The sequence below is a fragment of the Ammospiza caudacuta genome, chromosome 1 (genome assembly GCF_027887145.1).
Source record: "Ammospiza caudacuta isolate bAmmCau1 chromosome 1, bAmmCau1.pri, whole genome shotgun sequence".
Classification (NCBI taxonomy): domain Eukaryota; kingdom Metazoa; phylum Chordata; class Aves; order Passeriformes; family Passerellidae; genus Ammospiza; species Ammospiza caudacuta.
The window spans coordinates 12,727,101-12,799,189 of record NC_080593.1 but is presented as its reverse complement, the minus strand read 5'-3'; the positions used below and the strand labels follow the sequence as shown (position 1 = coordinate 12,799,189).

The 72,089-nt window shown below is 41.1% G+C and overlaps 1 protein-coding gene across 1 annotated transcript; it reads left to right on the top strand.

Moving 5' to 3' along the window:
* The first annotated feature begins 29,413 nt into the window (after positions 1-29,413).
* KLF6 (KLF transcription factor 6) lies at positions 29,414-38,437 on the top strand. Its single transcript, XM_058824866.1, has 4 exons — positions 29,414-29,852; positions 32,715-33,288; positions 35,040-35,163; positions 35,582-38,437. The coding sequence occupies exons 1-4, from the start codon at positions 29,751-29,753 to the stop codon at positions 35,631-35,633; spliced, it is 852 nt and encodes a 283-aa protein (XP_058680849.1). The 5' UTR covers positions 29,414-29,750; the 3' UTR covers positions 35,634-38,437.
* The last annotated feature ends 33,652 nt before the right edge of the window (positions 38,438-72,089 follow it).

The window sequence follows — 72,089 nt, the reverse complement described above, 5'->3', positions numbered from 1 at the left end:
CTCAATTCCTTACAAGATTTAAATGCTGATTTTTTTAAGAAAAACATAAATTCAAACATTATAGAAGTACGCATACTGAAAGGGAGAAATTATGTCTGTTAAGATCATAAGGAACACTTAAAAGAATTTACAAACATAACAAATGAGTTTATAAATGGAACACAACATGTTTCTGTTGGATTTGCAGAAATTCCAAACTGTGTGAAGAATACAAAGATGGAAAGATTTTCCTGTACTCCTCAGAGCACTTAGCATTTCTTCAAAAATCTCATCCCTTATCAGCTATGGAATATTAATTCATAGTATTTTAGAAAATACAATGGAAAACAGTCATGACTATATTGTGACACAGATCCTGTTTGCAATGCACCATTTAACAGAATCTCATATTCAATATAAGGTGATAATTTGAGTTGATTTTAACATTTCTCTTATTTGGCATGAAAAAAGACAAGAATACTTTATTTTACCTACAGCAGTCAAGAAAACATTCTTATTTTGTGATGAAAATATAGGTGTACCAGCAATCTCAGATGATTAGACCCATGCACAGACATCTGCAAGTCAGCAAGTGGAAGAGAAAACTTGGAAATGCCTTGTATTGTTTCATGCAATGACATAGATTTTCAAATGTTTGATGTTTTTTCCCCATGCAGAACAGGCCAATTGTCAATTCACCACATACTGTTTGTGATTATTTCAAAGTATTCTGATTATTCCATATTATTGGTTAAATGAGAATTGCATGTGTAATGGGCAATTTCCAGCTGTCTAGTATTAGTCCAGTAATGAAAGTGCATTACTGAGCCAAGCAGAAATCCATTGATGTCCATTGACATATTTTCATTGATAATGAGGTCTGCAGCTAAAAATATTTTTAGAAGAGAAAAATAAGTCTTATTATGGACTAACCAAAAGTTTTTGCCAGTGTGACAAGAGCTAAACACCACTGTAACACCAGGAGGTGCTTACTAGAATGAACATAGGCAATACCTAACCTTAGATAAATCTTTAAAACATCATGTGTTTTAAACTTACTGCTTTTGTAGTTTCAGTAAATACATGGAAAAGGAATTACTTTAGGTAACTACATAAATCATTAGAATCTAATCTGACATAATCACTGTATTAAAAGAATAAGAAAGTGACAGTTTTGAACAATATCAATGTTATTTTTCTTGAGCACATTACACAGAGCTTTCAGCTTACTTGCAGATGTGTAAGTAATCAATACCTACACAGAACAAGAAGAGAACTGTCTAAACTACAGGGGTTTACACAATCCAAATATTCTGTTAACTATTCCATGGTTGATGATATCACTACAGAGCATCTTACCAAGTGAATCAGTTAAGCAGGAAATCAGGAATGTTTCAACTTAAACAACCCTTCATCAAGGGCTGCCCTGTGCAGAAATTCTGTTTAATGAACTTGTAAACTGCACTATAAAGTTAAAGGAAAATCTGACTGCTCGCTTTCCATGTTTATACCCTCTTTAGGAAACATCTGCTCACATTCTGCTGCTTCTGCTTTCCCTCCCCCCACACACTTTCTTTGCCCTGCTACTATTATTTCTTACATTCAGGCATTTCTTGTTTCAGGGGCTGAAGGTATAGGCAATCTTTTAGTCTTTAAAACCTGGCATTTCTGGGTTTCACTGAGGTCACCTAAGCAATGAAGGAACTAACAACTGTTTGCTGGATTGAAACTGGCAAAATGATTTTTTTCCCCAGGGGGTAGAGTTGTGACCTGATTACATGGTGGGACCAGAAGGGAGCTCTTTTTGAAGGTTTTACCCTTCTTGCAGCTGTGCCAGCACATGTACACAATCCTGAGCTATTAGCCTGATGGAAAATGCAGTTTGAAAGCTCCGTGCAAGTCTGACTGCTACAAAGCTGACATTTTATTAACAAGTGTTGTATTTGTGACTTGTGCAGCCCCAACTTTACTCTGGAATTTAAAAGGTCACTGCAGACACCAAATAAGGCTTCAAACCTTTAAGGCCTGCTGTGAAGGACAGCTGGCAGGGCACGCAGAACTCCGCCACAGGGTGATAAAAGAACGAAGGGAATAGTTTAGCAGAGACCTGTCACTAATTAACACAAAATTGATTTACTTGAAAGATAGATATATTTGGAAATGGTAAGTGCCCCAGAAAGAATGTTTGGCCATCAGTTGTGCAAGCACTTCTAACACACAAGTCATGCCTTGGAAAGCATCGGAAGCAGCGAGGCCGAGGATCTCCAGACTTGGAGACTGTGGAACTGAATCACTGTGTGGAACTGAATTATTTCTGTGTGGAACTGGATGGTTATTTCACACCAACTGCAGAAAATCTGCTGCTTACAGTGGACCAACCTCTGGTTTACACCTTTCAAAATGAGAGGAGCAGCACTTTCTGAGCATCACGCCCAAAACTTGCACTTTTCTGCACCAATCTCCAGGTGCTGTGGAACACCAGCACTTCAAAACAGCAATACCAGGGGTTTTAATCCAGTGGATCACAAATATGAGGTACTGGAAAAAGCATTTCTCCTACATTTGGATCCATGTACATGACAAGATAGCACTGACAGTACAGTCTTGCACTTCCAGCAAGGTTCAGGGGTGTGCAGGATCTGAAGGAAGAGGTATAAAAATAAAGTTCCCACTGACTTTTTTTTCTCATTCAAGTATATTTTCTTCTTGGTTTTTTCCTTGCAGAAAGTTTTAATATACCTGAAACTCTGATCTCTGTGGGGTTTTTTTTCTTGTATGAATGTAAAGTAGAGCAGGGCTGTACTTTTTCTGCTAATACAGAATTATTATTATTAATACAGAATTAGTCTCACAAGGTTCTTAGCCAAATGACACCTGATAAAAAGCTGACAAACTGAAGGCCATGGGAAATCCTGCACATGTTTTCTGCCTGGGATCCAGGGGGAGCACACAAATATGAATAATGTATCATCAAAATTTGAAGGTGCTTCTATGAGGGTTACCTTTTCAAGGGACCACAGGAAATTCTTCTTGAAAGAAGATCATGATGGTCAACACTGAGTCAAAAATGTCTCATGATGAATTAAATCTATTTAAACTCTGTTGTGACATAGAGACAACTTATTGTGCATTCCTTCATGGAACACTGCATCTCATGTCAGCAAATCCTAAATTGTCTTTCCTGTGTGAGGCCATCAGGAACATCACGTGTGGCCTCTGTGTTGAATCATATTCTCCTAAATAACTCCAGTACCATGCTCTAATGGGCACCAGCAGAATGCAGTGGCCACATCACAATTAAATGTACCTTGGAGAGTATCCATGCCAGGATACTGATGTGCAGCACCAAACCTGCTCAGTAAAGCAGCAAATTGCTGTGTGAGATGGCCAGGCAGCGAGAGACTGTCTGCCAGCCACATCATTCACACTTGCAAATTGCCAAAGCCTCGCAGGGGATGGCAGACAGTGGTTTTGGAGTGTCCTGAAGCACACACACGGGTTCTCCAGGAAGGCATCTGAGACAGTGAAACAGACATGGTGCTTATCAGGGTGCTGACTGAATGGATTTCACTGTGTTAACTGAGAATCCATCTGCTTTTGCCAGATGTTAAATAATTAACCTCATCTCAGCCTGACATAATGTATTCTTAAAAAATAATTTTTTTTCTTTATCTTTTTTTTTTTTTTTTTTTTCTGAAGACTCTTGTGCAAGTTAACACAATTAACCCAGAGCCAGGAAATAAATGTGAGCCATTCCACATGGCACCCTGCCTTGTTTCCATGGGAGGATGAGTATGAGGTCCACCTCTCACAGTGACGTTATCTTGGCAATTTTTGTGTCACTGAGTTTATCTGAAATCCATTTGGTCTGAAACCACAGCAAAGGGAGGAGAGTCTAAAACACAGCAGCAGCACTTCAGATCTTGTACAGCTCAGGACTGCTCATTCTAGAGGATAATTTAGTGAAGCCTTTGGATGCCTAGGTGTCATTCCACACAGAAAATCCACCGGAGTGTTGCAGAGCTCTGGAGCTGCCGCTCCGCTGGAAGCCGTGGGAAAGAAAACGTCAAAAAATTCTGTGTCATCTAAAAAAAACACAGTGTAGCAAAGAAATTCACCACTAACAAAATCTAGACAATGTATCAACCTTTTGGGAATAACACGGAGGGAACGTGAATGGAAACATGAGATTGACCTTTTGTCTGCTTTCCCTTTACAAATCTTAAATTCAAACCACATTCTATACAGTATAATAGAACCTCAGAAGGACTGATGTACAGCCTATAGGGCTGAGAAGGGGAGCAGAGAAGTGGGCAGAGCCAGAATGGTTTTCTTTGTAATTGCCTGCTGCACTTGGAATGAAACATTCTACTTAAATTATACTTCATTCTGTGGGGTGTTTTTCTTCGTTTCCAAAGTGCAGAGAAACTGCCAAAATGAAACACTCAGACTGCACTCGGTGGTAAATGACTGAAGATGATTTGCTTCCATGTAGTACAATCTCATTAAATCAGGTCTAATCAAGCCATAAATGAAACATGTCAAGGCACTGGCTGGCCAAGCCCTCATTAGTGTCCAACCTCCACTTGCAGAAAAACTCCACAAAGATTGACTTTCAAAGTGGGAATACTTTTGTTTCATGAGGAATATGGAGGTGAACAGTGTGTGGTTATGCTACAGGGTTACTTCAATGTGCTCAAGAAGGGTTTGAAGTTTAATTCTGCATAACGCATTGTTACTTCAGAGCACTTTGAACACAGATTGATTTAAGAGGAATTGAAAATACTAGTGAATCTACATCTGAACCAAAAGATGGGACCCATGTCACCCATTGATCTGTGTCCTGCAGGACCAGGACCCACAGGTGTGATGCCAGCTCTGCTGCTCTGAGGCCGTGTTCTGCCCTGTGTTTGACAGTGCATTCGGAAACAACGTGGTGAAGCCACCGAACATAGTAAATCCATTTGTAACAACTCCACAGTTCTTCACAGATTCCTTTCATTTCTTCTGAAACATGTTGCTTTTTTTTTTACCTCTTAGTGGTGCCAAAGCTAGAGGAGGATACATAGAGAACACAAAAATCTTTCCAGCATGCCTCTGTTTCAAGGGTGAGAAAAAAGATACGGACAATTTTGTCATGACTGAGAAAAAATACAACCTCCTCATTCCATATTTCTTTGCAAATGAACCTTGACAAAAATCTTCAGCACCTTCCATCTCTTGGCCACTGTCTCTGAATGACAGAACTCCCACTAAGATCTTTTACAAAAATTGAATCAGAGGATGAAATACAATTCTGATGCAGATAGCAACCAAAATCCAGCATCTTGGAAAGGAAGGCAGGGTTGAGAAAAAAAAGCCCAAAAAACTCTTATAAACATTATCATGAGAGCTTTAAATGTTCAGATAAGTAGACATGTCATCAATCTTTAGCATCTCCTCCAAAAACCCCACAAAGAATAGTATAATAAATGCTGGCAATAAGTTATATTAATAAAAAGAAAAGTGTAATACTTTCAGTGAGCATTTTGGAGAGCTGCAGGACTGAAATGACCCTTTTGCAATGTTGGAAAGTTTTCTAAAAAGAAACGTGTAAGTCTCATAAGCAGAGAGCTTAACTCCCAGCATTACAGAAGTCAGTGGGAGTTCTGCCACTGACTTAACAGATCATATTTTTCTAAGTGACTGGGAGGGAGGAGAGCATGTAGCAGAGTTCACATTTGGAAGAAATGAAAGGAGTGTTGAATTTGCTGGAAGATGTCCTGGAAGAGTAAGGTTGCAAACATGAAGCATATGTGAAATTTGAATCAAAGTGGCTCCTCACGTGCATGAAGCCAAGCCCAGCACCAAGTGCTCGTGGAATTGGGATATTGAATGTTCTTAAAGAGAGGTCATATGTGGATGTCTGCTCGGAGGACACCCCATAACCACATCTGTCCCTTCTTATATTTCATTGAGAGACAGCTATTACATTCATCTTGGTATCAATAATAAACCATAACAGAATCTTTTTCTTTTTTTCTATTTCAATTTTTTTGGCTCTTTCTTTACATTGAACTTCTCTACATCCCCCCCTGGAAGTTAGAATCTTTACATTAAAAATGAGAATTCAGTAATTATTATGGTAAGTTAATTGAATGCACGGAAATTCTTCTTACATCATGATTTGTGGCAAAAAGTTGTAAAATTTTTTTATCACTTAAATCTTTGCTTTACTAGTACCACTACCTTGTGAAAGTCCCTGTTTTTATTTTTAAATGTATGGAAGCTTTTCCCCTCAAAATTACAAAACTTCAAAACAAGTATTCCTAGAGTACAACCAAATTCACTCTTTCTGCAGTGCCTTTTCAAGACAGATATTAAAAACAAATTAAAAGAGGATGAAGTGTACCAGTGGAGATTGTCCTGTGCTAGTTCTAAAAACTGAAGCAATCACACAAAATAACAGAAGTCTATAAAACAAAAAACAGATAACATAGATTTTTTTCTATTTCCAGAGCTAGTTTATGTTTTTAAAGAAAGTCACAAGTGACAAAGTGTCCCAAACTTCCAAGAGGAATTATCTGAATATAAGCCAGTATTAATTATACCAATTTCAGTCAATTTCAGTCTTGGGAAGTGGGAGAAGTCAATCAAAGCAAAGCAATTCTGTTGCAGTCACTGAAGTATGTCCCTGACTAAGAACTGGGGCCCAGTGCATGTTTCAGGTCCATGGGGTCAGCTGCATGCCAAGAACCTCAATTTCAGCAATACTGCCCATATGCCTGCCATAAATATTGCTCTGGTTCTGCTGCTATGCATCAGAACAGCTGCAGGTGTTTAGAATTGCATGGGAGATGGGTAAACACACACGCACAGAAAAACGTGCACTTCCCCCCATTTAAGGAAACAAAAATACCCCACTAAATGTCCAATGCTGTATCAGCAGCAATACGTGCCAGCCAACACTATTGCTCTTTTATCACAGCTGCACTTTTATCATGTTTGAGCACTGCCTCTCCCCATCGCAGCACTCCTCCTGCTGTTTACCCCTCTGCCCTATCTTCGCATTCTCTCCGTGTGAGTGCAATAAATGAGTAATGCCGGCGGTATTTCAGCAGCGAAACCCGCGCTCGCTCCCCGGCGCTGGCATTTCACCTTTGACTCCGCCGCTGGAATGCGGCCAGAGCTCCGGGTTCCCAGGCTGGCAGAGCCCCCGGGACGGGCAGGGGACAGCCAGGGGACAGGCAGGGGACAGGCAGGGGACAGGGAGGGGACAGGCAGGGGACAGGCAGGGGACAGGTTGGGGACAGGCAGGGGACAGGCAGGGGACAGGGAGGGGACAGGTTGGGGACAGGTTGGGGACAGGCAGGGGACAGGGAGGGGACAGGTTGGGGACAGGTTTGGGACAGGCAGGGGACAGGCAGGGGACAGGGAGGGGACAGGTAAGGGACAGGTTGGGGACAGGTTGGGGACAGGCAGGGGACAGGCAGGGGACAGGGAGGGGACAGGTTGGGGACAGGTTTGGGACAGGCAGGGGACAGGCAGGGGACAGGGAGGGGACAGGTAAGGGACAGGTTGGGGACAGGTTGGGGACAGGCAGGGGACAGGGAGGGGACAGGCAGGGGACAGGCAGGGGACAGGCAGGGGACAGGTTGGGGACAGGTTGGGGACAGGGAGGGGACAGGTTGGGGACAGGCAGGGGACAGGGTGGGGACAGGGAGGGGACAGGCAGGGGACAGGCAGGGGGCAGGCAGGGGACAGGCAGGGGACAGGTTGGGGACAGGTTTGGGACAGGCAGGGGACAGGCAGGGGACAGGGAGGGGACAGGTAAGGGACAGGTTGGGGACAGGTTGGGGACAGGCAGGGGACAGGGAGGGGACAGGCAGGGGACAGGCAGGGGACAGGTTGGGGACAGGTTGGGATGTGTCACCGCTGACATCACCCGGGACACCAGGCACGCTGCTGGCCATCACCGAGCGTCATTGGCTTCAGTGGTGCTACAAACTGGACCACAATCCTGCTTGGTAACACTGAGAGTCCTGAACACATTTTCTAACTTTTGCAAAAAGCGCTAAATCTTCCATTTCTCCCCTCTCCTCCCTCCCCCTGCCAAGTTATGTCACTGACCAAGGGACACAGGAGCCAGCATGCGACAATTGACATCCCATTCCGAGAGTCTTTATGCAAAGGAAAAAACCCGCAAAGCAAAATGTTCTGCAGGATTGTTTCAGACATTCGGTTTATCTCTATTTCTTTGGAATGCTATTTGCAGAAAAGGCTGAATCTACAAAGCTCCTGCAAGTGCTAGCCTTGCTAACTCCCGTGATTTTATCAGGAGTCTTGTGATACTTGTCCTGCTAAAGCCTCGCTGCAGCATGGAAAATATTAGAGAGCCCAGTATTCCGTGATTAAACAAATCAAAGTCAGGCTTCACTTCTGGGGAGAAAACTCACATATAAAATACATAGACCCTACAGCTCAAAAAGCTGAATTCATCAATTTGTGTGGGAGAAGTTTGAGGAAACTTAAGATATTTATGTTTGCTACTGGCATTTTAGCAAATACCCTGGGATTGTGGCTCTAGCATACATGATGGTCCTGCTACAAAGGCATAGGGCAGCAGCAGAACCCAGATCCAGATTTAAAGATTTAAAATGTCAGATGTCCCCAAGGCTGGTTTGGGCCTCACAAAGGATGTAAAGCTGTCTGTCAGCAGAACAAGGAGGACAAAGCCCAGTCCAGCTCACAGGCACGGAACAGCTCAGCAATCGCTCACTTCCCCATGTGATAGGCAAGATGGGAGAAGGAAACACAGCCTGGTGTTGTATCACTCACCCCCTTATCCCAGGAGGAGGAGGAGGACTGGCAGCTTGCCAGGACCTTTCACTCTATTCTTTTTTATGCTGTGCATGCAGAAAAGAAAAAGTAGGAATCTGGCCCCTCAGGTTTTGTTTGCTAGTAAGTTATCCACGGTGCCTAGTGAAAGGCGTGCCTTAAAGGACATCAGCATTGGCACCTACTATTTTGTTTTGCAAAGGACTTCATCCTGTCCCCCCTCCCCCTCTTCCCCACTCACACTCGGACTTCTGGGATTTTTCTGCTCCTATCGTTGCTTTCATTAATGATACAAGAATGGATTCAGCCTCATTTTAAAAACAATTGTTAAACAGTACAGAAACAGACTTATTTTCCTATAAGTCATTCACTGGCATTCTGGTTTTTAAAAAAAAAAACAGTAAAGAAATGTTGAGAGAGAGAGAAACACCTCTATCCCACAGCAGGGAGAGGTTTGGAGGCCCCTGGAGAACTTTGAACACATTTACTAATATCAAAGCAGGGCAATAGCTTTTCGATGACATCATCTTCCCACTCCCTGTAACTGAGAACTCACCGTTCCCTGAACCAGATAGTCAGGAGCTTTGAGTGCCAAAGGCCTTACACCATAGTTTCACCTACAACTATTACAATCTCCAGACAGCCAGTGGCTGACCTGCTGCACCTGAAGTAATCTGCTGGTGGCAAAGTTTTTTACTGTCTACACATCAATACTAAAGAGTTACCCATGTCAAACTGCAAGGGTTACTTTAAGACAGCCCTGGAAGGCTTGAGTCTAGTATTAGGATGATAGGTGATCTTTAAAAAAAAAAAGTATGAGATTCTTAAGATCCAAACTTAGGTGTAAATTATATCCACAGATGTATTCTGGCAGTGAGTCAGTGCATGGGCAGGGAGAGCTGCCCACAGCAGAATGAATGTCCAGGGTATGCAGCAGCAAAGCCTCGTGAAAAATGAACCTTTGGGTCACGGTGAGACTCTTTGGTGTCTGACATGTTACACCTGAAACAAAGACAGTCTCAGGCAAATACAATTCCCTTGCACTGATTTAGTCTGGAACACAGTAAGTGCAGTTTAGAGCCAACATTTGTTCTGTTTTCAGGAAAAAAGAAACGTATACAAACTGTTCTTTCCCATCCTGAAACAATGGAATAACACATGCTCGCTCCTTTACAGTGTTGAAATTCTGACAGTGATCTGAACAGCTGCTTAGCCACCAACCACAGCTTTTACAACTGGTTAATTACAGACATCCAAATCCTTGCAACACATTTTGCATTCATGGCCCAAACAGTATAATCAGTTACTTTATCCAGGACTGCACAATAACATCTCTGTTTATCAGAGAACAGAGCATAGTAACTTATCCCAGATTCATCATAGTCAACTGAAACATTTCAACTTACAGTTTCTGCTTTATTTTTAAATGAAAGAGAAAGGAAAAGGAAAAAAGTGATTTTTTTTTCTTTTGTAAAAATGTGAAAGCAAGAAAACTGAAGGTTAAGAGAGCTTTGCTAACTATTAACAGGATCCTTGTTCTGTGCCATGTTTATTACAATTTGATTGTAAAAATGGGAGGATGAAAAGGATGTTCACTGACATGTTTCCCATGAGTGTGATGACCTTCCTCTTGTGAGTAGCACTTCACAAGTATGTTCATTCAGTTGGAGTCCTCTGGATTTGGCTGAAGAACTCTGGCAAAGGAGACACAGGCCATGTAGGGCTATCCATCACATGGCCCTCAGGAAGAACTAGCATAAATTATTCTGCAGGACAAATATTAAATACAGCAAATGTGGTAAAACAAAACCAGAACCTGGGGAGATTATTTTGTTTGCTTGAAAGGACCAGAGTTTTCTTTGTGTCTGGTTCTGCTTGTCCATGAGTGCCAAATTAATTAAAAAGTTTAAAACTTCTCTTTCCCAAAGGGAGAAACTGAGGCACAAAGAAGTGAAGATTTTCTATTGGCCCTAAAGCATGGGGGCTTGATATGTGGCTTGATTTTTTGGACAGAAAACCAGGATGAAAGTCCCAAAGAACGTGCAAGATAACACGCACTCCCCCCCATATCTTATTAACTGGCTCAGAAAAGTCATTTTTGAATGAGTCAGTCACTGTGATTCACATACAGATCTGACAGATCACCCAGAACACAGCCTGCCAGACACTGCTCCCAAATAATGTTTGAAACTCAGGGCATGGAGGGGGCAATAATGGCACTGAAGCTAAACACTGGATTTAGCTTTTATTTTCTAGTTGCTTTAACGGCAGAAAGGGTTTTTGCCAATGGATTTTGCCCAGGAAATGAGCTCCAAGCAGTGATGTAAAAGCCCTAATGAATTCCTGCTCTGCTGACTCAGCGGTGCAGCAGGAGCAGACCCCGCTGCCTGCAAAACGTGACACAAACCACTGTGTGCTCAATGCTCTCAGAGATAACCCAAACGGGTCCTTGAAACCCACCACAGTCCAGAAAGCACTCGGGGTTATCTGATAGGTGACAAGTGGAATGAACTTCCAGGTACTTTTCAAATCTCACTCCTGTAAATAAGAAGCAGCTGACTGTGATCCTGCAGATTCCAGTTGAGAAAGCTCTGATGATATTAATGCACTGTGTTGTGTCTAGAATCCCTTGATAGAATTACAACATTACTGTACACAGCTGGGTGGATATTATTATGCTGCACAAAGAAATAAGAGATCGTACTATCAGGAGTAAATGCAACCCAGATCCGACACTAACGCACTTGAATGCAAAGCTGGTGCCTCCAAATTTAGTACAGTGTGTTTTTCAAGGGTAACTTTCTAACAACATGGACAAATAAAGCCATGCACTCGCTGGCAAGCTCCACTGTGTGGCTGGAGAAGTTTGCTGATGACAGTCTTGTTATTGTAACAGGAAGTGACTCAGCCTTGGCAACGGGAGATCAGATATTTTATTCAGAAGCATTAGGTCATTTTTTTCCCCCTAACCAACCAACAGTTTCACAAGGCAACTGGTTTTGTTTGAAAATTAATATCTATTTTGAAAGTGATTTGCTGAGGGAGTGTAGTTAAACCTTCATGGTTAGGAATAACCACTCAGTTTAACGCAAGGCATCTGGAAACCTCTGGTCCTTTTCATTCTCTAAAATTTGCTGCCTGTACAAAATTCAACCCCCCCAGGGCAAGAATTCTCCCGCATGGGTGAGTAAAGTATAACCAGCCACATTATCATCATGAGAATGAGGATGAGTGAGGAGATTTGTGTCTGGACCAGTAACTTTCCATGACAATTAACATGACTGATGTCGCTGTTACAGTTAAAGTAAAAGCGCTTCACACAGGCATTACAGCTGAGGCAAATATGTGCCTATTACATGATCTTTCCTCAAGTACTTATAAATGGCACATGGTGTTATGCTGCTTCTCCTAAAATCAGCGTAAAAGAAAAATTCTCTTAATACTTGGCACCCAGCCTAGCCCAGAAGAGTTTCTTTCCCTCTTCACTTCTGTGCTGTCACTTGCAGTGTGTATCTTTTGCTTTACATATAAGTTCACATAACTGTGTGGAAAGAGAAAAAACAGTTTTCCTTCAAATGCTGCACTGCTGTTATTCATTTTTGGCTCAAGCACGTTTAAGCACAGTTCACAACTGCATAAAAGTTGCACAAAAAGAAACTAACTGCGCAAGCCAAATTCAAATTCCCCCTCTAACAACAGAGAGTAAACATGCCACCAGCTGCAGCACTCCTGGAACAGGATTTCATCATCTTCTGAATATTTTCCTGGTCTGTTGTAAGGTTTGTATTTTTAAAATGCCAAGGAAGTGTTGTACTCCACACTACAATGACTCAAATATCCCATACAAATATATAAATAACATATAAATACTAATGCCAGCTTTTTATCTTGGGCAGGGAGCAGCCAAAAAAAGAGTTCATGGGTTAACTTAAAAACTCTATAGCAACAGTGTTTATCTATTGCCTCCACACTGTGCCCAGAGCCTAATTTTAGGTATTAAAAATAAAGCTCTGGACAATTTCCCGCAACAGACACCGCAAGAACACAGTGAGGCCTCCAGCATTCTTCTTTGACATCAAAATACACTTATTTTTTAAATGTGTAAAAAATTCAACTTATTTGGAAAGCCATTGCTGTGAATATGAATTTACAATTCAGCATAAAATGAAATACATCCTGAAAAGCCTCAGCTCCCTGCATCATTTCACTGTTATCTTCCTTGTGACACAAGCATCATTTTATAATTCCAGCCCATGAAAACAGAAGATTTCATAATTTTGCTGTTAAAGCAACATGCTTTTCTGTGCTCTGTCAAATAGCATTTTTATCTTCTCGCAGTAAAAAATAGCTACCTTGTTCCACCATCTGCCCAGAACTACTAAACCACAGGGTGTGCTTCTGTGATTTCAAATTGCAGAAGCTTAAGTAACGCCAGTGTTATACCTATTAAACATACTGACAATCAGGCCCTAACATTTTCAAAGTACAGTGGCACATGATTTAAGAAAGGCATTTCAATCAAACTCTTCCAGGGTTTATTTAACTGCTCTCATGGTTTGCTTTCTGTCAGCTGTCCCACTCGAGCACTGCTATGAATTAACATTTTAACTTCCTGAAGTGCTGGACAAAGCTTTGCTATCTATTCATAACTTAAAACTAAATCTGAGAAACCATGTTTCTTTTTCCAACTGTATAACCATAGAACATAATATGAAAATTATTTCAGCTCCACAGCAAAATTCTTCCTGTCCCATATCTAGTCTCATGGTACAAGTGTCTGAAAAAACAACTGGGAACCACAATTTTATATCTGAATACTCACTCACAGATATGTAACTTTTCTGTATATCTCATATTTGCTTAGACAGACTTGAAACATAAACCCTCAGTGCTTTAACACTTGAAGGATAATAAAAGGAACTTATTTATTATCTACATTTCACTACTTTAAAGCCAATGCTGTACTTTTCTGGGACCTCACATTTAATATATGAATGCTTGGAGTCAGCTTTCTCTGTGTTATGTTCAGCAGGCACAAATATATTGCTATCTTCCATTGGAACTGTGTCAGTTTTATGGTTACAAATCCTCCATTCTCATGTGTTCTCAAAAGTACTCATGTTTTAATGGGCCTCCATCATATGTGAAGCCTTAATCTAGGAACTGACAAGTTTCAGCCCTGCTGTTATATTTCTTACTGAAATAGAGCCTCCAGAGCTCTGATTTAGCACACTCAGCCAGGAGCAGCAGTTGACAGGAACAGATAAACTGTGACATGCTTGTTACTGCGTGCACCTCCCAGGCCAGGCTGACCCAAGAGATGGGGGTGGAGAAAGCACTCTGAGTGTTTTAGATTAGTGGCCTGGTTTTATTTTCTTTTTTTTTTTTTCTTTTTTTTTTTTTTTTTTTCTAATTCCTTTTTTCTGGGACCGGATATTATTTTAACTTGTTGTAAGGCACACTACCCACTAAAAATATTCATGATTTGTAAACTTAGGAAGTTAATACAGGCTTCATTTTCATCAGAATAAATTTTTTTTTTCAGTTGTATATATTTGGGATGCTGCTGTAATGCATTTTAATGGCCTCAAGTTCTAAAATTGAAAGATTCTGAAAACTCATTTTGGGCATGCAGAATGACTTCTCTACAAAATACACAAGCTTTTGGTGGAATTCAAATATCACACATACATAGAGAGACCTATTAAATCATATGCTTGATATTTTTTCTCTTCAATATGTACTGCATCATATAAAATAAGGGAAATAAAGAAACTCTGCAGAAATTTTGTAGAACTGAAAAAGGAAATGGGCTGCACAGGAGACAAGTTCTCCTTGAAACTAAAGACACGGAAACTTTAGTCAGAAAAAGTGTTTCAGAAAGTGGTCTTCATTTGCCTAACTCATTCTAAAAGTGATCCTAACAGGGCCACAGAAGCAACAGCCAGAGACAAAAACAAACTCTTATGAATTCCAGGAATTAATAGAGAAAATATGTTATACTGAAATTATGTAATAACCTAATGTAGGAAAAGTATGCTCTTGCTCATCCTGTCCCCTTCCCTAAGGATCTCACTGTACGATGGTATTTCACTGGATTCACTGCACAACAGTGGTGGGAGCTGCCCCTCTGAGGGCAGTACTGGGAGCAGTGGTGTTGAAGGTCTCTGTTGGTGACATGGACAGCGGGGTCAGTGTCCCCTCAGCAGGTCTGACACACTGCAGGGGAGGGATGCCATCCAGAGGCACCTGGACGGAGAGATGAGCCCATGGGAACCTCCTGAAGCTCAGCATGGTCCTGTGTAAGGTTGTGCACGTGGGCCAGGGCGGTCCCAAGGACAAGCACAGGCTGAGGGATGAATGGCTTGGGAGCAGCCCAGAAGCACAAGACTTGGGGTTGTTGTTGGATGAGAAGCTCAACATGACCCAGCAATGTGCACTAGCAAAAACACAGCCCAAAGCAGGATCCAGAACACTAACAGAGAGCTGGGATGCAGCTGTGTTGCACTGTTAAACTGAAAGCTCAAAAATATTCTTCACCCTTCCCAGCTTACATGCAGAGTTCATGAGATTTATTGACAAAATAAAGCTCAGGATACTGAACTGACTTTTAAAGACATCAAGTCATCCTTTTCCTCAGTTCTTAATGTGATTGTGATCTGAGGTTGTGCATGCCTGGAAAAGGTTGAAATTGTGTTCAGTATTGTCTAACCAATGAGCCACAAGTCTAGCACCTACCAGAACCTCTGGATGTCAATTGCAAACATGAATCTCTTGCCAGCACAAATAGGATTTCAACTATTAATCCTTGTCCTCAAGAAAAAAAAATCATATGCTTGCAGTTTTGTCATGAATTCTAAACTCACCACTACAGATTATAAACATTTACTCAATACTATAAAACTGTACTATTTATGCAACAGGCTTTTCTGCTCCAATTCCTCTTCTGAGCTGTCTATTCTCATGCTGCAGTTTAAATACATTTCCTGTTAGCCACAAAATGGGGAAAGAGCTATCATTGTACACAGTTCTTAACAACAGCAATGTGCTTCCATCTCTGAAGAGTGAGAAGCTGCCGAGCCAGCACTACAATGGTCATAAACATTCTTTTTGAATAAGTTCAATAAATTCAATGCACTCCTTGTTAAAATTATTGCAACAGAGATACTCTACTAACAGAAGTGAAAGCAGACAACACTTCTGCCTGTTTATGAAAGCATTTGCAGCTTTGATTTGAGAAATGTGACATATTATAGACAAAAAAGGAAAGCAAACCTTATTTGGAAAATCTAAGCAAAAAAAAAAAAATTATGAGTGAGGAAAGTTAAAAAAACCAAACAGGCCTTTAAAAATATTTGGGGGTTCCCAGAAAGACATTTCCTGAGTTCTTTATGACTATCTGAATCTCACAAACAATAAGGATGGGAAACACGACATCCAAGGACACGTGGCAGGTACAGGAAAAATGCCAGCGACGATGGACAACAGTCACCCTGACGACAAGAGCAGCCTTGTTGAAGAGGAGATTCCAGACAATGGAATATCCACTCCCAGGGGAGAGTCTGAAAGGCTGAGGTGTGTTGGAGGTGAGTAAGTGCCAGCTCAGACGTGCCTCCAGCTCCCTATCTGAACCTCACGCGGGGACAATCGCGCCTGTCCTTTGAGCAGCGGCGCTGCAACCTGCACCGAGCTTCCCCTGCTTCCTGTTGTGCACCCTGCAGCTGCTGGGCAATCACCTCTGCCCTTGCCTCTTGACAGAGCTGAAAGTGAGAACTGAGATAACAACTCAAGCTGAGTGGTTATTTCAAAAGGCAAAAAGCCTATTTAAAGGCTGAAATATGTCAGCTATGTACCCTAAAAACTGAATGCATATTTATTTGTTTCAAACATTGCTTAGTGACTAAAGAACTTGTGATGCCATCCGAATACTTACTGGTTTCTATGCTATAGAAACATAATATTTTGCTCCTACGAAGGTAAACATACTTTAATATTAAATGTGTCCCATAGTAGAGGATTTTCATGATGACACAAGGTTGACACATGCAATCACAAGAGTCCAGCAAGGGTAAACAATTTTGCTGCTCAGAGCTGCAACGTGTGAGATGAGTGGAGGGGACATATCCACATATAGACCCTAACCCCTCAAATAGACAATCATTGATAAAATAACACTGGAGAAACAAACAGAAATTAAATTCATGGACATCATGTCTATGAACAGATTTTTTTTAAGGCACAGATGTAGTGTCTAACATTACTAACCCAACAGTAGTAAATGGAATAGTGGAATGGACTGCAGGAAGCACACAGCCTCACAAACTCTCTTTCCCTTAAAATATTGCCACTGGGCTTTTGTCCTTCTTTTTTAAAGTGAGAATGTGAATCTAGTCCTTCATTACCACAAGTTCTGAGGTTGAATTTCTGGCATTTCTGCATAAATTTTATCATGATTGTACCGAGAACACTGAAACTGAAACAGCACTTGATCCAGTAGGGCTGCCTTCTTTTACTGCTAATAATGAGATTTTCATTCCAAAACTCCTACTACAAGATTTCCCAGTCTAAACAAAATACATAAAACATCCTAGTTTCCAATCAGAACCTTTGCATAACTGCTTTCTATGCAACTCTTCTTTTGCCTGTCATGTTTATTAATGTTTTTCCTCCCTGATATTTCTTCCTCTTCATTCAGAGGACAAAATATCTCTTTGCCTGAATGAGCATAATTTTGTATTTCTCTCTCTCTCTCAACAAAAGGTCTCCAGGCCAGGTCACCCTTCTCTGCTACTTGTTAATGCAGTGTTTTTCCGTTAGATATGGGGTTCCAGATGATGCAATTTAGGATTTTCCACATTAATCTAACTCTGGAAATGCCTTTTGCACCCCATGACTTCATTTACCTTCCTGCAACTGGATGAAATTCTTCCTGATCTCAAGATCAGGTGATCTCCTGATCAGGGATTAAATGGCCTATTTGCTCTTCTGTCAAGGCAAACTGATGATTTCCCACAGTGCAATATAAATCCTTGGGTTTGGTACATAAGTGCATGACCCTGAATTGAGACTGGTTTTCCCTTTCAGCTGGTACTACCCCAGTCCTCAAGGCCATTTCTTTTCCTGTGGTGCTACAGTACAATCCATCTCTGTATTGACAACATCTCCCAGGTTTGTGCCACCAGTATATTTCATCACTTCATTCCTACTTCTCCTGCCTGCCAAGATACGGAATGGAAATATTAATAATCATTCTACATGCAATATCAGTTCAAATTCTTTCATGAAGTCCAGGAAAATTAGATCTGTCAGAGTTCCCTCGAGAAAAATCTATCGATTTTCTCTTGATAAGAGAAAATCTTTTATCAGTGAAATGTCTAATTAATGACATATGTTAACCTAATGAAATCTAAATTAGACACCAGAGAAGTCTCTTGGGAAGACAGCAGAAGGATCATAATTCTGTATTTTTAATCTGATTGAGGTAATATTAAAACATGCAAAGAATCCAAATGATCTGCTGTAATACTAAAACCAACATCCAACAGATACATTAAATAAATCCTAAATTTTATTTGTCAGGCTTCTTAAAATTCATGGTCTAAAACTTCATATTTTCTTGTATCACAGGTGTGTCAGTGTCAGTGTCAGGTTTGGGCAGTTATTGACCAGGTGGCTGCCACTTCAGGATTTCTTCAAATGTAAAAATCCAGTGATGGTCTATTTATTTTCATGTCAGAATTCATATTTTCATCTAGTCACTAGTCTCCAAGAAAATGGTCTTAGAATTAGAAATAAAGGTTAATTTTTTTAGCAGTTGTGTGAGTATCAGATACTGTCAGGCACATGAAGAACTTTTGAGGGGCTATGGAAAAAGGGAATTTTACAAGTAATCAAATATATCGAGAGTTGCCATTATATTGAATTTTCAAAGAAAAGTCATTTGACAAAGAGATTGTTGCTCTAGAGATTTTGTGTAAGTCATCTGTACTACTGCAATTGAACTGAAATAAAAGTATATCCACTGAGATTATGCTGGATAAAAGCATTACACATATTGTGTATTTATCTATCTCTGTCCTACTTCAGAGTAGGTATGAAATGAATGCTCCACATGGCATTTCAAGACTGAAGCATGGATGATGGATACATGGATGTGTCTCAAGACTGAAAAAAAAATAAAACAACACGGAAACACTGCTGGAAGCAACGGAATGGATTGGAAAGAACTGGTTTGGGTTACAGTCTAAGACAGGGGGTTTGTGTTTGGAGTCACCCCAGGATGCAGCTTGCAGGTTAAATAACAGTCCTGGCAGACACCTCTTCCCTTGGCCAGACCAGCACATCCCCTTATTCCGGCTGAGGGGCTGTGGCAGGTGTCCTGCCCTTTGGCTGTGAGCACATTAATCTCCCTGAAGCCACCCCAATGGTTATTCAGCTCTAAGAGCTATTGCTGAAGGCTGCTCTCTGACAAAGCTGGGCTGCATGAAACCAGCTGAGTTAGTGTTTGCAGCAGCTATTTACCTGTGGATGATATTCACAGCACTGCATTTCAATGGCATCGGAAGTGGAGAATAAAGAATCGTGTTTACTCTCTGTGTAGAACTATTCTTATAAGTCACAGAAGTGCTCATACTAGTGCCCTTTTTAAAACACTTTCCATAACATATTTTCAATGAGAAGTATTTCCTGAGATTGTGTTTAGAGTCCACATTCATTAACCTTCCACACATGCCACAAGGCTCATCTTTTCATCCCACAGGGATTTGGGAAGATAGAAAGCTACTGGATTAAAAGGAATTTTACTTGAGCAAGCAGTGTTTCTATTTCAGAAAAACCTCCAGGAGACCTTATTTACATTTAATTGCATTTTTTTGTATTTTTGATTTTTGTGTCATTTAATTTGTGAGCAGCATCTATAGCATTGTCTGATACTTTACAAAAGTGCCAAGACACAACATGCTCTGAGTTACAGTTCCTGGAGGCAGGGAATTGATGGTATTTTAATTATCTGTACACATGCACCATTGTGTGCTCCTGTCTTTAAACATTCAGATAAGAAGTTTTTAGTTGCCTTTGAACAAGGAGAATGCCCAACATTCTTGTGTTTCACTTCCCTCACTGTTCTTCACAACACTGACTAGTTATTCTTTTTCATTCTACAACTTCTCCCCGGTGATCATGTTGAGGAATATCTCCTTTCAAATGATGAGACAACCTCCCTAAAAGAGACATGGCCTTTTCAACAGTTGCTGCCCATATCACTAAAAAATAACACTGTGAACATCAGCCAAAAGCCAGAGAGCAATTCCATAGTGCTTTGGGCCCAGCAACAGCCCAAAGGAGCAAAGGACAGAAACCCCCAAAGCTCTTCCTTCAGAGGACTTTCCCACCCTGTAACAACCATGAGTCACAGTGAAGCAAAAGCCATCTGCTCATCTGGACACAGATACGGCTTGTCAGTGAGCAGGAAATATTTCCACTGAGAATCTCACAGCAGTGGAAGTCTCCCTGTGTAGACAAATTTTTGGTGTTTCAGATCTCCTACTCTGCAAATTAGGAATGGTGTAGCTCCCTTTTTACCCTGCTTTGTCTGTTATATTTTTTCCAAACACAGGCAAGAGATTGACTGTGTGGATGTATTTACAGCTTGGCTAGCACCATGAGGCCTCCAAGACAGCTCATAAGTCCAGCAGCTCTCATCAAAAGCCAAGCTTTCAAACACAGCAACACAGAGCGTCACCAACTCAGGCAGGGCCAGCTCCTTCCCACTCCTCCTTCCCATTCCCACTGCAACACGACTCAGCTCAGCTGGGACCCCTGGAAAGATGGGAAACTGCCATCCTGCCCCCAAATGACATCCCTGAGATCAGCTATTGATGAAACTGGGAAAAATGCAGTCATAATTAATAAGTTGTATGTTGAAATAGTTAGTGGCAGAAATACACTCTGTAAAGGGAGCAATCAGTCCTAATTAAAATCATGTTTAACTAATCCTTTTGGGATGGGGACTGTCACTTAGTGTTTGTTCTTTCCACATGTAGTCCAATGGCATTTGGCATTGATGATGCATTTAGGTGTTATCACAACATAGGCAATTGAGAATAATAACTATAAAAGTATGAATTTCATGCTTTTTTCCTAGCATGACTGCTTCTGTAGGAACAGTGTAGTGCAAAACCACCACAGCATCTTATATCAATTTGCTTGACTATTGCATAGTTTGGGTTACCATTGAGTAAATGTTTAGCAACTCACATGTGCAGGATGGGTGTCTAAATATTTTCATGTGTGTAATGTTTTGATCAAATTATTTCCATGTTCATTTTCATGGATTAGTTTCCAAGTGGACAAGACCCAAAAAAAATCAGAAAAACTCTTAAGGGTTTTACTGCACTGAAGACATTCATAATGACAACATTTAAAAAGAATGAGAAAGCACTTCTTACTTCTATTAAAATCAGAACATTTACATTCAAATTTACAATACATACACACAATTATGTCAAAGGTACCATCAGCATTCTATGAAACAAAAATGTGATTGCCTATTAAATCAGATGATACCAAAATGATCAGCTGGTTAAAAATTTTCTCTCTCCAGTTAAAACAACAAGACAATTTATTTGTTTTGAATACAACATTTGATGCCTATCATGCCTCTGAAATTCATGATTTCTAAATTAATGTCAAATGAGATTTTAAAAAATCCCCACTTAAATAAATTTCCTAAACTGAAAGAGAATGAAAAAGACGGAGAAAGAAAGATTTTGGCTTCTCTGTGTGTATACTAACTCAATTGTTTGTCCCTTGAAAAAAGCAAGCTGCCTTGAGCATTTAAACTCCAAAAAGGGATCCTTTGAAGCCAAACATTTTAATTTGACAAAAAACTTCTAGGACATCTTCTAAAAAAAGTTTGCATATTTTTGAGGGAGAATGATTAGATGCAAATAACAGGTAAGGATGACAGAGAACATCGACATGTAATTAAAAAATAATCATAGATGATTTCTGCACCAGGTGAAGATCACACAGCACACACCACCAAAGAAGACAGGCAAGCTTTGCTGGGGAAGTCTTGAAGGAAGCTGGCTATCTCTTGGGGAAAGGAAAAAAGTATTCAGGAGGAAAAAGCTTTAAAAGGCTGTGAAATTGCCAGCAGGATACACAATGACCACCACAGATAAGAACTCCATCAGGTTGCAAATGTATAGGAAAAAGGTTAACACTTTGCTTGTTATTCAAAAGCAAATGAAAGATGAGTTTATGATATCAAGCCTGGATTAGGACTCAGAAGATCTGAGTTAATTTCTTGGCTCTGCCATAATCTCTCTTTGTGATTTTGGGCCAGAGTTTACATTTGGCATAGAATGAAGGAAGGAAGTAGTATCCTTTCTGTAAAGTTAGGGAACTGAGACCCAGAGATAATACTAGCCAAGGACTCACAATGCTTTACTGGCATTTACATTTCCAATAAATTTCTATGCAGAGAAAAATGACTGAGAGTGGACTGAGTATCTTTGGAGGCCTGATCCTTCAGTTATGTGTGTGTTTCTGATTCCTTGTTATGGAATTCAGATGAAAAATCCTTTCTCCCACACTTTGAACAAAGGGTGGAGTTTTTTTGTTTGGGTTTTTGTTTGGGTTTTGTTTGGTTGGTTGGTTGGCTGGTTGGGTTTTTTTTTGGTTTTTGGCGGGGGGAGGGTTCATTTTGTTTCTTTTTTTTTTTTTTTCTAACCAGGCTGAAATATAAAAACTCAGGAAAAATACTTTTTACACAGTCATTTAAAATTTTCTTATGACTTCACAGTGTCATAATGAGGACCCAAGAAGCCTCCAGAAGAAGTAACTAGCTATTTTGTGTGCCTGTTATATATGCCCATTTGACTCAGACACGTACAAAGTATTTTTATTTTATTTTTGCTGTCATCCTAGTGCACAATAGCAGTAATGACAACAGTGTGAGTGTGTTGACAGGGGCTTCCACAGCAAACAGCAATTTCCCTGAATTCCTACACGGCAGGCTGGGCTCTGGCACTGACTGGGACTAAACCCTGAGCACTTCAGTGGAAACTCAAGGTTACTTCATCATAGTCACTTGCTTTTCACTTCCTTTTCCCTGTTGATGTCCCAAAGCTTCCAGAGTTACTCTGATGTGAATGAGATCTGAATCCTGACCATTGGCAACAGTTACAGAAAACAGGAAATGGGGTATTTCAAATAACAATAGGTGGGAACAGTGAGTAAAGGTTCACTATGTGGTAACGGTGCTGACTCTTTAATGACTGTGTTTATTTCCTTGTGTCCCAAAGAAGGCCACAGTTCATTTTTCTCTCAAATATGTACGTATGGACACGTGCACATCAGACCCTGTATCTAATTTTGCAGATAATTGTGGGGGGGTTAATCAGCACTGATTCCTACTTCTCATAAGGAGGGACACAATGAGAATTGCTCTCCTGTGCCATGAAAAATCAAGTTGCCAGGGGCAAAAGGTTCATCTCATACCCCGTTAAGAGAGAAGCTCCCTATTGATACAGCAATAGGCATTTTTTTTCTCTCCCATTCACCACAGAAAGTTGTACTGTGACACAGAGAAACCCTTAAAACCCTTTACAAAACTTACAACCCATACAAAGCATTTCACGTGCAGCCAGAGCAGAGACGTTACAAGCTGGAAAAGCTATCCTGGGCCATGTAGTTCATTCCAAGCAAAGCTTTGCCCTTCTTGGCTGGGGCTTCCACACAACTCCTTGTCTAGTCTTGCCATGACTAATTCCCAGAAAAGGCAGTTTCACAACCTCCCCAGCCAGCCAGCCCTGTGTCTAATTGGCATCACTGCTTAGAAATACTTCCTTGCATTCTCCTATGAAAGTTTGCAGCTACAATCTAATTCTATGTACTTTTACTAAGCCTTACAAGCAGCTAGTGAGACAGCCCAGCTATTTTTAACAATCATTAGTCCTCCAGTCTCTCGCTTCACAAAATGACTGGTTCTTATTGGGTTCCTTTCTCACAGCTTCCAAAATTGTTTTGAATTAAGTTTCCCAGCTTAATGCTCTGTTAAATAATGTCACTAATTAGCAGCAGCAAAAACTAAAAACTGGTCATATGAAAATAAAAAAATGCCCGGTGACACAGGTGTTTTATTTTTTTTTTTCTTGGCTCAAGCTGCTTTTTTAATCATTAATCATACCAAATTCATAGTAAACTTCCTAAAAGCATCCAAGGAACTTGTCAGACAAGCCCCAGTTGTTCCAATTTGCTGCTTATGAGGACGTTGACCCTAAACCCCATCTTTTGTAAAGATGCTTTGCAAAAAATGTGTGCTTTTCTTTATATAGGAATCTAATAGGAATCTACCTAATTTTTTTTTAAAGGAGATTTTTTACATGATGGAAGATTTTGTGCACTGCTCAAAAAGCAGTCATCCTAAAGTTCAGTCATCCTCACAAAAATGAAAACAGTTAACTTTTTATAAGTTCAATTTTTATTTACCCTGTAGAGGACGAGTGCTTTTAAGTACTTTAGAAAACCATACATTATATTTTTTATATTAAAACCCATGAAATTCCCATTCAATTAGGACTTATAACTCCTATTACTAATACTCTTGTGTACTATTAAGCAGACTGCTAAACTGAGCCTCTTGTGGAAACAAGGTCTAGTTCTGTCCTAATACAGTCACAGAAGATAGAACTGAAAAGTGAATGGATGTTTTGTTCATAAATACATCCAGCAGCTAAGCATCAGGGTGGAAAAAAAGACCTATTTAAAACATAAAGACAACATGGGTACATGAGAAAACAGATTTAATAACCTGTTTGCAACTAGGTCACTACAGGATCGTCACTCCTAACTACAGCAGCGAGAGACAGAATCACCTTTCCAGAGCCAGTTATGGAAATGGAAAATGTAATTGCCTTCAAGGTGAGGCAATTAAGGACACTTAAGGAAGACATTCTTCAATACATCTGCCTGAAAAAGGATTGTCTGTTGACACCTTTTACTCTCATGCTGTTTCTGGGAGCCGATGGGAATCACAGAGCAGTGCACTACCTTCTCATTGACTGTTTAGGCACCTCTAGGAGAACTAAATGAAAACAGGAGTTTAAAAGCATGAAAGACAAGGCTCTGTAGCAGCTAAACTGTAGAAATTACATAGCTGTGGGTTCTGTCTGAAGAGAAAGAAAAAAAAAAAACAACAAAAACCAACAAATCAGAATGACAAAAACCACACAACACACCACCTCTGACTCAGCTGGGTGTCATTGGTTCATGCTCTGTTCACATTAGCTAACGGCAACCATTTCTTCCCCTCCATTCTGGTTAATTTTTTACCAGTATTTGTAGGGAAACACATCACCTCTCCTGTTTTCTGTCTACTAAACAAGTTCACATCACATTTACCTAAATTCTTCTTTACTGTATTTTTATGATTATATATTTTAAATGAATTTACCTTTTCCTAGTTTTAGTCTGGCTTATGGTCTGAAATGTAAGTCCCTAACTCTGCCAGAGTGACAGATCAGGAATCACCCCACTTGCTTGCCTACTCATTACAGTTCTATTTATATATCCTCAAAGAGCATTTACTTTATCTGTGGTAGAATCACAGTGCATACTAGTTTTCGATTTAGCAACTTGCCACCTTGGAAGCAGATAGCTTCAAGTAGTGTTCTCTGCTATCTGAAAATGTTTTCATGCAATTGACACCTTCTCTCTCTCTTCTTATCCCAAATAAAGTCCATTCATCCTAATCAAACCCAAAGCTGTTGATTCCTGCCTATTTCATCTAACCTCCCTACATCTGCCTGCACGTGAACCATTTTCAAGAAGTTTTCTCCTCCTCTTACTCAGCGCTGAATACAATGCAGACCAACTTGATGTGTCCTCTAAAAATGCATGAATATTCTAAGAGCAGAACAGGTGCTCCCCCTGCCTCATGTGGAGCTCAGCCCACCTGGAAAACACCGTCTGTCACCTGCTCCTTAGGAGAGCAGATTTTCCAGGAACAGTCTACCATTCCTGACAAAAGCAGTTACTACAGAGAAGTGGATGTGGCAATACAGCTTTTCAGACAGAACCTTACTAAAATTAATGAAGCAAAAGTAAAGGAAAAAAAAAAAAAAAAGCACACAGGGCTTTTTTTCCCTGCACATATTTATAAAACAGCCGCCTTAAAGTGGTAAATTGGCTGCTTCTAAATTGTGGACCGTCCTACTAAAAAGCCATTGTGAAACTTGACAGGCAAAGCTCTGACATTTGGAGAAATCCTATGTAATTTGTACTTATTTTTGCTACCTTTTTAAGTGGTATTGATCATACAGAGGTAAAAACACAGGGAACATTTACAATTGGAAGTAAGTATGTGATAACCTCTATGTAATCAAGGGCATTCACCATGAATTAAGTGTACGGCACTGACAAGAAAATCATCCAAGGAACTTGGTAGCTGTGCTCCTTCCTAACTCACCAGCAGTGAATACACAGTCAGTACACACACTCCACATACATAAATGAAGAGGCCTCTGCTCTAAATCAGGGTCTTTGTCCTTCATTGGCACATCTAAATAAAGTTGTGTAGTCCCAGAGGACTGACTGATTTTGCTCTGGATTTTTTAAAGTTAGAACATGCTTCCTTTTAAGGCTTTCAAGGTAAATTCCATCCTAGCTCATGACTGAAAAAATCCCAGTAGTATAAAATGGATATTTGAAATTTAACTGCTTTGTATAGCTTGAAGAAAGTCATTAGGGACTAAATTATATCTTCAAGTATCTTCACTAGCTCAATTCTTTCATTTTCTTTCATTTTGTGGCCTATTAAAAATTGTCCTATGTTTATAATCCTCCATAGACTACAATAAATTCCCTTCCACTCACACACCATCCCTTTGTTCCACATGGCTGCTGTTAGTGCCAGTAGTTTCCCTTCAGCTTGTGTTCCTCGGAACTGTCTCCTAAACCACAGCCTGCTTTTGACTCACCATTTCATTTTAATTCCTGATTGAATACATTCTGGGCAAAAACACTTTGTCTGTTTGCTCCACTCTGTTTTCTTACCCATTCTTTCTTATCTGGATTTGACCTTTAGCTCTATTGATGCTTTTTTGATACTTGAAATTAAAATTTCTCAGTACAGTCACAATCTAGAACTCACCCAGAGACACATATGTCAATTTTCTTTTGTCCATTGATAATTGTCTAATGAAAGCCAGGATTTAATCAGAATATAACCTAAAAGAGTTTTTACTGCACAATAGTCACATCTGTGCCATAGTTTTCTTTGATTTGGTTCATTTTTTCCTACAGGATTCTTTGTCCCACTCAACCAATCACAGTCTGACAGCAGTGCAAAAAACCTTACTTATTAAAGAGGCATTTCATTTAAGGACTTTTTCATCTCCATCAGTTTACATCTGCTGTTTCCAGTTGTCCTTCACTGGGAAATACTGCCCATACAAATTAAGATCATTATGTCTCAAACTCCATGTGGGCAGAGCCAACCTCATCCAGCCTCTGACAAGCCCAGATTTCTCTGACATGACACACAGCTAAAAAGGGGGCAAGTGTAAAATAGACAGAGCAGATAGTTGCATTTACTGTCACTATGTTTGAAAATAAAATCTTGTCTAAACAGGGAGCTGGTCAGTTAAAAAAACACTAATGATTCCCAGAGTTATGTTACCAGGTTATATTTGACTGGAGCCCACACCACATTTCAGGCCAAAAAATATTTTACCCCACAGAACTAAAAGTAGGCTCAAGTAAGGTGTATAATTCATCTACTTAAGAGGGCCTTTATTTTTTTTTTCCTTCTGCACTTTTCTTCAGAAAAAGGATCTCATTTTGGCCACAAGTAGATACAAAATGACCTGCACTATCTGTTGCCTGCAAGGTAATTTTGGATATATATTTACATGTTTAGCCATGTGAAACCAAGTAAAGAATTACTGATTCAACCAAGCGTGCATAATTATCTGGATTTAGATGTTTTGTGTTTTCAGCATCGCCTTGTTTTGCTAAACATAAAATAATGCTCTCATTGACCTTATACTTCTTTTTTTTTCCATAGACACAGGAAAACCAACCATGAACACCAGTTGTTTGTTTAAGGAATCATCATATTAATAGTTTATGAGGGGCCCAGGGATGGAAAGTTAGACTGACATTTTCACACCTGCAGTCACCAGCTCACAGAAGACACTAGGCAGAAGAAATACACATTAAACACTCCAGTTACCATTTGTAGGCAACCAGCAACAGATACAGAGAAAAGTGGGGAAATCGAAAGAATAAGACTGAGATTACGATGGAAATATCAGCAGAAAATTAAAAGTCCTTTAAAAAAAACTAATAAAAACATTAGGACTGTTTGTTCCATCTACTGGACACTCTTTTGGAAAGCTAATGACCACAGTTTCTTAAATTATATTAAGACATTCATATCATTGACAAGTCTAGTCTTAAAAAAGCTGACACTCCATGGACACAAATAACTATGTGTGCTGAGGTGGAATTGGGAGAGGCAGTGTCGGATGGTGCTGGCCAGGAGCATCCGCTGCGTCATTCATCCAGGCTAAGATCTCCCTCCGTGTGAAGCTCCAGGACCATCATCCAGGTCTGATTTGGGACCTAATTCCTGTCCAAGGTGTCCTTGAGGCTTGCCCAAGGAAAAGACAAATTTGGGGGACAAAGGAAGGACAGAAACATCCAAGCCCTCCAGCTCACTGGAAAGCACAACGCAGAGCCTGTGGGTGCTGCTTCGCACCCTCAGGGGGAAGGAGCTGTGGGGGGATCTCTGAGGGGGTCACGGTTACCCCCGGACAGACAGACACGACGGGACACCCCTGCTCAGGCCCAGCGGGTCACGGTTACCCTGGCACAGGCCTGAGGGGTCACCATTACCCCGGTCAGCCGGGACACCTCTACTCAGACATGGGGGGGGGGGGGGTCACAGTTACCCCCGGACAGACGGGACAGCCCTGCTCAGGCTCGGGGGGACACGGTTATCCCCGGACAGACGGGACAGCCCTGCTCAGGCCTGAGGGGGCACGGTTATCCCCGGACAGAGGGGACAGTCCCGCCCAGGGGTCACGGTTACCCCCGGACAGACGGATACGACGGGACGCCCCGGCTCAGGCCCGGCATAGCCCCGGCCCGGCTCCGCAGCGCCCCCCGCGGCCGCCGCCGGCAGCGCCGCTCCCCTCCCCCGCGCGGCCGCTCCGCGCGCACACACCGCCCCTTCAGAAGAAAAAAAAAAGCCCAGCCGCTGCTTCCCCGCTTTATATACCCTGCTAAAAATAGCCTGCCGCCGGGCCGGCCAATCAGGAGGGGGCGAATTTCGAATCGGGCCAATGGCGGGAGCCGTCACGGCCGGGCTCGGTCACGCCAGGAGGAGCCGCGATGTCTGCGGCGCGGCGATTGGGCGGCTCTGACGTCATCGGCACGCGGGTCGCGGGGCGCGCGGCGGGGATTGGGCGGCGGCGGCGGGCGGCGCGCCGGGATCACGCGGGGCGGGGGCGGGCGCGGGGGCGGGGCGGCGGCGCGGCCGGGCAGAGCTTTGAATAGGGAAGTTTTGCGGGGGGCTCCGCTCGCAGAGTCCGCGCCGTGTTTGCAAATATTGGGGCCGCTCCTGCGCCAGGTCCGCCGGCCGCGGGAGGGGGGACAGCCGCGCGCCCGCCCCGGGAGACGTCCTGCCCTGCTGTGCGATTAAACTTTGCATGAAACTTTGGGTCTTTTTTCCTCCCCGAGCTCCTCAAGGAATTAATATATATCTCTATATATACAATTTTATTTTTTTTTTCTTTTTTTCATCTCTGGAGGAAGGGGGGGGGGGCTTGGAAACTGAGAGCAGAGGTTGACACCCCCCCGCACACACCCCGCAACCCCTGCACATAAAGGAGGCATCTGTATTTTTGGTAACCAGCACTGACTTTGTTGTTGCAACTTGAGACATGGATGTTCTCCCAATGTGCAGCATCTTCCAGGAACTCCAGATTGTGCACGACACGGGTTACTTCTCAGCCTTGCCGTCCCTGGAGGAATATTGGCAACAGGTAAACGAGGATGTCGATGTTGTTGTTGTTGTCGGGGATTTTTTTTTAAGCCGTATTAAAGGATAAGCGGATTTAAAAAAGAAAAAGAAAAAAAAAAAAGGAAAAAAAAAATCAAGCCCGAGTGTCAGCGAGGAGTTTGGGGAGAATTCAGCACAAATGTGTAGAGATGTTTTGAAGCAGGTGTTTCGGCTTTGAGCAGACGGCTGTCTGGGGGGCACAGTCCCGAGGCGGATGAAGGAGCTGCGCATCCCCGTCGCTCGCTGTTTACCGCCGGCGCTGCCGGGGGCTGTCAGCGCCCGCGGCCGCCCCGCTCCGCAGCCGCGCCGAGCCGCCGCTCGCTCCACACCGAGTCCTGGCAAAAGTTTTGCGCTTGTACCCGGTCCAGACTCCACAGCTGGGTCTTGTCATCCGAGCTCCCTGCCTTGGCCAAGGGCTGCTCTGCGCCCTGTGCTGTGGTTTATGTTTTTGGTTTATTTTTTGCTGGTGTTTTTTTGTTTTGTTTTGTTTTAATTTTTTTTTTCTGCAAATGTATACAATTATTGTTTTTGTTCCTGGCGAAGACGGGGAAAAAAGCCCTTCAGGAGTGTCGGTGCACACCGTGTCCGTGTGTGTGCCTGTGTATGTACATGTACAGAGCGCGGCCGTTCCCAGCGCAGGGAGCTTTGTCGAGCCCGTGAGTTGTCAGTCATATGACAGCGATCCCCTTGTGCTAATTGCCGTGGCCGGCAAGGGAGAAGAACGGAACCTTCTTCCCTTTAATGGACATATTTTTTTTGCCCATTTTTTTCCCTTCCCTTCCTCTCTTTGCTGCGGGACGGCGGGGTCTGACAGCCCCGGGGCAGCGGGGCCGGCGCTGCGCTCGCTGCCCGGCGGGGGCTGCTCAGCCCGGGCACCGGATCGGATACCTGCTGGCTTTGCACAAGGACGAAGGAGCCTTTCCCAGAAGGTTGAAATGCAAAGTGTTACAACCTTCACATGCCTACTAATTGTATGCGATGACTTTTATTTTTTTTCCCCCCTCTCTCCCTCCCCCCGCTCCCCTTTCAGAGCGGCAGCTCCATAGTACGTGATTGAAATGGAGCTAAGTAGTTTCCTTCAGGCATTCGGGCTCTTGGCGAAGCGCCAGCCCTCGTTCCCAGTAGCCTTCAGAGGCATTTAAACTCGGAGAGCTTCACTCTGCTCCCCATTACTAATCTACCTAATGAGGAATTTAAATTAGCCGGGAATATGAAAGTTTAACAAGATCTTAATAAATGCTTTTTTTTGCTTGTTTTCACGGAAAATCAAAGCACTATTGTGCTGTCGCTGTAGAAACCCTTCTTGTTTTTAAAAGCATTGCAACCCAGTTCCCTAATTATAGACAAATACATAAATACCGTGTGCAACAGTGGGTTTGGTTTTTGGGGGTTGTTTGTGGTTCTGATTTTTCTGTCCGATTTTTGCCCACACTCGGAGCCTGACCAGAGCATGTGACCCAGTTTACTGGAGCAGTGCTGGGGGAGAAAGGAGGCTGCTCCCATGGCGGCTCTGCTCATGGGCAGATGGAAAGGGGCTGTGGGGGGAATGTGTGGCATTTGGGACCGGGTTTTGCTACCGGGCTTGGAAAAGGTGATCTTGCTAAAATAAGTAGTGTTTGGTTTGGAAACTTGGTGTGTCCGTTTTCTGTGTAAAGCTTCCATATGGATCATTTCCTATAGTGGAAAGAATAATCCCGAAACATCAGCTTGTTGCCATAACAGTTCACGTTCCTCTTTTTTTTTTTTTTTTTTTTTTCCCTTTTTTTCCTGTTCTCTGAAAGATGGCTAGAAAGTCAGCAGGGTGAAATGAAATTGAAACCCACAGTTTCACCCATTTAGGGTGGTTTTGTTTTTTGTTTTGTTTTCTGTCATGGAGTCAGGAGAATGTGGTTGGGGGGAAGTTGTCCATGTACTGTTACATGTACATTTGCAGAGTACTTTCTTGGCAGATGGTCATGGTTTTAAAAGGAAGTCTCCTTTGGCATTGCGTGAAAGAAAGAGATGACTCATACAGTTGCACTCTTGGCCAGTAGATAAAGTTCTTGTTCATTGTGGGACTCCCAGCAGGACCTCAGAGTAATTTCCCATTTTGCATCCTATAGAACAGAACATTTCTATTCTGGAACTTTTTTCCTCCCCTCTCCTCTGTTGTTGAAGTTCTCCCTGTTCCTCTGAACACGCATGGGAGCAGTTTGGCTTGTGTGGTGTGCATGCCAGTGTGCTTGGAAATGACATTCTTTGAAAGTCGAGTGTGCTGTGTTCTCATGCACAGGAAATGGGAGGATGTCTGCTGCTCCATTGATGTCCCCAGAAGACAGGCCGGCAGCTCTGCAGCCATGCTGAAATGTGGCTTTGTTTTCTCACACAGGGTTTGGGTTTTAGCTGGGTGTCAGAGCACGTTGTATTCAGTTGGATCTTTGCAGCCTTGTGCTCGTGTGAGAAAGAGATACAAAACAACTTGAAATTAGTCAAGGTGCAAGAGCAAAGTGTAGTTTTATGTTGTGGTTCTCTATGGTCCTTTTCAACGTCAGCCTGCTGAAAACACAGATTTTATGATGAGAGTGATGATAATTCAACTGAGTCATTAGAATGCTATTTTGGAAACCAAAGCTGACTTGCACCTTCAGCTGTGTGTTTGAACTCTTGCCCAGGTCTTGAAAACTGATTTCTTTTCATCGTAACAGTCACCTAGTTACGGCTTGAGGAGCCTTTAATTTGTTTTGAACCCAGAAACCTCAAATCGAACGTACAACATTCCTGCATGCCTTTTGAAGTGTAAAATAATTTGGTTTATTTTTAAGCAGGCCTGTAACTTTCCTCTGTTTTTTCCTTCTCTTTCACCTAGACATGTCTGGAGCTGGAACGGTATCTTCAGAGTGAACCCTGTTATGTTTCTGCATCTGAAATCAAATTTGATAGCCAAGAGGATCTCTGGACCAAAATTATTCTGGCACGTGAGAAAAAGGAGGAATCTGAACTGAAGAACACATGTGTCCCAAAAGAGGACAATCTTGCTAGTCAGAACTTAGAGACCAACAGTTTGAATTCTGACGTGAGCAGCGAATCTTCAGACAGCTCTGAGGAGCTCTCGCCCACGACAAAGTTTACCTCTGACCCTATAAGCGATGTTTTAGCCAGTTCAGGAAACTTGAGTTCATCTGTCACTTCCACTCCCCCTTCGTCTCCTGAGCTGAGCAAGGAGCCTTCTTCCCAGATATGGAGTTGTACGCCGGGTGAGTTGCATTCACCGGGGAAAATCCGTACCGGTACCACTGGAAAGACTGCAGAGAAAGGTGCACCCTCGGCCGGTGACACCTCGCCCGATGGCAGAAGGCGCGTTCACAGGTGTCACTTTAACGGGTGCAGGAAAGTTTACACCAAAAGCTCACATCTGAAAGCACATCAGCGCACTCATACAGGTTAGTAACCCTTAATGCTTATTGAGACCTGGCAGCTGCTGCAGGGAATACCCCGCGGTGGTGGTGGTGGTGATGGTGGTGTCACGGCGTTGCTCAATCGCTGGGTGGTAGCCCAGGTTTGGAGAGATGATGTAATAGCAGCAGAGGCTTACCAGCATGGAAGACATCACTTCCTCATTCCCTTCATGAGCCAGGGCACTTGCTGGTGGATTAGGCTGCTGTCATAGCAAATAGGAGCCACTCCTCTAAGCAGGCAGTGGCTGGGAAGCTGCAGCAGCACGTGGTCTTCAGGAGCAAAGGTCCAGCCAAAATAGGTCTGGACTATTTTGGCCTGGAAAGGACAGGCCTTTCTTGACAATTATTTTTAAAGCAAAAGTGTGCTAGGACATTTTTGCTGAAAAAAAGGAATGTATATCCAAAAATCAGTCAGATCTGTAAGAACTTGTTGTTATGCTTCAGTCCACATTGGGTCTATTTTATCAGACATACCAAGGCCTTGGTTATATTAAGTATATCTATATTTGTAACTCATTTAACACTTATGCGTGCCATTGTTATCAGCAAAAAATCTTGGAAAGCCACAGTGTGTTGTTGTCCCTCTGACACATCTGCCCAATTGGACTTAAATGTATGAGCTATACTGTATAATTTGATCCCAAATTACTGAACAACAACATTTTATTTTTATGAAACCTGAACTAAAAATAACAATCCTGTGTGTTACTGGGAAAGAAAGTGAGGAAGGTAGACACTTCAGGGCTTTTATAAATATTTCATGGTTGAAGTAGCCTGCTGATGTGCTTGTTTGAGCATTATTATTTGACATCTCTTTATGACAGCAGTTAGATATGTAGAGCTGTGCCTTGGCTCAGTAGGCATGGCTTAATGTGAGGAACTGGCATGGTGCTCTTGGTGTACCAGTCCAAACACCTATATGCATGGTTGGCTTTTTTATTTTTTCCCCATAAGATGTGGGAAAGAGAATTCAGGGAGAAAATTCTATTTTGACTCATGAGCTTAACATTTTGTGGCTTTTATGGGACGTCTGATCAAGCTCGGATGCTCCCATTGTCATGCAGAAGTCAGATAAAACAGGATTATTTCAAAAGAAAAAACTATTTTCCCTGAAACCGTGGTTGTTGAGCAGACATAAATAGCTGCCAGGCTCAGAAGTATTGCAGAACTGGTGTTCTGGTGCTATCTGGTTGAGAACGTTCCTGTGAATGGAAGTGGTATTTCTTGAATGCTGAAATAGCAGTGTTCAAAGTGGTATGCAGGCTTTTCCAAGAATAAGTGGCTCAGCAAAAAGGAGGTTGCATGTTATGCAGATGAGTGAGTGACAGAGAACTTTGATGCAATACAGTAGCCTAATTGCATTTTGGAGCCTAGCTGTGCTGTCTTTAATCACCTTTGTGAGGTGAATGGTACCTGTTTGGGAGTAAGCCTGCCATTAGGGATGAACAGGAATGGTAGAGGGCTGGATTCCTTTGTTTCCCAGGAGCCTGTTTAATCACTTTTTATTATTATTATTTTTCGTGAGAATGAGATTATTTGATGTGCTGTTGCAGCAAGACAAGTAGGAATCATGTGGATGAATTTTGTGAGCCTTCTTTGCTTACATGTTCTGAAGCATTCAGATAGGTTGAATAAAATTTTCTGTCTTTGGAGGAGTGAAGGAGGTTTACATAGAAAATGATAGCACCTGTCTTTGAATGAAGTCATGACTAACATGTAATCTGCTTTCTTTGTAGGGGAAAAACCTTACAGATGTTCATGGGAAGGGTGTGAGTGGCGTTTTGCAAGAAGTGATGAATTAACCAGACACTTCAGAAAGCACACTGGTGCCAAGCCTTTTAAATGTAGTCACTGTGACAGGTATGTGGTTGAAATGAACCCTTTTAAATAGTTATTTTTAATGCTTGTTGGAAAGCCAGTCTAGGCTGCTTTTCATAGGAGTTGTTTGGGAACACCACCGTGTCTGGTGGTTTTAAGGAACTATTTAATATTTAGGCTGGGAAAACCCTTCCATTTTGCTAACCGTTGGGAAGCGGTTTGTAGCCTGATCTTGCCGATGAGCGTCGATAAGTCCACAGCGCTACCACCGCCATCTGCAGCGCTCCTGGGTGCCCACAGACACCCTGAGCACTCCCGTGTGTCCCGGGAATGCCAAGTCCCTCCTCCAGCAGCTGTTTGGGAGCAGCAGAGCGAGGGGAGGTGCCTCAGCCCCGCGTGGTGTATCGCGCGTCGCGTTCCGGCGGCCGCGGGCTAACGCGCCCTCGCTCTTGCCTTGCAGGTGTTTTTCCAGGTCTGACCACCTGGCCCTTCACATGAAGAGACACCTCTGAGCGGGTCAAGAGGTGAATCCTGCGGGCTAAGAGGCGTCAAGGTTGAAGAGCCTTGAGCGGAGGGATGCGTGTTCCAGCCAAAGCATGCCATTTTGCACCCTACCCAGTTGCCTCCAGGACCTCACTTCCTTGAAGGTCTTTTGAGGGCTAATAAGTCATGTAAGAACGGCATAGCAACCGCGGTGCGTGATGTTTGGGGTTTCCTGGACTCATACACTGGTATCTAACCTTCTGAGTGGCTCCTAAGCCTTTGCCGTGAGCATGTGCACTGAGAATGTTAATGATTGGGCGACTGTATGCGATGAGGATCTCTTGATGACTGTATGCTGAGGCACATTTTTTTTCTTGTGGTTGTTTTATAACTGTAAGAGAAAAAAAATAGTCTGAATGTCTTGTATGTGAGGAATATCTCGTGAGATGGGACGACCACCAATCATTTCCAAGGGGTGGGGGGAGGGGTGTCTGCACCTTTTTAGAGGGAAAACCTGAGAGGGGGAAAGGGGGAATAAAAAGAGTCAGGATGCCAGAATGGAAATGGGGAAAACTTCCCTGTTCCTGTGTGAGAGGAGCTTTAGGTGTCTGGTGCAGCTATTAAACGTGCAATGTGTCAAGTAGCTTGTTTTACTTGCTACAGAGCTCATTTGTAATCCATTGTATAAGCTGTGTATTTACAAATGTAACACAACTATAACTTTTCATTATAATACAAAGGTTATTGCATGGTTCTGGGGAACTATATGCTTTTCCATTCTTTAATCAGGACTGCAGTTTTGATTCCAGTTAAGAGCAGCTAAAATACAATTGGTCTAATGTTACATAATGTATGGAACATGAATAATTTTTTTGTTGGGTGGATAAAACCACTATTGGTTAGAAACTGATTTTTCTCATGCAGCTAATTTTTCTCTTATTTATGCCTTGAGGACTAACTTCTGGTTTTCTAGCTGTTAATGCACTGTTGACCTTAATAATGGTGCCTTATGCAAGTGACCTTCTCTTGCAGGGGGTCTTATACAGGGGTATGGGTGATGCATGCTTTATTAAGGCTCTCTTTTCACCTGGCATTGTACTGTATCAAATGTATAATATGAGGGGAAAAAAAGGTTACTTCCAGGGTCCTCCTTCACAAAGACAAATATAGAGAAAAGTCATTCATGTCAGTACAGTATTTGTTTAACTTAGACAATTTGACTGTGTTACAGTATAATGCATATGCCAATTGAATACCTGACCAGTTCTGCCACCTTGAGACTTTTTTTATATTGACCTTGCACAACAACTGTGTATATACACACCCCAACTGTACTTAATATGTCAAGTTTTCATACATATTAAAGATACAGAAGTATTAAAAGATGTATTTGCTTAAAAGGCACAAGTTTCACATCTATATATCTAGCTATCTGTTGGTCATACAGAAAGAAACTATATTACTTTTTTTTTAAAAGTGGGCAGAAAAATAATTGTGTATGTATATTTGTGTGTACAGTCTGTGTATGTGTGTATATATATAGATAATATATAAATATTTTTTTTAAAAGGAAAAGAATTAGAACACATAGCTAGAAAATGCCACAGCCCATCAAAATATTCCCTCTTCCCCCTTCCTCCCTGCAATATGGTCATTAAGGAGACAAAGAAATGAAAGATACAGTTAATCAAAATCTAGCATTTTTAGAGGCTTTACCTTTAGCTTAATGGCATGCTAAAGGCTTTGTTGGCATTCAGTCCTTCTCAGACTGCTGACTGTGTTTTGTAGTTATTAGGTTGTCTGGAATAGCGTATCTGTGGCCATTTAAGAATGATATGAACCGAATTTTGGCATGCTAAAAGAATATTAGCTGTGTGCAGAAGAAGTACACTCGGGTTTTGGCCTTCCAGCTTACTGGAGGACCTGTGAGTGAGCTAGTCGTTGTGGTGGTTAAGCTCTAATTTTACATAGTTCAGCTAAAATAAAGGCTGTTTTTCCCTAGAGTAGGAATAGTCTGTCCAAAACCAGTTTTGTTTTGTTTTGTTTTTTTTAAACCAGCTCACTACAGTTGATGCAATGAAACATGTGACCCGTTTCTTTTACTATTAATTATCAGTCTTGCTTACTCTGCTAATATTTTGGTATATCTTCCTGGAAATGTATGTAGATAAGTGGTTTAAAAAAAGTATATGCAAGTGATCTGGTTCTATGGAACACACAGGCTTAAATCATTCTCATTTCATTTTTAATTTAAATTGCCTGAAAATGCACTTTTTTTTTCTTCCCCCAAACAGAAAAAAAATTCTAGAAAATGAATTTCTATTTACAATTGGGTTTTGTTGTATTTTTAACTCCTTGTTTGCATTGTCCTTGACTTAGCCGTAATTCTTATAAACAAGAAATAAAAAAAAAAATTATAAACAAACAAACCAACCCCAAACAAACAAAAAAAAAACTTGCACTGGCTTGTCTCAATTGTGAAACACCATCAGACTTGTGTGGATGGGGTGGGGCTGTGTGCCATATGTCAAATGCCTGTAATTTTCTTAATAAGCAAGTACATTTTGTTCAGGTGATAACTGAGCCTCAATCAAGCTGAAAAATAAAAAAAATAAAACATTTTTGCTTGAAATTTAAGAAGAAAAAGTTTCTATTAGTGAAATTTCTTTTTTTGTTTTTGAAGCACCCTGTTATCTAAAGAATCTCTTTGTAAGATTTTTGTAAAAATTTTGTTTTACAAGATTTTATTTGAAATTGTTTTTTGCAAGATTGTTATATTTCTGTATGAATGTATTTTTTATTGGAATAACATAAAAAGAAATTCTTATCAGCATCACGTGTCTGTTTTCATCTTTCTCCTCTCCAAGTCCTACACACCAAACAATGTCAAGTACTGTGTTGCTGCTTTGTCTTGAGTCACACCTGGTCACGGGTGCAAACACCTTTGGGTCAGGTCACTTTGTGGAAGACAAGCCCTGTTGGGAAAATAATGTTGGCAGTAGAAACCAGGAGTTCTTCCCTATCTGCCAAGCTGCTCTTGTCTCATGGCTTGCCTCAGCGGAATAAATAGTTAATGTGATTGTTGCCGCAAGGCTGCACCTTCGTTTCGAATCGCTTGTTCTGGAGAGGTGAATGCACATGGGACGAGTCGGGCAGGTGGGAAAGGAGGTTCAGTGGGCATTCAAAGGGAAGGACGAAGCCACAGAGGTGTGGCAGGGCTGGAGGCACCTGCCCTGGCAGCTGCTGCTGAGTGTGAGCCTGGAGCTGCCTGGTCCATGGGAAAGCCAGCCCAAACCTTGAGGTGCAGCTGTGGGAAGGAGAGCTTGGAAGGGTCTGCATGGGATCTGCCTGCTCCAGATATCTGAGGCTGCTGTGGGGCTGACCTGACCCACATGCTGGTGGTGACCTTCAGCCTGTCACACAAACCTCTCTGAGCCACATTTCTTTCAGAGCAATGGCTCTTCAAGGCATTCCTGGCATGCACCCTGGCTTGAGACCCATGTAGAACTTGTTTCACGTCGCCTTGTGGCTCCTGCTTCACTCATGCTGGTGTTAAAAGTCCCTCTCAAGCATTGAGTAAAAACAGTGGCAAAATGGCAAATTTTTTTTGCTGAGAAACTGTCTTTGAGCATGTGAATTCGGTTTGTGTTAACATTTAATGGATTTAGATGATTTAGGAATGGACTAAAATGATGCAAAAGAACTGAAACAATAAAAAGAGATTGAGGCAGAAGCAATGTGGAAAAGGTACCCTTGCCACCTTCTCCAGTTAGCCCTGCAGTGGGCTGGTAAATGGACATAATGCCTGCATTAGGCATGGCAGAAATGGCAATTTAGGCAAATTAGTGGTCTGCAATGGGAGGGGGTACATTAAGTTTTACCACTGGTATATCTCATGCAATGGAACACAGATGCCTTCTGGGAAGCTTAGTTAAAGTTTCAATAGAAATAGAAAAGGCTACTGAGGTTTACAGATTGAGATATTTTGCCTCCTCATGAAGAAATGGAAATATTTTTAAAGAACTCAGCTTGACCTCAGAGATTCTCCACCCAAAATGTTCAATGGGTGTGTAATATAGAACAAGGATTGGCAAATTTTTTCCTGTTTATTTGGTGTGTGTCATCTTGGGCTGTGTCATACTCTACCTTTAAAAAAAAAGAAAAAGCCTGAAAACTCCTTTATTGGGGATGTTATTGTGATCCCACTACTTTTTTTTTATTTCTCAGAGAGATTGTACTGAAAAAACAGCAATATGTGCAGAAAAAAAGAGACTACTGACAGCTATTGGGCAAGAAGGAAACTACAAAGCAGAAAGCAATAGTGTATTTCAACATGCACATCTTCTGCAGGTTTGCTTAATTCTGGATTTTGAAATGCAGAGCAGAGGGGAAGAGACATGAATTTGAGGGTGAAGAAGTCAGGTTGCTGAGGTAGGGAGATAGATTAGTAGCCTCTGCAAGTTCCAACAACTTCAGCTGAGGTTAGAAAGGTGAAGAGGAGGACAGAACCTGTGAGCCAACATGTTTGCACAGAGGTTAGATATGGCATGTTTGTGCAACCATCAAGGTGAAACAGTTAAAATCCCAAAACAGCCCATTTGGATGTTTGTTTTGGGGGGTTTTTTATACTCTTGGGTGTGAAAAATCCAGGCATACAAGTGGTCAGTGCAAGTAGGGTGTATCACAGTTCACCAGATTATTTGAACAACTGTGTAATATAAATACAACATGACTTTGAAGTTCACAATAGACAGGTGATTGCTGTTTTATTAAATTGGATGTCCATATTGTTTAGAAGTTACTGTCTCCCCTCCAAACCATACTGCAATTTGAGATAAACTGAATCTGGAATTGTTTGGCCTGTTAAGTCATGTTGAAAACAAGCTGTATTTTATTCTTTCCTCTTTAGGAGTTGCTCATGGTTTCTCTGCCTTTGTGTCCAACTTTTGCCTCTTCCATTCTTCTCAACTACTTGGGCATTTGTTCTTTATTTTGTTTAATTGCTCTGAAAGCTCTGAGGAATAGAAACAACCTCTGTAAATAACACAAAGAGCAGCAGCAAAACTAGAAACAAGGAGAAGGAAGAACTCTATGGCAATTGTTTCAAAAAGTAGCTGAGTGTCCTTTATGCAGCACCAAAAGAATACGTGACCTCACATATTTACACAAGAGGGAGAGACAGTGTTTGATAAGATGAAAGCTCCATGGTCCATCCATTGGAGGTCTCAGCCTTGTCTGGAGAGTGGAGTTCAGGTAGACTGTAACAATAAGGGAGCTCTTACTGCATGAGATTCTGTGGGCAGATGCAGGTAAGAAAGGTTTCCCATCACTTTTTAAAGAATGAAAGACCTGGTATTTCCTCCTGTTCCACCATTTCTTCAGAAATGCCTTGAACTAAAAATGGCTTAGATAGGAAATATCTGCACTGTTTCTTCCTTAAGCTTTTGCAGATTTGTTCCCTCTGGTAGCACTGGTTTATAAACTCAGCAACAATACCAGTACTCCAGTTCTTTATTTCTAGTGACAAGAGGTTACCAAGCAGCTCATACTTCCACAGAAGTCTGCCTCATCAACTGGGATTGTGTAGCCAAGAGGCATTAACAGGTGCTTCTGAAATAAAGCCTCTGACATGGCAAGAAGCTCTGCTGACATTATACAGTCCAAGGCAATGGTATCTTTATATTTTTTCCCTTCAGCTCTTTTACCTCTACACTTGCTGTTTCATCCCTTATTCATGGTCCTTGGATATATGGCATTTATTTTTGATCAAACCTGTAGCAATACTGTCTCATAACCATTTGAGCTCTTACATTTAAGGGAGAATGAGCAGACAGAGTATTGCTTTTGCACACAGCTCTACAGAGGTTTAATCAGTCTAGGATTCATTGGAGCTACCCTGGGAAATAAGGGTTTGCAGGTTCATGCATTAATATTGTGAGGCATTGGTCAAAAGCTCATTTAAGTCAAGGAGAAATTCCTCACTGAATTCGACTTGCTCCAGACAGTAATTTTTTTCACAGAGCTGAACCTGAGGAGAAAGTACATTTGAAATCCATTCAGAACCAAATTTTCATTCAATGACATTTATGACTATATTTTGTCCATTTCCTGTTGAACATTTGATAGCTGGAGTTCACAAGTACAAGCATTGCAAAGATGATTTTTTTAAAATAGAAGTGTGATTTTTTTTCCTCCTGAAATTTATTTTTGATTGCAGACTGATGATAAACCCTGTAATTTGTTTTGCAGTGTCACTTACACAACAGCTATATAATGATTTTGTAAGTTATAGCAATGGCTATTTTGAGCTGCAGTGGTTTCAATCAGTATGCTTCATGAAGTATTAGCTGAGAAATTATTAACTGGAGAAATTAACTGAATTTGCAGGATATCACAGCAACAAAGGTAGTCTTATGGTTTTAAAAAAAATTACTGCATCAGATACAGGCCAGCACATTTTGTTAAAATGGGGAGAAACTATCCAGAATTTGCAATCGAGGCTACAGATCGGTCATGTTCTTGAAGTATAGGTTTATAATTTGTCACAGGAAAATAACTCCATAAAGCAAAACCACTAAGGTGTTTTAAGATGATCTATTATGTGGAGGTGTCTAGTACAGCCATTTTGGATTGGTTCATGATAGGAAACAGATGGTATATATGGTTATGTTTAACATTTAAGGAGGTATAGAAAGCAATTGGGAGGTGATGTATTTTGTTAATGGGCAAGTAAAGCCTCATATGTACAGTTAAAATAGAATGTAAGAAACAAGCAAGATTTTTTCAGCACAAATGAGGCAATGCAACAACAGCTTAAGTAGATTTATTTGACTTGTTTCACTTTAAATAATTTTAATGAGAAATTCTCTAAATGTTTTTGAGCGGAGATAGAAAGTAATCTGGTAACCACATGTCTCGATGTATGCCAAGCTGTTCTTTAACAGCACTTTCTCTCAATACAATATAAATTTAGCTGGAATTAGCGTTGCTGAATATTAGTCCCTCAGTGCCTCACTTGCTAAACCTCCATATTCTTTTTATTGCCTCTGTGCATTTCAGAAGTAGAGTGTGTGGTCATTCTGGACAAAGGGAAATTATCTAATGGGGCTGGGGAAGGCAATGTATTGGTGAATTCTGCAGCAAACTGCTCAGTAATAATTCAGGAAGGTTGCAGATCTACGCTGAATGCAGTAATATATTTTTCTTGTAATGTGCTGCCTTTTGCATTTGATACTGAATATATCAAAAATCTAGTTATGCATGCAAAGCTGTATTTTTCTGAGTTTTATGTACTTCACCTTACACATGCAGTAGTATGTTTTTTCATTTATAAGATTTATCTTCGAGCATGCACCAATATGACTAATGCTCATTTCCAAGCTCTGCTAGGCAAGTTACTCAGTCTTCTGGGGTTTACTTATTTGCTTTTGCTAAGTATGAAGAGGACATTGAAGGCAACTGGATTTTAGTAGATCCTCACAGTAATTAATTATTCATCAGCAGTAGAAGTATTAGCAGCAGCAGTCAGACATGCAGAGCAGGCTGAGATCTTGCTGTCGTGAACCTACAGGGACAGAGGCTCTTCCATCCAGGTTCTGCCTAATTAGGCCATGACACATTTGGAATTATCCACATCCAAAGACAGAGAAAGTCGTTTTACAACCTGTTCTGATATCTCAGCATTTTTCCTTTTCCTGGTCAGACAGACAACCCAGGTGATATTGTAATATCCGTATTATAATTCCATTCAATCCGCCCTGTCTGTCAGAGATGGATTAATTCTGGATTCATTCTCATCAGGATGGGAACGCCCCATGCAGAACATGGGGTTTCAATGCATTTTAGTGGGCATTTTTAGGCAGGACCTTGTAATGTGTATGCCTGTCTCACACAATTGAGTTATTTCTTACTTCATAATTTTTTTTCTATTTCTAACCACTTCCTTCTGGCAATAACTTTGGTATGTTCTACCAGTGACTTTTCTACAAATGATTTGGATCTACTGATATTTCTTCTTAATTAAAAAAAAATGTTCAGAATTAATCATTTATCCCATAGATAGAAAAGAGTAAATAAGAGACGCAATAATGTTATAGTATTAATGGGATTTGAGCCTTGGTAGGAAATAGATGCATTATTCATAAGGATTGATGGTCTTTAGTGTCCCAACAGCCCCTTGTGAGGCTTTGGAGGTATTAGACTGGTCACTGGAGAGAAGGTTGCTCTAATGCTCAATAAGCTAGACTGAAAATATCGCTAGAATTATAAAGCAAAAAAAACTAATCAAATCCTAAATATAAACGCGCCGATACAAATTCATCCCCTAGTTATCTCCAGAAACCACCCTGCCTCAAAGGGCTGTCAGTGCCTTGTCCCCTATTATCTTTAATCAGGCAGAAGAGAGGCACTGAACGCCACGGTGGGTCTGTCTAACGAGGCTGCAGGTGGAACCCACAGCCTGTGCTTCCCGCTATCCCTGCGCCCCAGCCCGCCAGCCAGGGAAAGGGCAGCCAGCAGACAAAGGCATGCAGTGCTTGCACAGCCCTCTGGAGCTTCTCCTCATTTCCATCCCCAAAGTCCAGACCACAGATGCTTCACCAGGCAAAAGCAGCCGGGATGACTGTAGGTAAAAATTATGTGGTAACGCGCAACAAAGGAGCTGACTAAAGGAGATTTCCGCAATGAGGTTTGCAGCACTTACACAGATGGGATCTACCCAGACTCTGGTCTCTGTGCGCCGTGACAGGACATTATTTATCTTAATTATAATGGATAACTTTAAAACAAAGGGGGGAAAAAAAAGGAAAAAAAGTGTGTATTCTCTCATGTATTCAAGCAGATTAAGCATTACAGTTGGAATATTTGTCAGAGAAGCTAAAACTGCTAGCCACCAAACAAATGCAGCCATGTAATTCAATATTAACAAATATCTTTTTCATTAGACATTAAGTATCTTGGAATAATGATGAGGTCAGACTCATGTGTTTGGCCAGGAGAGAGTAGAACATTCATAAAAGAAGAGCTGTGGGATGCAGCTGCTTTTGGCAAAAGGGCAGCACCCAAAGACTGCTCAAGTAGTTCAATATAAAGCAGATTTAAGCCTCGATTCTGATATAAGGTCTGTGCACACACCCTTCTGACCCTCACCTGCTGTCCCCTGAGACACCCCAAACCATACAGGACTGCCTTGGAGCACCCCAATGGAGGGACAGGGGCCATCTCTGATATGGGATGTGACATCCCAGAAGGAATATTATGTCCTCAGCCAAAGTCTGGGATGCACCAGGACCCTGAAGGTGATAAACTGAAGTGGGGACAGTGGGTCAAGCATCAGGATGAATGTAGATCTTTGTGATATTGGTGCTTGAAAGCACAAAGTAGAGGATGGGTGCTGAGACAAAACCTTCAGCCTTCATCCAGTAGCACATGGCTTTTGTCAGTGTTTGGTAAGAGGCGCTCAGATTTATACCTGCCTAGATACCCCTTACCAGAAAAGGAAACAGAAGCCCCATACACTTTGCTGTGTCCTTCAAAACCATGAGATGTAAGTTTGAGTTTACATTTTAAGTTTAAAATTAAGTTCCTAATATAAAGTCATTAACAAAGAAAAAATAATGACAGAAAAAATAATGACATTATTAGGACCCCAAGAATTTAATATTTTTTATTAAAATGTATATACATATGCACACACATGAATAAATAGAAACATATTTTCTTTTCTATGATTTTTATTTTCTGTATAATATCACATTCCAATAGAACAGTGTCCTTAAAAAGTCATCTGTGGGACTGATAATAGTATTTCAGACTTAACCTTAGATGTAAGGTGAAACCAGCTGAAAACACTAAACAAAATCAAACAGTCTGGGCTAGTGAAACAGATAAAAAAAAACCCAAACAAAAAAACAACAGCAAAAACCATTAAAGACAAAAAAAAAAAAATAAAGCAAACTTTTAAGGTGGTTTATTTTTGTTTTCTTTTTTTTTATCTAAGACTTTGTGGCAATATGAGTAAGTAAATACGTAAACATTTAAGTTGTTGACAGTTATTTTCAATGAATCATAGAACCATGTTTCCACAAGCTAGGGACAAGGTCTTTGAAAAATATAAATTACTAAGTGAAATGTTGCCTTAATGTCTGAAAATCATGCTTTTTTGTGATTCTGTTTGGTTTTTATAAATTAAAATTCTGTATTTTGGATCCAGCAGAATGCATTTGGAATACGCTTGGATGATATTTTTTACAATAGAAGTTAGAAACTTCTGTTTTAAAAATGAAAGTTTTGGAACTAAAAAATAAAAAAAAGCAAGTTACTCAAGGTCATACAATGAAGTGGCGTGAATTGCTCATGCTGAGGCAAGTGTGTGCAAATGAAATAATTTGCTAGAGTAGATAGGTAGTTTCCTTGATTTCATGGGCCAGAAGGGATGAGCCATGCCTTTCAGGCTGACAAAGTCTGGGGAAAAAAGATGTTAAGGCAAAACCACCCCCAAAATCTGGCAACATGGTCCTCCTTCACCTTAAGTCCAGAGAAGCAGCTGAGTCTTAGAAGTGCCTCAGGAGTGCCATTAGATATTCCTCTGTGGGAAGTCCATGTGAGCCTTGCTCTGTTCTGATTCTTTTTTCCTTTGTGCGGTTCAACCTCACATTTTTATCTCATTATTCTTAGCAGTGGTAAGTAACTATGACAGGAAGACAGAGTGGAAAATTAAGGCTTGTTAAGACTATTATACACCAAAAGGATCATGTCACAAATGAGATTTCAGTCTGCCCAGTTTGGGATATAATTAAGTTATCATGTTCAAGGTGGATGGGTTTGAGACAATAAAAGGGCAGTGGAGGTTGTTCAGTTTCAAAGAGGTGAATCCAAAAATCTGGATGTGATTTTTGGAGCAGTAAGGGCCACCAGCTCTCTCCCAGCTGTTGAACAGGGTCTTCTGCTCCTGGAAAGGGAGAGCAGCTCCAGGGATACCATCATCCTTCAGGATGATCTCCCTGCTAAGAAAATGCTATTTGGTTGTGTCTCATTTCGGTGGGCATATCACCGGTGTGCATTCTCTTCTGGCTCTGCTCTATAGGAACCTCTCAAGAATAAGAAAAAAAAAAATAAACTTAGCGCCCTTTGGAAGAGTGACATGAGCTGAAAATTTCCCTGTCATGTAATTAACTTCTGAGGAAAGTATATTTAAGGTGGTGAATAATAAGCATATGCCAGTACTATGGACCAAGCAAGGAAGTGTCAACAAAACTGCAACAGGAAAACTGAGGCTTTTCTTGATTTTGAGAGAATACAATGAGCCTAATGTTGCTGCTTTCTCATTTTTTCCCTATATTTTCATCATGGAAGGCTGGGCAGGACTCAGCTGAATCACTGCTCAGAAGTCAGTCCAAAATGTGAGTGAGTCAAGCAGAGCATGGGCTACAGACTGACATGTGTGTTTCTTGTCAGTAGGGCTTGTCGTGCAGTCCTTGAGGGCATAATGGATGAGGGCTTTTTTTGCCTGCAAGTAGCCACAATAATTATGTGAATCATTCAGGGAAATTATATTGAAAGATATCATATCATAGAGCTGCAGAGTTTTCCACTGAAAACAGCAGCTTAGAAGAGCTTCAGAAGCGTGTTAACAAAGATGGTGCCTTGCTGGGATATCTATTATTACACTCACACAAAGAGATCAAGCTGGCGTGGGGGAGGGAGTGTTGGAGGAAGGAAAGAAAGAGAAGACGGATCATAAAGAGTGACAAATAATACTTTTAAACATTATACTCTTCATTTACAAATTCAAAATTTAAATGCAAAGTATATGTTTGGGCTTTTTTCCCCTATTTATCTTCCTTCCTTCCTCCCCCTTTCTTAACTTAGAAAGAGTAGGACAAATCTGTCCTCAGGGTTTTGCCCTGTTATCTTTCACCTTTTTCAGTCTGCCACTTCTTCAAAAGGAAATGCTGTCTATTTGTGATTTCAAGCTGTGCAACTAGTGAAATATTAGCCAAGACCTAAGATCTTACTCTGGCAAAATGATTTTGCTTTCAATAAAATCTTGGAGCGAGGGAGTTGGAGGAGGGGTGGTGGTGGGGGAGCAGGGGGGAGCTGACAGGACACAGATACAACCAGCAATAAAATCAATTAGTACTGTATTAAAAACATCAAACAGCCCTACTATCTACATAGGAAAGTTCTTCCTCACCTCCCCTTTGCCATGTAGGAATATTATGGAGATGTAGGGGTCCCGTGGGATATGAAGCACAGTGTGGAAGGCAGCTCCATCCTCATCATCAGGAACAGGGGAGAATGGGACAGTGGTGTCCCTGAAAACAACATTTGCTGGTGGTCACACTCTACAGGGGAACAGTCACACATTTATTGGTGGTCACACTGCTACAGGGGAACAGTGGGCAGGAGGACAAGCCCTGGCACGGGGCTGTGCTGCTGCAGCTGGGCAGGCTCAGAAGCTGCCCCTTGGCATCAGAGGTGACTCCAGGAACCCTCAGCCCTGCTCCCCCTTCTCTGTGCCTGCATTTGCCTTCACACCACCTGCAGTGGGTGTTTGCCACTCTGGCAATACACATGTGCCAGTCCACATGAACATTCCTGTATTTCATCATCTGCATCCTTTCATCAACTGTATTTCATCCAGTGTTTCCACAGTGGTCTTGGCAGTCCCAGCTTCTTTACTGGGGATTACTAATGACAGACCACAATAAGAAAGAATTGCACAAAAGTTGTATATTTGTCTTTAAGGCTTGAAAACAAAGAATATCAAGCAGTCAGAGCTGCTTAGGAAGGAGGGAATTAAACTAGCCTACCTGTGCCCCACTGTGCTGAATCTGGTCCAGTTTTCTAGAAATGTTGATTCAGCAAAAGCAGGTGGCAAGGAATCTAACAGGAACAGCAGGAGAAACTAGATTTCAAAGTTTTCTCTTGTCTCAAACAGTTTCCTTCAACTTATTAGGTTTGAAATTGTTTGTATGTACATTAAAGGATCCTTCTTCCCCCCTGCTCTTTTTGCAGAACAGGAAACCATGGTTCTTCTTAAAGCAGATATTTTGGGGAAAGACCTTTGTATAAAAATCTTGGTTTTTCATAAAAATCAGAAGCAGCATGTTTCCATAAAAAAAAAAAAAAATCAAACTTATGTTCGGTTTTTTTTTAATGAAGGATTTCCTAACGATCTTGACTAAAAATATTTTTTTGTTGTTTACTTGCCTGTAAATGCAGAAAAAAATTAAAATTTCTGCTTTTAGAATACTTTCAATGGCAATAACTCACATTAACTATTAATGGAAGAAAATTTCTGAAGTGACCCAGATTTCTTTTTTGCATTGTTATGAGAAATAGCTGCATACAGAAACTTGTATTTCTGGCAAGCAAAAATATTTTGTCATTCACAACTCCTAGACCATTAGGCTAAAGCAGAGAAAGACATATCTGTTCTAAAATGAAGTTACAACTTCAGTTTTAAACCTAACCATGATATAACCTGTGTGAATAATATGTCAGACGAGCATAAAACCAACTGTCTAAGGACATTAGCTCCTTAGAAACATCATGGACTCTTTCCTCTGATGTCAATTTAAATTTGGGGATGTCTGCATCAAAGTCAGTGGAGTCAGAACTGTGTAAAACTGACATGATAGTAGGATGTGATCCTGCCTGCCTGTGTAACATCCACCATCTTCATCAATTCAAAGACTGAACTTGTGCCACACATAAAATAAACAGACATATTGTTTTCTGGGGAAGGCATAGCTGCCAAAGAATTGCTCTTGAAAAACATCTGTGGGCTTAGTTTTGATCTCAGTGTTAGTCCACCCAGATCCTCTGCACTGTATCATCACCACAGCAGTTTCAGAGCACAACTCATACACACAGAGACTGATCTGTGGCCTATCTGCCTGAATATATATATATACACACATACATACATACATTGTATTTTATATATACATTATATATATACACACACATATACATTGCATTTTATATATACATTATATATATACATATTTACATTGCATTTTTAATATACATTATATATATGCACATATACATTGCATTTTATATATACATTATATATATATACACATTGCATTTTATATATACATTATATATATACATATATACATTGCATTTTAAGCTCAGTAGCTCACTGTCATTGACTTGCACAAGAAAAGTAGATATAAAATAAAAAGAAACATGAATATTGACTTAAACAACACAGAAAAACATTTCTTATTTGAGAATTCAGGTGGCTAAAGATATTAAATGAGTCACTATGTGGTACCTCAGTAGTTTCATAATACTTTATTTTTATTGGTGGGTCAAATGAGTCAGCTGACTGAAGGTAGGATTTAAGACAATGGATAATTAATGTATGGGTGAGTAAAAATACATACTGCATACCTTTCTGTCTCCACATGTTATTTTTTCCTTAATCTGATGCCAGATTCATTTGATAAAAATGACAGCTTTTGCTGATTTGGCCCTGCCAGTGACAAACACACCCTTAGGAAATTTCATTTTCTCCTCCCAGAAGTGTGCTTGCAATATATTGTCAATGTTAAAGCTTGAAATTTTCAACCTTTAAAGAGTAAAAGAATGTGGGTTTAAATTCTTTTATAACTATTGTAAAAGAATATGGTTTATTTACTTTGAGAAGAATGTGAAAACATGAGGTAAATGTCATCAGTAAAATTTCTCCATAATGCATGAAGAATCAGCTTTAAATTCTCATGCTTTTTCAGCCTATCAGTGAAATTACTGCTTATTGTCCATTTCCACCAAAAGATGGAACAGCTAGGATGGGAAAATAATTTTAAAAATCATATTTTCTTTGCCCTGTTTAAATCAACACATCTCCAAACATGACAGTAACTACCTGCTGAAGATTTAATTCTCATTAAAAAAAAAAAAAACAGGCAAAATTAACACCTAACCACACTTTATATATTTTATATGTTAATTTATTTTATAGGTTAATTTATTTTATCAGTTAATTCATTTTACAGACTTAATTCATGCAATATTTGCAAGGCCTTTGGCCTTGCTTTAGTTCATAGTATTATCCTACAACATTGTCAGATTCTGTGATACTGAACTGTCCCTTTCCAGACTGGAGTTCTGTTTTCAGCTAATGTGAGCCAGGGTAGCTCAGTAGATGCATCAATTTATGCTGGATTTGAATCTCAGCCTGTATTTCCTTATAGAGTTATTGTTAAAGTGAAGTAAGTGGAAAGAGGAAAAATGATGGAGTCTAAAAAGATTTGGAACATTTTTTCAGGTGGCCTTCTCCCTAGTGAAATCAGAGCTCTATCCATAATTTATGGGCAGAAGAAGACACCTAAAAATAGGGTTCAAAGAAGGCAGTGCTTTGTGTGAAGTATTAAACAGTAGGAAATGACAAAGAAATGCTCAGACTTCTGCTCTGCCATCAAAGGCTTTTAAACGAACACAGGGTTAGAGGAAAACACCCTTTCCCATTTTGGATTTGCAGCTACAAATGACTCTTGGAATTAGTTTCATCTGTCAACTTCATATTTTCTTGCAAAGAGCAGAGGGATATTCTCTTTTGGTATGTGTGAGATCCATGTTCATATATCTCTGAAATCCACTTTGGGGCAAGAAATTGCACCAGTGTTTTCCACTGTTCAGAAAAACTATCACTCTTCTTGAAGAATTCTGGAATGGTGCTGAAATTCAGTATTCAACTAGAATTGTTCCATTCAATATAAATTAAGAAAATTCTAATTGAAAGAGAGATTGAATTTTTATCTCGCTAGTCTGCTGAGTTATTTTCTCCCTGCTAGTTTAACCCCTAAATCTCTATATCTGAAATCAGAAAAATATCAGATTTGAATTTAAGCCTCCCCTATCTTAAAAAAGTGTCCTTTAACCACCAGGCTGCTGAAATTAGGGAGGGATACATATAAAATATTTTAGTTTTGTTTTAGAATCCACATTCAGATTAGTGTGTTAGCAGGTTCGAGAACTCGGGTGCAGTTCAGTGGCTTGGTTTTGTGAGGATGTCAGGCTGTGAACTTCTGTGTAAGAGGTGCAGATCAATGGACTTTTACAGACCATGCAGAAGTAGCCTAAACCATCTGAAGCCAGTGGTAATCCTTCCAAAAACTCCAGGAAGTTTTGTACATGCCTACCTACACCTCTGTCATTCTGGGATGATGTGTGCTGCTGATTTCCTCACTGTGACCTCAAAACCCCGCGTGCACTTATAACAGTAAAAAACCAGTAGCTTCTGCCTATGCATTTATATTTTTCTTAACTTCATTTTGTTTCTGTAGGGGTTGATTTCTGGCTTTGTATACTTGAAGATTTTTCTAATGCAGTTTTGATTTCTAGGAATTCCTTCCTTGCCTTCTGTACTTGAGAGTGGGAAACAAAAGCAGTATTTCTGGAGCCATGTATTGTGTGCTCACAAGAACAAGTTCCTTCCCTTCCTCCTACTGCCTAAAAGACTCTCTGATAAAACCAGTGCATTTTATTTTCACATGACTTGTGGTGCTCATAAGATCTAACATGCTATCTGGGTAGGCATCAACATTTTACAAGAATCTTTTTTTGCACCTCCAAATTCATAGTTCTCCATCAAAGATTTTAGCCCAAAGAGAAGTTAATAAAGCTGGATGACCTCTTGCTCTAGGATTTTTTAAGTCTCTTTCAGACTAAAATTAGATTTCCTCCTTTAGGAAGAGAAACAGACCAATGTGTGACCCTTGAACTGTCAATCAACTGGAAGTAAAGCAGGGAACTGATTTCTCTCAGAGAATGAAATGCTCCAAAATAATAATAATAATGTGGCTATACATATTTATAAGCTCATCATTATTAGTCTTTAGTATGATTGCTCCTATCTGATATTCAATGGTAATTTTGGCCCATGGATATATGCTTTGCCTTAGTTCCATGACATACTTTAATTTCAGATAAATCATGCTTTAAATGAGTTAACCACTAATTAACTGGCAAGTCTCAAATAATAGTCATCTATGGGTGCAGCATCTCACTGTTACACAGGAGGGAGCACCCAAGATTCACAGATGTCCATTATTGAAAAAGAATGGCAAAGGCTGGAAAGGTCCAGAAATAAAAAAAAAAAAAAAATTCTCACAAAATTTTATTAGCAAACTACACATTCAGCATGGAAATTAGTATATGTTTGCCTCTATTTTCTAATAATAAAGAAAAAGAGAGAAGAAAGAAGAAGTTACAGTGAGATCAGATGGGAGAGGAAAGGAGATCCCCAGTCCTGGGTCCAGCGTTGATCCAGATGACAGGGCACCACCTGCACTTTGTGGGGCTCCTTTGCACAGATAAATTTTCCCTATCCTGAGATTAGGTTTCTGTTCTTCATGGAAATGAGTGAGCATGTGCAGTCTGTTCTTCTGGACCTCTGTGGAAATGGTTTGCGGGGCTTTGAGGGTCTTTTGGTATTGTTGGCACCCTCCTGCTGACGTGCCTTCTCCCTGACCCCATTCCTGAGCCTGTTGTGCCTTGTGGATCAGAACAGGAAGGTCAGCCCCACAAAGGTGCTCCCCTACCTCCACACAGGCCCTGTTCCATCCACATCCTATTCTAACTTGCCCACTTGAGTGGCCACTGGTGTTTGAGGCATAACCACATGTTAACTCCTTACTGCCCAGACCCCCACAATGATAATTGAACGCTCTAATCATGTTTGATAAGTGTCTATATGTTGCCCAGTAGTGTTTAACATTTCGATTCATAATCTGGGAGTAAATAAAAAGTCAGTACTGAGAAATAAATTAATGGAGCAACGTAAATAATAATTAATTGATGAAGAGAGAATTCCCTTTCAGGCACATGCATCTTAAAATAGCAAATTAAACAAACACTTTCTAGGAATAAAGATGGTAGACGATATATTTAAAATAAGTATATTTAATATACTGTGGCAGTTATTTTGCAAGCAACAATAAGAATGCAGAATAATGGAATAATGTGCTAAAAAGGAAAAAAAAGAAAAAAAAAGAAAATAAATACCAAGAGGCATATAAAAGTTTATCCTTGTTATCCTTGGCTGATAAACAGGAATGAGAGGGAGAAGGGACACATTTTTTCCTTGTTGTGTAGTAAAATTAGTTCTGTACAGTTATGGCAGCCATATGTTAAAAAAGTAATTTAAAAATTAGGGAAGATGCAAAGATAGATACCACACCTTTAGAGATACCGCAATGATAGTCTGTTTAATTGAACAAAGTGCACACTGAAAGGAAGCTTGTTTACAGCAACTAAAAAAACCCCAAATAATTTCTCTCACAGCTGGCAGGTGAACAAGACAGAAGTAAAAAAATAACCACTTGTTTTCCAGAGATCATTTTCCTCGGTGTTTTATGTTCATATTGTTAAAAGGCAGTTGTAGCCATTCCTGTATAGCAGAATGTGCCTCTAAGTCATACGATCACAGAACATGGGCAAATTATGAAAACTAAATAACCTTTTAATTTAGAGGTGGGGGAAATGAAAGAGACCAGTAGTTAGAAGAAGGAATCAGACAAATTCAAATGAGAAGTAAGACATGCAGTTTTAAGAAAGAGGAAGATTAGCTGTTGGAGCAATTTGCCAAGGAAACCAGGGGGAACTTTGATGTCAGCAGATAAAGACTGGATCTCTTTTTGAAAGGGATGATTCTACGAAATAAAATTTTGACACTAAGACTGGAATAAATGGGTGAAATTTTTTGGCAAATATTTGTTTCAGGGGTTAGAGCAGAGATCTTTGGCTTTAAATTCCATTTCTGAGAACCTCTGAATGTAGGAGAATGCAATTTCTTATTATTAATATAAAGGGAAAAAAGTGTGACTGGTTATGCACCGGTACTCGCTGCCAGGAAATTACTGAATCTCCACCTTGTAGATTTTCAAAACTCAGCTGGAAAATGCCCTGGACTAGATGACTTCTAGAGGTCAAGTCTAGTATGAACTTTTCTACAGTTCTGCAGTTTTCCTCATGTGCAGATGCTGGTGACATTTGCTGCTACTTGCATTTATAGAAATTAAAAAGCCTACAGGTGGACTTCAGTTCCTAGAGATGCCCGGTTGTTATCTGACTGAACAATGGACGATCAGTACAACTTTTTCCCTGGGTGTCATCAAAGAAAAAATTGCACATCTTGCAGACTTTTGATAGTTGTGGTAAGAAACCCATAGATAGGTAGATAGATAGATTTATTGCATTGATAAGTGTATTGTTTGCAAATACATTTTGCTTGAAAACATTGGAGAAACCAAACTAAATAATTGGTGATCCAATCTAGATGTTACTTTACTCAGGTTCATTTTATAAATATGGGTTTTGCTCATGCTCCTCCACACATTCATATTTGGATGCTGGTTTGAGGACATGGCACCACCAACTCTAAGGTGTGCAGAAAGGATGTCCTTAATTAGGACAGTGTGGCTCATTAAAGTTCATTTCAAACTCTGCTGTGTTTGAAAACTGTGTGCTATGGACACAGCAGAGACTGTATTGCAGAAAGGAGCATCAGAGCTTCCCCTTCCAGCTGCTGCTCCTGCAGGTGCCTGTTAGGAGGGCCCTGGCTGTGCTCCTCTTCATCACCAGCCTCTGGCCGCAAAGCTCCAACATTTCACCTCCAGCTCAGCTGCTCTGCCATTTGCTGTTCTGCTACCATCATGTATCAAAGGAAATTTTGGATTAATGTTTTTCTCCATGAAGTGTTATAGCGAAATGATTTAATTGCTTCTATTCTCAAATTAGTGAGTAAAAAAAACAAAAAAATATGCTGAGTGGAGTGAAATTGTTTCTCACAGAAGCAAAGCAATGGTGATCTTGTCTATCTGCAGGCAGAGCAGCTAATTGGGCAGGGAGGTGCTATGATTTAGCACCTGTGTCCTTAGATTTTTATCCAGTGTAAAGTGACATGATTGTATTGATTTCAGGGCTGATTCACATATCTGAGAATATTACCATTTATTTTTAACTTGCCTAAATTCCCTATCTACTCTAGCATTGCTGATGCAAAAAGAATTAAAGTACTCCAGATCAATCTAGTCTCCCAAAGTAACAATGAAACATTTATAACTACAGCAGGAAAGGTGCACAGTAGCTCTTTTATTCTATCTTGCTCTTAAAAGATGCGTGAAATTACTGAAGCATGTTCTAAATTTTATCAATCGTGACATATTTTATGATGGCATAGTATATTCAACAAGTGCATTAGGAGAGTGCTTAGCACTTTGTAATTACACTCCTATTTCATTTTAAGATAATTTCATGCTATTCTTTCAAAACACATCAAATGTTGAGCTTCAGTCTTGAAACAATAGGATGTGATATTAAAAATTCAGATCTAAAATTCTTGACTACTTTTCTAGTGGATATAACTAAAATACAGTATAATACTCTCATTCAAAAAAACTCCATAGTCAAAGAGATACTATTGATTTAAGTCACTGTTAATTTAATGAGATTTCATTCTCCTTTTTTTTTTCCTACTGTGCTCTCACTCTCAATGAAAAATCAGGTTTTCAGTATTAGTTCTCTCAGTAAATATATGTATATTATACTAACACTCCTGATACATGGAATTTAGCATAATTAAACAATTATTTATGACACGTAGTTTTTTCACCTGTGAGGAAATTTCTGGCTGAGCACCAATAGTGTGGATAGCTGGTTACTCTTTTTTAAGGAAAAAAAGAAAAAAAGACCATTTCATCTGTGGATATGTGTTTTCTATATTTAGTTGTGCTTCATGCGGAGTCTGAGTGCAGATTTATATCCATATAAATTTATATATTTATATCCATATAAATTTCAGTGGGAATGCCACAAGTAAAGATGTTGTAAAATCAGGACTTCAGCAAGAAAGCAGCAAGCCTTGTTCCTAATAGGACAGAAGTTTTGAATAGAGAGAGATTGGAGCCAATTAAGGCAATGACAAGTCAAGGAGAGCCATGGGAATTGTACGCAGGAGGAATTGCTGGGCTGGATTCTCAGCAGCAAAGGGAGAGGTTCTGTCTCACCAAAACACGAGCCTGTTCTCTATGCAAGGGGTGCAGAGGGTGCAGCAGTGCCCGTGTGATCCGGGGCTGCAGGCAGGCAGGCTGTGCACAGCTGAGCTGCAACTGGGCTGCACACCAATTCCCTGGCACTGCAAAACACACACAAAGAGGCGTGAGCCTTTCACCACCTCAGCATTTCAGACCATGTGTAAGGAGGCATTGCAATTAGGATACAAGTTCTCTGCCAGCTGAGAGACGCTGTAGATTTATTAATAATCCCGCTTCACTTTTGTGAGGAAAATATAAGTTCTGTTAGCAAAGGATGAGCCTCTCTCTAGCTGGGGAGAGAGGCAGACGTGAGCTGGGAAGCCTGCCACCAGACATTGCCTCCACATTCCGTCTGTGCTATTTGTTGTGCCATGTGATAGCTTTACAGAATTAGCTTTTCGCACACTACTGTACAACCGAGGAGCACTTGAGCTGCAGGAATAACTTTGGGTGGCTCAGGAGAAAAGTTTATGCTGCTACTGGCTCAGCACAAGCTGTGGGGAATTGTACACGGGCTCTGCAGGGCAGGACAGGGCTGTGCTGGCTGGAAACAGGCACTGCAAAATTCCCACCAGAGATGGCCAGACATGGAGCCTTGCAATGGGGCAAGAGGAGAGACAATCTCGATCCAGCAGGTTTCACTGCTGGGTTAACAAATTGCTTTTAATGGATACAATTTGAGAAAAAATTACATTTAAGGATACAATTTGAGAATTATACAATTAAGAATATGGTCTGGCCCAGGATTTGTTGTATCTGTACAGAGCATACAGCTCTGACATGGAGTTCTGCAGTTTGAAACAGCATGATCAGCACCTGATGAACTGACTTACAAACAATTTTTTCTTTAATTAAGATGAATAGTGCACACCTCAAAGGATTGATGCATATTCATGTAATATATATAGCTCAGGCCATTCACCTGAACAGAGATTACAGCCCTCAGGTTACACGAGGCTCTAATGAAGTTTGTGTTGCATGTAATATGTCACCAGTCATGGAATGTACTGTGATTTTTGTTGGGTTTCTTTTCAGTCAAGGTTCTCAGTAGTTTTTCTCCATGACTCATTTTCACATTCTCATGCAATGCATCAAAGAGTTGCTTAAACCACTGTGGTTATCCCGGGCTGGGAAAATTCACAGGTGAGTATGTCATGTTGTTTGGCATGAACAGTAACTAGACAGTTCCTTTATTTAGTGTAATTAATTTTGCCTGCAAGTAGTGGCATTTTCCACAGCCTGTACCATTAAGTGGAAGCCTAGTTTTGAAAATTGGTGCTAGTTCCTCAGTTGCATTCTTGGTTAAGGTTGGGTGTGTAATATCCCACAAGGTCATTTGAGGGAAGGAAATACCTCATGTTTCCCAACATCGTCAGTCCAGTCATGACCTGATTTTGCAATCTTACTCATATTAAGCAATTCCCTTGCATGTCATAGGATTACTTGCAGTAGCTCAGGCTACTTGCTTTGAAGGATGATGACCTTGAATCTAAATTATCTGCTCCCTAATATCCTTCACTGTAGGAGAGGAAACAATCTCTCATACAGAATTAGAAGAGGAAGATGATCTTGAAGCAGCACATGCAAATAACCTCCTACCACTTGTTTAATCGAGTAAGAGGTCAGCTCCCAAGAAAAATTTGCATCCACAATGTATCATTACCATTATATAATATCTACCAAAAATATTTACTGCAGTGGAAGTGTAGAACACGGGGTTAATAACCATTGCAAATGTTCTTTGCTGAATGCCAAGCCGGCCCAAAATAAAGCACTCACTGTGCATTAAACAACAGCATCTATTGGTGGCAACCAAAGGGTCAGACAACATTATTGCTTCAAGTTCTTACTCTGTGAATGCATTTTTGGCCTTGAATCCCTCTTTACAGTATAAATTGCCAGCTTAAAGAGTATTTTTAAAAGCAGTCCTTTGAACAGCAGTAGTGGGAAGAGCATTTAAGCAGCTCCGAGGTCCCCATAGACAGAACTGGTAGAAGCTGTCAGGGGAATGTACTAATAACCCCCAGATATGTATTATGATTGCCATTCTCCTTCCTTCAGTTTTAAATTTCCCCATCTCAGGCCATAAATGCATAGGTCAAGTCCACCTTGGCCACAGAGATCAAATATGTTCTCTGCAGCTTTACCTTCAAGGGGATTTTCATTTTTTCATTTCAGACATTTTTTCTGAGGTTGAAATGAAACCTTCCTTTTTATTTTGTGAATTCTTTTAATAGAAATCTTTTTTCTAGGAATCCTTAGAGAAGGTTATTGTATCTTCCTGCTAGTCCTTGGGTCAAATTTTCTCTTGTTGTAGTGATTTAAATGGAGCTTTGCCAGCTTACAGCAATAGAGGATATATTCCCGTGAGTTTTACATCATGAAATTTTATTGCTGATGTTGGTTCCTGGGGTTGCCACATACCTGAAGAACTCTGGGCAGAAAACCAAGAACTCCATATGATATTAGTTCTGTTTGCTGCACATGAAAGTTTGCTGATTTCAGATATCTTCAGGTTTATATTGTCTCAATAAAGTGAACACTATCCTCAGAGTGTCTCATATTACAAAGGCAAAGAAAAAAGGCTTGCTGTAATATTTTCTTGCAGGCAAATAAGGGTAGGTTCTCTCTGAAACATCTGATGAATTTAACAACAAGGCCCACTGCAACAGAGCCAGATCTCTCTAATCCCCTTTCACCTCTAATATTTTCCTCCACAGGCTGCTGTAGGTCATTATTCCTACATTGACTATACTAAAATATTGGTTGTTTGTAGTAAAGCTCTTTGCAGTAGACTGTACAAACAGAAAATAATTTTGATCAGCCTTACTGAAAATATTTTCGATTTGGTAGTAATAGGAATATTTTTTGTCTATGATTATGAATGAAATAAATTGCATTAAATTATTAAATTGACTCTTCTATTAAAGCACAAGAAAAATCATGTAGTTTGAGTTAATGAAGTAACAAGAGCAGTTAACCTTGTAATGAATTAATGAGTTGTGTTGGAAAGGTTTGTAGAGCAGATAACAAGGAAGTTGAAACAGAGAGTGTGCTTGAAAGACAGCTGTGAACTGTTTTGTAGGGCATTTGACAAGTTAATATTTGACAGCATTGCCTGTAAGGACACTGTGGAATATGCATGATGTAATTCTTTAGTCATCCAGTAAGTGTTAAGTGTTGTGTAAGGTGGGCACTCAGTCAAGGCTTCCAAACGTGGATATGAATGAGATACTTTGTGGGTAAGGAAACCAACATATTTAAGAACGTGGAGGAGAACAATCTGGCCCTGAAAAGAACACTCTGATAGCTCTCCTTCATTTGCTCCTGCTAAGTTAAAGTAACTTTTGGTAACAAGCTGTTAAGATTTACTTCTTATAGTACTTGTGCATATGCTCAGAACTGGAGTGAAAAAATTACAGTTCATTGGTTTTAATGGGAAAGAAAACCGTAGTTCCTATACTAGCTTTAATGCAGCTTTTTTAGGAGCATAAACCCAATTAAAGATCACAGAATCAGAATATTCTGAGTTGGAAAGGACCCAGAAGGATCATCAAGTGCAACTCTTAGGTAAATGAGAGACTGAACCCCAGCCTTAGTATTATTATCACCGTGCTCCAACTGAGCTAATCTGTGCTAAGGTAAGCAGTCATTATCTCATTTGACCTAAGTTTATATCAGACCAAAGACACTGGTCATTAAAATCCCTAAATCATTTACTGCATCACACATATCCCAGTTCCAAGGAGTTATAATTGTCCCTTGTCACAAGGGGGATAATCTGCTTTTTAATTTGCTGTCCCACCCATTTGATATATCCTACTAGTGCACCCTCCACATGGAGAAGGGTGTTTAATCTTCAGCCCTGTTTATCCTCTCCTTTTGAGTAAACTCACACTAATTCTTTGACTATTAGCAGTCTAAGCTCAACTTGGGTAGCAGCAATCCTTCAACAGAAAGCCCATCTTACTATGCCTACAATGTAGGGAAATTCATAATTAAGGTCTTCTCCCCATACAGATCAGACACCTCAAAACCCCCACACATTCTGCATCTTCCTTGGCAGCCTTTAAAGAGATCACAATTCTTTTTTCTCTCTTTTTGAACATCTTTGTTAGCAGCAGAAAGGAACTATTGAGAACTGCTCAAGAGATGCTTTTTCCCTTTCAGCTGTGTCTAGTGGAACCTTGGTCCCAGCCGTGGCTCCCCAGAGGGATGATATTCAAACTCAGGAGAGATCAAATGCAATGGGAATGAGGCTTTACCTTTTTTTTTTTTTTTAATCTCTTTCTTTTTTTTTCTTTTTTCTTTTCATGTTTTAGTTTCTTTGGGTGGTTTTGCAGAGGAGTTTTGGTTGGTTTGGTTTTGCTTTTTTCCTTAAGTTTCTGTGTTTCCTCTAAAGAAAAAGAAAAGGAATCAAGCCAACCCTCACATGATGTGATGCTGTGACACAGGGAACATCTGCATGCCTAGTCCTCTTGAGAAAATGACCAGCCTTTTTATTTATAGACAGCACAGTTTCTGGGAATTTCAGTCAAGAAGCAGGATGCTGCATTCCTATGCACTGCATAGTTTGGAGGAAGGGGAGAGGAAATCAGTCATTTCCCCTACTTGGATCTAAGCAATCCACAAGTTTTTCCATTAGTGAGTATGTGCACACTAGGGTCTTGAGCAGCATTGTAACACTGAAGGATGTTGCATCAGACATGGAATTTCCAGCTTGGCTTGGCTTCTGCTGGCTGTTTCCTGATTTTTCTTTTTTTTTTTTTTTTTTAATTAATTATTAATTTTTGTTTTATATTAATTTTTGTTTGCTCCTAAACTTGAAGTTTTAGAAGGTTGATATGCAATCACAAAGCCATATTCTGTTTTACTTTTGATCTGACTCTGTGCTTGATTTGGGGTTTTGCCCTTTGGTTGATCTGTGTGTACACTGGATTTTTGCATTGAGAGGAACTGCATTGTCTGCTCTATGGTGACTGATAGGATGATTCATGGAATTTAGGCTGTTGCAGAGGGAACTCGAGAGTTAGGGTGTCATTGCCCTTCTTTGCCTTTGTTCCCTTCCTTGAGTGTTTTGCTTTAAGGAAAGGAAGCAGATACACTTTTGTTTGAGGTGTTTCTACCACTCTCTTGAGATTAAGAGTACATCAACCACATATTTATCTTCCTGTCCTCAAGCTTTTACAAAGAACTCCTCAAAGTGTTTGTGTAAGAATCTGATGATATTCTTAGTAAAAGAGCTCCAAGGAGAAGACCTGCTTTGTGAATACACTTGTTGCAGACTGGAACACTTTTTTTGTTTGTGTTTTCGAAGACCATTAAATTACTTCACAATGAGTAATGTGTGGTACAAGTTTTAGAGCCATATAACTGGTTATTTATTTATTCTTATGCAGAAACAGTATATACAGAGTGCAGAATTCTATCACTACAGAAATAAGCAGGCATTATTCAAAAATTTTATAGTGTTTGTATCAGAATTCACATCACTATTTCTAGAAGAGAAAATAAGTCGCAGAGAGAAGATCACACAGCTTGTTCATAGACACCCAGCAAATGTCCCTTTGATATAGTGAGTGAACCCAGTTTTCTCTAATACTTATTCAGGATTTCTCTTAGCTCAAGTGTAAATGAATACACATGAATCTATGCTGTGGAGAATAAGACCCCTGCTGTAGACAGAACTGGATGCCTATATCAAAACACACAACCTTCTTTGTTTCTTCCTTTCTTCCCTCCTCTCCTTCTTTCCTCCTTCTTTTCTTTTTTCTTTTTTCTATTTTCTTTTTCTTCTTTTATCTTTTTTCTTCTTTTATCTTTTTTCTTCTTTTTTCCTTTTTTTTTTGTTTTCTTTTCTCTTTTCTTTCTGCTGTGCACATGGTGCACATATGAATTCTGTCTTAGTTTTTTTTTTTTTTTTCCTGTAGAACTGCTTATACCCTGTGGTTACTTCACTGATAAGGTTCAGCTGGTCTGACATATGACTTTCCTGCTTCCTTTCTTTGCTATCATATTCCTCTCATAAGTTACTATTCATTAGAAATCAAGCAAAGGAACTGTTTCAGCTGTGACAATGTAAGGGGTGGATGGCCTCTACATATTTTTTGTTGTTTCAGGGTTCAGATTTTTCTCTCTTGAGTAGCAAACATTTAAAAATTGAACATGAAAGTCTGAGATACTAATTACAAACTTTCTTCAAGTTATTGGAGAAAAATGAGTTTCAGTAGGGGTATTTACTTGCCCTGTCTTGGGGGCCTACTTTTATCCTCTGTGTGCGAAGGGAGTTGAGAGCTGGGCTGGACACAAGTATGTGAGAAAGTTAGCAAATTCACAATAGGTCAATCCACTTCTGCATTTTTTCATTCCTCCCACTAAAATCCCACCCTTGCCCAGAGCGTAGTTTTGTTCCTCTTGAGCTGGAAATTCAGGGAGTGGGGAAGAGGGAGAGGCTCCCTTCAATGTCAGACCTACACAGGGTTTGTGTGTGTTAAAGGTGATGGCAGCAGCCTGCAGTTTTGCTTTTCAGTCATTGCAGAGTCGACAGGTAGCTTTCTTCTTCCTTGTTGCAGTCTTTTGCTTCTCAGCACATCCTACCATTTTATTCATAAGGGAAATGTGACTGAAAATGCCAGCTCAAAAATATCATGCGCAAAAATCTGCTGCCTCTTTGTGTCTGTGCTGGCTGCCTGTGACATCTCACTCGTTGCCCTTGTAGCTCACTGCTGGTTTTTTTTGGAGTCATGCTAACTGAATTTACATGTTGCAGTGTTTCCAACACCACTGCTGTCCTTCACCTACCCCAGTGGCACTACTTAGAGCAGGAGGAGATGGAAATGTTACAGCTGTCATAGCTGCCCTTGCTGCCTGGTCTTTGGAAAGGGAACTGCATTAGGCATTAATTATTCTTATTTCCTCTGCTTATTCTGTCCTTCCTTCTCTCTCCTGCTGACCTTTCTAAATGTTAGGGAACCCTGATTTCAGTCCATCCCTCACCTCTACCTGTCCCTGGCTAGAAAAAGACAAAGAAAAATCACAGATGTTTTGTGTAGCAAGAGACCAAGGATTATATCATAGAATCATGGAATGTCCTGACTTGGAAGGGATCCACAAATATCACTGAAGTCCAGTTTCTGACACAGACTGTGTCCCTTTGTTGCTATGCTGCCTGGGGAGCTCAAGGAGCCTGGAGGAGTTCAGCAATGCCCTCACTGCACAGTGAAAATATACACTACTGAATGCCCTTACACTCCTTGTGTGCTGCACTCCTTGAAATGGAGCACATAGAATTATTATATATTTCACACTTTTTACAAACTAGAGGTCAGGACTATGTCAAACTTTGTAATCCTTTTAAGGACAGATACAAACTCTGTACCATGGTTCAGAAATAGCATTTTCTGGCTCTGCTGCTGTTTTAGTGATGACCCCTAAAGCCACCTATATGGACAGATTAGAAAGGCCTGGAATTAGACATGGGCACAGAGGTGTCTGACCAGCAGAGCACATAGAGCACTGCCATTGCTCAGGGCACTTGAGCTCCTTAAACTAATCCAAACCTCTTCCTCCTGTCTTGTTGGCAGGGAACCTGAATGGCGACTGGCTGTGCAGATCTGTGTGTCACCCAGCTGAGCCTGAACATGGCCAGGCAGTGAGAATGTTCCTCACCTATTCACGGGTATGAACCTGCAACAGCAGCTCCCTGATAAGAGCCACTGAAGCAGAAGAACCCATTAGTACCAATATGGAGATTGAGCAGCCTATTAAAGGCCCTGTTTAATATGCCAAAGCTGACAGGGGCCTGGATTTGATGACCTACAGGGAGATTCTTTTTGCTTTTAAGACTCAGTGAATGATAAAGTCTTTGCATAAATTTACAGAGAGCTTTTTATAGTGAAGGGGGGAAAGGAGCGTGAAAGTGCAGAATGTAAAATGTTGTCAGGGATAAGTTGCCACTGATGTGGAAGGGAAAAGCTGGTAGCAACCCTAAGAGTTTATAAAACAAGGCAAGTGGGAAGGTGTCTGATCCATTGAACTTGCTCTCTACTTTATGAATACTCAGTGCTTTCCTCTCCCCACCTCCTTTCCTTTACTCACAGGATTTGCATGGTAGATAGTGAGTAGAATGTAACCACATATCACTTGTCTCCTGACCATTGATTCCCTAGTTTCTCTCATATGAAGACTGGTTTTCCATGCCTGCTAGAGAAAAGTCAAAGTGTAGGCAAGGGCAAGGTAAACAATAATGCACTGTGAGAGATGTGTTCAGTGACCTAAGCACAGTGACTTGACACAGGGTTAGTCATGCCCTCTCAGGAGGAAAAATTCAGTTTCTCTGGACAGGTCAGTGAAAATGTCTGCTCTCCTCCTACTGAGAATAAGAAAGTGAAATGGTTGAGAAAAGGAACACAGGACAATGAGGAAAAGATGTCCTTATACAAATCAGTGACATCATCATTTTAAATATTGCATACAGGTTTGGCCTACTTATCTCAGAAACGAAAGGACCCAAAGAGAATGCACAGTAAAAGGCCAAAATGCTGGTGCTTCATTCACAAAGATCCCAATGCAGACTTCTTCAAGCAATTGAAATGAGAAACAGAAAATACCTCCTGGAGGTGTTTCCCCTCCGTTCCTCAGGCTGGCCAAAAAACCAATGAAAGCTGGTCTCTAAAGCACTATCCAGCACTCCCTGAGTAGGTGGTGAAAATGCAGTGACTGCTTCACACCCTGTCCACGCACACATCTCCATATTCTCTCCAAGCTCTTTGGAGCAAAGGGCTTGATGACCTTGACAGCATCCCCATCACCTCTAGTACCTATTTCCACCATGAGGACAAGCAGGACAGAGACAGAGCTGCATACAGAGGGCTGGGGAAGCCTGTGCTGAGTTTTAGGGGATGGCACAGCCCAAGGTCGATTCATTCTCTGTGGCTCCTCTCCTTGGCATGATTACAGAAAAAGAGGCAGCTGCCAGGGTGCAAATATGTATCCTCTGCACGGAGATGTTGGTACCTGGTGGCTAAAGTGCTTTTGTCAAAAAGCTCTTACAATTTACCAGGACTAAGCATTCTCAGAGTCCTAGTACCTGTGCTGTGGATCCTCACTGAGATTTTCTGCAAATGTGGATTTTTTAACCTAATGTAAAATTGTTTCCCTAATGAAGAATAGTAGGGTTCAAAATGAAGTATCCCCTTCCTGAATAAAAATAGATTTTTGTAGTCATTATTATTATTATATTAGGAAGAGAAAAATGATAAAGCCCTCAGTAAAGGTCCCAGTGTGTCTGTAGCTGGTGAACTGGGAAAAGAAAGGGAGCACATCTCACAGCTGCTTTTGCTCTATGAGCTTGGGGGTGTTCTTTGTGCCAGGTGGCAACACATCAGCAGAGAGTGAGTGAAGGTGGGAGCATATTTATTTCCTTAAATCCTGGCATCTGTCCCTGCATCCTTCCCTCTGCCGAGGGAGTAGTCATGGAAACAGCCAAGGACAGCCCTACTCCAGCAGCAAAGGTTTGGTCCCTTCTGTGGGGCAGGGAGAGACACTGAGAAGGAAAAAACACTGTTGGAGGTGACAGGGTCATCCTCGAATACATTTAGTAAGTGTCATCAAACCTTAATTTCAGACAGAGCTGAAAGGGACAGAAGAATCCCAGGTTTAGTGCCTCCTCTAAAGGACACCTGAAGCAATTTTGCTGGTTTTGCTTTATGTGAGAAAATGTTCAAAAGAGCTGTTGCAATCTATCATGTCAATAACTCCCAGACAAAAGGTGCCTAATGAAATTGACACAACAGACTATAATGGCTGTGTGGGAACCTTTATATTTATTATTATACCAGTGACCCATAGACTATGGAAATCCTTATTTCTTTCCAGAGAAATCTTTACTATTCTGTTAAGTACCATGAAAAGGAGATGAAATGAGGAGAGAGAAGCTATATTCAGCATGCTAAGAAATAAAAGCTGAAAATGAAAATAAAACACTTTCTATTCAGTCCTGGTTCACATTCTTAATAGGAACAATTAAGGAAACATGCCAAAGTGTCTGAGCATATATATCTGCCACAAATAGCACTGCTTTCTGTGTTACATCTTTACCATGAGGCAAAAGATGGGAGTGAAGTACAGATCTTTGACCTTGACTTGGCTAATATAAACACACAGCACAGTGTACACACCGTGTATTTTGAAAAAATCCTTGGACTGTTCTCCCCAGGGAGAGCAGAAGGAATAGAAAGACCTACAGATGACAGATGCTAATCATGTCACACTTGTGTGCACCTTCAGGATACTATGGTGATGAGGCTGTTTAAGTCTCCAGATAGAAAGAGGCACAGACATTTGTGCTGAATAGCCTGACTTTTTGCAATTTAAAGATGACCCTTCACATATTTTTCCTATAGGTTTACTCTGTTAATATTTATACAGGGAGGTATTAATAAACAGTAACCTTTCATAAGTAAGTACTCAGCAAGTAAACCCACTGTCATTTATCAGTGGGAAGGGAAGGTATAATAGATTTCAGCATTTTGAAGTCTATGCACACAAAGTTTAATTTACCAGTTTTCCCAAGGGCCAGCAGCATGGATTTATAGCTCATTGCAATGAGGTTCTTGACTGTAAAACAGCTGGTTATACAAGCAAAATGATGTATAAATGATACAAATATAAATAAATATTACAGAATAAACATCGTGTTTAGAGCTGAATAAAAGGCAGGCTAACTTTAATTCTGGCTACAACAGCCTGGAGTAAATATACTGGAGACTGTTAGGGCAGCTGAATTGCTGTGTTCAGTGCTGTTGCAGAATCATTACAATATTCATGCGGGTGGGCAAATATGAAAAATCAACAGCACTGAGTGAAGAAAACCTTTATCACCTTTTTGCTTAGGGTGGCTTTTTTAAGACAGTCCAAGCGTAAATCACCCGTGCATCTGACTGGCACAGAATCCATCAGGGCCCCTCCAGGAAGGTGACTTGTCAGCCAATGACACCTGCCTGGCAGGGCAACAACAAACCTGGAGCACATCTCAGAGTTCATCCCTGTCACCCTGTGTGTCCTGAAAAGAGCTGAACCGGAGTGTGAACGCAAGGCTGCATTCAGATTAGAAGTAAACTGTAATTGATAAATGAGAAGTAGATCTTTCTTTCAAGCAGAATGTCCCAGCAGTGTAGAAACATTTGATTAAAGAGAGACCACCTCTCTGTTTGAAACTTTTAGCCATGTTGGAGTTTATACCAACCTGTTTTATGAAAATGATCCAGCAATCACAATAGTAGGAGATCAGTCCCTTCCCACTCCCATTCCCATCACCAGCCTGCTCCATACCCACATGGAGCACTCACCATCCTGGTACTGCCTACTGTGCTGCACATATTGATGTTGACTCATCATCGCAGGAGACTGTAATTAAGGTGGCTGTCTAATCTTCCAGAAAGCTAAACTGTAAAACCAAGGAGTGAAATGAGCAGCTGAAAGTCCCAGGCCACATCTAAGAAAGGTTTGAAATTAGAAACTGGATTGGAAGCATGTGCTTTGAAGCCTCGTAACCACAACTATCTTGGCTTCCTCCTAGCCTTGGCTTTTTTTTACAGAAGGAAGGAAATGCTGTTCTACCTCACAGGGTAGGTCACACAGAGTGTAATTTTTCAGGCCTCATATACTAAGTGAGGGAAAAAAAAGCCCAACAAAACAAAAAGTGATAAATGTGATGAATGTAAGCAAGCTAAACTTTTTTGATTAATGTGTATTAGAGTGGAGTGGATTATTTTTAGATTTCCTATCACTCATCTCTAAATAGTTCTTTAACAATTATATAAAATTAATTTTTAGTTAATCTATAAATAGGAGTAAGTTGCCAGGGTTTTCCTTTGCTGAATCAGGCCAGGGATTTTTTTTTTTTACTACATGGTTGTCATACAATACTGTCCGACACTCTTTATTTCTTCACTAATTGACAGAAACAGTCCTGGCTCACTGGTGAGGTCCCAGATGACTGGAGCTGGCCTGTGTGATGCCCAGCCACAAAAAGGGTGGGAAGGAGGGTCCTGACAATTATAGGCCAGTCATCCTGAGCTCAGTACCTGGCAAGGTTATGGAGCAGTTTATATTGAGTGTCATCATGCAGCACCTACAGGATGGCCAGGGTATCAGACCCAGCTGAAACATCACCAGTGAGCCAGAACACACCAAAAAAGTTTAGGAGGGTGTCCTGGTTTAGGGCAAATTTGGGATAAAAACTCCAAAGGAGTTCCTCTAGAAAGAAGATTCAAGCAGCCCTTTCCCCAACCAGTTTGGGAAAATATTTCCTTGGAGAAAAGTGGAAAAAACCTGTTTATTTAAACAGGCAAAGCATTGCCCAGCACAAAAATGAGCAGTATTAAACAATAAAACCACTTGACAATCTGAAGAGATGACAAACTCAGAAAGTCCTTTCAGTGGGCTGTAGCTGGGCTCACCCAGTTTGTTATCAGTCACTCCGGCGCTGGAAATGCTGCGGCCTAGGCCCAGCCTGGTGGGCCACAGGCGTGAGCTCCTGGTTCTCTTCTGGGTTTTCAGTCCAGAGCAGGTTTAAACAGGTCCAAGAGAAAAAAAACCCCACAGTCCAGGGAACTTCTCTGCCTCAGTTAGCTAAAAACCAACTAAAAGCAAAGGAGAGCTTTGTCCTACTGTCCGTCCATCCGCAGACCACACAGTCCAGGAGAGGATGCAGAGGAGCAAGTGCAGTTTCTGATAACAAACTCTGCACTTTTTCTCTCCCCCTTTTTTCTCCCAGAACCAGTCTTAATGCCCCCAGAACCAGTCTTAAAGGTGCAAAACTTAGTATCCAGCATAAACAAAACAGATAATTGGGGATACAAGCATCATGGTCTCCCCAGGACAGAGGGGTAGGTCATGTTTGACCAACCTGGTCACTTTTTATGACCAGATCTGGTGGATGCAGGAAAGGTTGTGGATGTTGTCTATTTGGATTTCAGCAAGGCCTTTGACACTGTCTCCCACAGCACACCCTGGAAAAGCTGCAGCCCATGGCTTGGACAGGAGCACTCTGTGCTGCGTTAGGAACTGGCTGGATGGCCAGGCCCAGAGAGGGGAGGTGAATGGAGCTGCATCCAGCTGGGGGCCAGGCACCAGTGGTGTCCCTCAGGACTCTGTGCTGGACCAGTTCTGTTCAATGTCTTTATTGATAACATGGATGAGGGAATTGAGTCTTTCATTAGTAAATTTGAATATGACACTAAGCTGGGAGCATGTATTAATCTGTTGGAAGGGAGAAGGACTCTGCAGAGAGACCTGGAGTGGTTGGATGGATGGGCAGAGTCCAATAGGATGCAGTTTAACAAGTCCAAGCGCCAAGTCCTGCATTTTGGCCACAATAACTCCTGGAGTGCTGTAGGCTGGGGCCAGTGTGGCTGGACAGTGCCCAGGCAGAAAGGGACCTGGGGTGCACGAGGGCGTATGTGGCCAAAGGTCCAGCCAGCAGGAGGTGAAAGGCCGACGCCTCTGCTGCAGCAAAGGCCAGCCCCCCTTGGCGTCTTGGCCTCGGGCTGGGCTGGATCACAGACCGGATTTGCACGCTGATGAGACGAGGAAAGGAGTGACCACTTGCTGGGGGTGGAAGTCGGTTTATTGATGGCAGGTAGGCACCAACACAGTATAGGCACTGACCCGCAAATAACCAGGAGCAACGGGAGAGGCAAGGTTTTAAAGGCAAGGGGTGGAGAAGGGAGGGATGCCCAGCTAGCCAATAGGGAAAGGCATGGGGAGGTACATAACCCAACTGACATACAAAGGCAACCAATAAATACAAAGTAAAGGAGGGGCCCCGGGATCACAGCCAACCACAACCCCCAGAGAGAAGAAGATTCTCGAAGACTAGGAGGAGTGGGGGGTGATTGACTGGGCCCAGGGAGGAGGAAAAGTTTACTTATAAGGACAAATAGAGGAGGAGAAGTTACATAACTTAGGTGACTGACAAACTGGGGGAGCAGGGGTGACCATGGAAACATAACTGACAAAGGGCTTGTGGCGGGAAAACTGGGGAGGACAGAACCATTTTACATAAAACAGGGGGGAACAATACATAAAACGGGGGAGCAAAACAAGAAACTTAAGAGCACACTGCAACACTGGGGGTGTTGGTGAACAGCCAGGTGAACATGAGCCAGCAGAGTGCCCTGGTGGCCAACAAGGCCATCCTGGCCTGGATCAGGAACAGTGTGGCCAGCAGGAGCAGGGAGCTCATCCTTCCCTGTACTCGGCACTGGTGAGGGCACACCTGGAGTGCTGTGTCCAGCTCTGGGCCCTCAGATTGGGGGGGATGTTGAGATGTCTGAGGACATCCAGAGGAGGCAACGAGGCTGGAGAGGGACTGGGAACACAAACCCTGTGAGGAACCACTGAGGGAGCTGGGGGTGTTGAGCTTGGGGAAAGGAGACTCAGGGGTGACCTTTTCATTCTACAGCTCCCTGGAAGGTGTTTGCAGTCAGATGGGGTTGGTCTCTCTCCAGGCAGCACTGACAGAACCAGAGGACGCAGTCTTAAGCTGTGTCAAGGGAAATATAGGTTGGATATATGGAAAAAGATTTTATGGAAAGAGTAATAAAGCTCTGGAATGGTCTGCCTGGGGAGTGGTGGAGTCACCATCCCTGGATGTGTTTAACAAAGCCTGGATGTGGCACTGGGTGCCAGGGTTTAGTTGAGGTGTTAGGGCATGGGTGAGACTCAATGATCTTGAAGGTCTTCTCCAACCTAGTGATTCTGTGAGTCTGTGAAAAGATTTTCCTGCTTGCTGCTTTACAATAGTAACACTTTTAGTGTTGTGGTTGAACCCCAGCCAGCAGCCAAGCAGCGTCTTGCTCACTCCCCCAGAAGTGGGACGGAGGAGAGGTAAAAGTGGAAAAGCAAATGGGTGGAGATAAAGACACTTCAATAGGTAAGGCACATGCAAACCTAAACAAGGAATCCATTCACCATTTCCCATGGGCAGGCAGCTGTTCAGCCATCCCCAGGACAGCAGGGCTCCATCACATGTAATGGTGACTTGGAATGACAAATGCTACCATCACCCTGAATGTCCCCCCTTTCTTTCTTTTTTCCCCCAGCTTTATACACTGAGCAGGATGCCACAACATGTGGGATGCCACAACATGTGGGATACCCCCTGGGTCAGTTGGGGTCAGCTGTCCCCTCCCAGCTCCTTGTGCTCCCCAGCCAATGGGATGGGGTGAGGGACAGAAAAGGCCTTGATGATGTGTAAGCCCTGCTCAGCAATAACAAGGCCATCTCTGTTTCCAGCAAAAACCCAAAACACAGACACATACTAGCTACTGTAGAGAAAATTAACACTGCACCAGGCAAAACCAGTACAGCAGAAAAAGAGAGAAAAATAAAATCTTGAGTGTTTATTCTAAATTTGTTTCTCTCCAA

Excerpts from the sequence above, each read along its gene's own strand:
- KLF6 (XM_058824866.1), top strand. The coding sequence starts at position 29,751 with ATGGATGTTCTCCCAATGTGCAGCATCTTCCAGGAACTCCAGATTGTG. Across the intron at positions 29,853-32,714 it reads TGGAGGAATATTGGCAACAG|ACATGTCTGGAGCTGGAACG; the intron begins GTAAACGAGGAT and ends TCTTTCACCTAG. Across the intron at positions 35,164-35,581 it reads AAATGTAGTCACTGTGACAG|GTGTTTTTCCAGGTCTGACC; the intron begins GTATGTGGTTGA and ends CTTGCCTTGCAG.